At 38.0% G+C, this 72,089-nt stretch overlaps 2 protein-coding genes and 1 long non-coding RNA gene across 3 annotated transcripts; all 3 read left to right on the plus strand.

The window, feature by feature from the left end:
* Nucleotides 1–19,774: 19,774 nt before the first annotated feature.
* Nucleotides 19,775–21,383, plus strand: LOC122276689 (heavy metal-associated isoprenylated plant protein 3-like). The gene is made up of 5 exons (XM_043086577.1): nucleotides 19,775–19,969; nucleotides 20,113–20,230; nucleotides 20,385–20,590; nucleotides 20,832–20,910; nucleotides 21,030–21,383. Exons 1-5 carry the CDS (start codon nucleotides 19,961–19,963, stop codon nucleotides 21,284–21,286), a joined length of 669 nt encoding a protein of 222 aa, XP_042942511.1. The 5' UTR covers nucleotides 19,775–19,960; the 3' UTR covers nucleotides 21,287–21,383.
* Nucleotides 21,384–39,389: 18,006 nt separating this feature from the next.
* LOC122275302 lies at nucleotides 39,390–42,200 on the plus strand. Its single transcript, XR_006228523.1, has 3 exons — nucleotides 39,390–39,652; nucleotides 39,750–39,819; nucleotides 39,921–42,200. It is a non-coding gene; the product is annotated as an uncharacterized LOC122275302 (long non-coding RNA).
* A 2,803-nt stretch (nucleotides 42,201–45,003) lies between these two features.
* On the plus strand, nucleotides 45,004–45,522 carry LOC122277013. The gene has a single exon (XM_043086897.1). The coding sequence runs from the start codon at nucleotides 45,004–45,006 to the stop codon at nucleotides 45,520–45,522; it is 519 nt and encodes a 172-aa protein (XP_042942831.1).
* Nucleotides 45,523–72,089: the final 26,567 nt, after the last annotated feature.

Raw genomic sequence — 72,089 nt, forward strand, 5'->3', positions numbered from 1 at the left:
GGATGATGACAACCCGGGTCACCACCCTAAGACGACTGCCAAGTATGTGTAAGAGCAACAAATGTGCAAAAGGAAACGCAGCGGATAACGAAAGTCATATAACTAAGTACCAGAATTTTTCTTAATATAATACAAGCTGTTTAAAACATACATAAATAAAATATTACAGGACACAAACATAATTTTAAACTAAATGCAAAGCATAAACTTCAGCACCCTGGCGGAGTCGCGTCCTCGGGCTCAGCCTCCTCCTCCTCATCCTCGATCTCTGCACCAAAATCTACGGAACTAAAAATGGTGCCGCAGGTAAGTAAAATCCAAACACCACCAGATAAATACATATAAAACTCAAACAATATGCATGAAGTATGCCAATGCACATGCCTCATAAGCCACATCTCAAAACCCATAAAAACATATTTTTCCACACACGCCAAAAATCTCATTTGGCCTAAAAACAAACCCTTTCCAAATATCACGCCAAAAGTCACATTTGGCCCATATCCATCTCAACCCATTATCCAATTAATCCGTATGCACCATGACCTCCCCTAGGGGTCATCCGCACACCCTGGCTCCAGTGCCACATCGCAGGTTATGACCACGCATGTGACACCTAACGAGCGATGCCCAGTTCTGCGCCCCGCGCGTTCGTAGCCAAGCATCCTCTAGCCCTCGCCAGCGAAGGGCCACGGAGTCGGTGCGTAGAGCGATGCCCGGTTCCGCGCCCAGCACGTTCGTAGCCAAGCATCCCCTAGCCCCCGCTCCCGTCGTTGCCCAGCGACAACTCAGGGGACGTCACTCAGTTTATTCCGCTCTCGAGTGACCAGAGGAGCTCCACCAAGATAATACCCCATCCCGACTTGGGGTCGTGATACACACGCACCCGAAAATCCACTTACGCCAAAAAAACAAGCTTTTCTCAAATTAAATAAAATGCACGCGCATGCACCATGTAAATGCGATTTCAATGCACAAAACGATCAACCAACCATAAATCAATAAAACAAGCAACTCCGTCCTCCATCCAACCGACCCCCGAACTCCTCGGACTCAATCCGGAATCAGCCAACCAACAGATAAATAATTATTGAATGAGAAAAATATATTTAAATCTGAAAGTAGGGTTTGGAAAATACTTACAGCGCTATACGGTATTTTTACAAAGCTTGCGGCGTTGCAAACGGCGGAGAAAAAGTAACGTAACAGTGAAAATTCACTGTGGCCGTGGGTTGTAAAATACCCACTTTTGAACGGGGAAAAACCAAGGCTTGGGATTGATAGGGAATGGTCTAAGGATGATTATGAAACTAGTGGAAGTGAAGTTTGGCCGTGGGTGGCGGCGAAAATGGTGGTTGATGGCCGGATTTCCCAAAATTGAAAGCTAGCTCGTGGGAGCTATTCCGGTAGCTATTAGAGGTTGGAAATGGGTGGGTTAGAATGGCAAGGAACCGGTGATGAAGTGGTGAAGAGGTGGTGGCCGGAGGTGGAGCGACGGCGGCGGATCGGGGCAAAATCCGTGGGGCTTTGTTGGGCATTTTTCGGCCAAACGGCTGGCCGGATGGAGCTGGGGTTCGGTGGGGTGGTGCGCTGGAGGGGGGGTTCGACCGGTGGGGGTTGTGTCGACCACGGTGGCCGGACGGCGGTGGGTCAGGGCTGAGGTTGCTTCCGGCGTGGGAGAGGAGAGAGAGAGAGAGACGATCGGGGGGGTTACGCGCGAGAAGAAAAGAAAAAGAAGGAAAAAAAGAAAAAGAAAAAGAAAGAAGAAAGAGAAAAGAGAAAGAGAAAAAGGAAAAAAGGAAAAAAGAGATGTAGGAAGAAATGAGGTCCAATCCTCACTCCGGACAACAAAACAAATCCGCCGAGAAAGAGATTAAAAACCGTAAAACAAATAAAAACCAAATTTAAAATGCAATAATTTAAAATAAATAAAGCATTATATTAATTAAATTAAAAACAACCCTTCAGTGAAAATACATGCAAAAGCGGGTCATCACAGTTGCTATGAATTCCCCATAGTCTATGGTACCCCTGTTGTCAATATCTACAGCTTGTATCAATCCACTAATTTCAAAATCCTTGAGTCTTTGGCTTGGGCAATAAATGCTCCGCAACTAGCCAAAGAAATAACAGAGTTGATACTCAACTGCATGAACCATATTATTGTGCCCTTCTTCTAGCGCCAACATTCTTGAACGAGCAATAAATGCATAACCTCCTTCTAGATCCAACATTCTTGAACAAGCAATACATGCATAATAGAATGTAGACTTTAAGGGCCTAGCAGCTTCTGAGAGCATCTGAAAAAAAAAAATTAAACATTGCCTCTCTTCTGTCATCCCCTTCAAGATACCACCTCACAACCACATCCCAAGAAATAACAATTGGATTCTCGATCTCATCAAACATTCTATGCGCCTCATTGATAATCCTACATCTCCAGTATACATCAACAAGTGAACCCTCCTAGATTATATTATAGATAACCCTTCTCTGCAAAACAATCCCACAATTCCCATAAACCTGCACTTCCATGACACCCACTAGGATTTGTGAGTTAGTACAGAGCTTCTTGAGAAACTGAAGCACAATCCTCTTCTGCAAAAAATTAGGTTGTACAACATTTCCAATACTCTCAAAACAATCATAGGAAAAAATGATCAAATTCCTATTTCCAAGCTAGCCCTAATTCTTGAAAATAGATGAATGAAAATGGGTCAAAAAATTGGAAAATCATCATAAGATTCTTTTCAAGCATTTCGTCAAACATATTAGGCTCAAAGCAACTTGCTACCCCAGGGAAAGACCGTTTAGAAACATCAACTCCCATCTTATCAATTTCACAAGTATCACTATACTCAACAGATGAATGGAGAAAAACTTAATGTTTTAAATACCAATTCGGTGGCTGTTTTTGTTAAGGTACTACTGAAATAAAATATTTCGATATCGATTCTATTTCAGGTACCGTTTTGGGATAGTCTATATATAATAAATTAATTATATATGTATAAATTATATTTCAAAATAATATCAATAGAAGTCTTGAAAAATTAAAACACATTTTCATAAAACTCAATAATACTTCTAAGTTAAGAAAATAGTTTTCAGATATGAGAATTAGAGTGAAAATTATGAAAAAATCAGAATTTTTACATTAATTACAAAAATTACTTATTTTCGGCCATATATCGAAAACCAACCGGTATTGAACGAAACACACAGGTATGATCAGTATTTGACCTGATACGAAATTGATGCATTTTCTATACCGATCACTATTTCGATACGAGAAATACCAGCTGATACAGTCTAAAATTCAAAACATTGGAAAAACTACTCGTAGGACCCCACCATCTCCTCCAGCATAGATTTCAATATCCCTCAGTGAAAATACATCAAGCATAAAGTAAGCAAAAAACTTCTTACCTCTCAGATTTTCAACATAGAAGTGGGCATTAAAGTGGGAGCCGTCTTCACTAACAGCATCTTTATCTGACTGAAGTTGGTGCTCTGATGCCAAAACCTTGATGGAAAAATATGATGCTTCCTTGCAAAGTTTAAGAAGATCTAGAACTGTGTAACCTTCCCACAAGTTAGATGGGAGGTCATAGTTGAGGTCTTCTTCAATCTCTCGTCCCTCATAATCACTCTTAGTATCTCAGCTCTCTCCAAGCTAGATAGGATGTCAGAGTCGCACCATTTGCTCATCAGATTTGATATCCTCACGTAATGAAAATAGCTCCAGACTCTTTTGTGATAGTTTTGACAAGCATGGTCTTTTTAGTGGGGTACAAAGATTAAGCTCTCGTAGCCTAGTTGATACGGTTCATAGCTGTGTGAGGGGAAAACGCATATACGTACTTCGCTAACAAGGTGCACTGGCCAATTCACCCTTTATGGCTGAGAGAATAGGGAAGAGAGGAATGACAAAGCCTTAAAGGCTGTGAACTACCACCAAACCGTTGTTGAAAAAATAAGGTTGAGTGACCTCCGCTCCTCTGATGAAGACCTTGGCAGCGGGAGGGAAGCTACCATTCTTGGTTGTTTCATAGGTGATGGTGAAGCCTCGACCTGGGCTCAACATCTTGATCTTGGTACCGAAAGCAAGCTTTTGGAGATAGTCGTCCATGATGAGGCCAGGAACAATGTGTGCTCGGAGGAGGTTAGGGATGGAGCAAGAGATGGACTATGATGGAGGAGCAACGGTGAAGTCCTTACTCATCGCCCGTGATCCCTATGACAGATCCATTATATGTTTGTCCCTGTACGGCGTCATCTTCATCAGCTCCCTCCGCCTTAAGAGATCGGCACCACAAGGATCGAACTCCTATATGATGGTTATGCCTCTTACGATTAATGAGTTTTTGTTGCTAGGGACGACCGAAAGAAATGAAGAAAATGGACAATAATTTCTAAAAGGAAGGGAAGGATACGAGATGTGGAGGGAATAGTCTGATAATGGTGGAAATGGTTTTCGATTTCTAATGGGATTTATGGAAATAAGAGAAAGAGGAATCTGATCCTGATTGACTACCTCGTTTTCTTCTAGAGTTGATGCGCATTTTCCTCTTCTTGCATGGCTTAGAGTTGGTTTTCCAGATTTGCAAAACCTTGCTTGAAGTTGTTCTCAAATTCGTTCATATGCTGTTGAAATACTTTGTGCATTTTATTGTGGCTATCCCGAAAATCATTCAAATGTTGCTAAAGAACGTCAAAGCGTTGAAGACTTTGTTCCAGTTGTTCTTTAATATTGAGCAAGGATGAGATAATTTTTTCCATTTTCACGGATTGATGAAGCCGATGCCCAGGAAAGACTGGCTCTGGATACCACTTGTAGCACACCTCAAGTTGCTTAAAGAGAAATACATAAAAATTGCTCACTTCGAGGGCAGCACCTCCATTAAAGAAAGGAAGAAGATGATAAGAAAAAGAGAAATAAAATTTACATTAACTTTCTAGATAGATGAACACTAGAGCCTTTGGCACGTACATAAAAAAGGTTACCCCTACATGGGCCTAGGCTAACACAACTAAAGGCATAAAAAAAAATAAAATAAAATAAGGGCCCAAGCCCACTAGTTACGTTGTAGTCCAAATAACCTACTAAATAACAATAAAACCAATTGTAAATGGAATTAAACTGGCCCAAGGTCCATGGCCCAAGCACTTCATTCGTGGACTATGACAGTTTGTGTCTTACTCGAGCCCACTGTCGCACGAGACTCAAACTAACTCATAGGTTGAGCTTTGCTAGAGCCCACTGTCGAGGGTACCTCAAGTGAACTCACTGTCGAGGGTACCTCAAGTGAACTCATAGGTTGAGCTTCCCTCGAGTGCTAGGACAAGCGACAGTCAAGCAAACTCACTGTTTCTTGATTTTTCAGCTCCAAAACTAGTCTCCATCCCAACAATCTCCCACTTGGAGACTGGTTCTCCACATGCTAGCCACCTTTTTCAGCTAAGCCCTATCATTATTGCAGCTCACACCACCTGTCTCTAAGCCTAAAAATGCACTAAAGTTGAGCCCGACTTCAGTTTCCCACGTACATCACCCTTAGTCAACATATCTATTGGGCGATTCACAACTCCCACTGCACTAGGAGTATTCGATCTTGGAAACCTCAGCCAACTTTCCTAGGCTTACATAAGGAATGACAAAGCTGACTCCCTTTGGCTTCCTCCTATGTTTTGTGTGATCAAGCTTGCCTTTTTGTACTCTTATATTTCTCTGCACGTCACTGGACCTTGATGTTAAATATAAAGAGTTAGATCTCCTACCATGCACTAAGATCAGTGCACCTTTAGTAATCTTCCAAGCTACTTCAGATAACAATATTGCGTAACTGCTGTCATCAAGCTGTCCCACAGAGATCAGGTTTTTCTTCAGATCTAGAACATGTCTAACTTGCTATAAAGTTCACATGCTCCTATTTGAGATTGTCATGGGCACATCACCCATTCCCACTACATCCAGTGTCTCTCCATTGGCCGCGTACATCTTCCCAAAATCATCAATAACATAATTCTAAATGATCTCTAGATGTAAGGTGCTAAAGAACGAAGCCCCTAAATCCAACACTTGCACTGAGAGTTAGGGCATCATGTATTTATTCAACCACTACATTTACCGTATCATCCTTAGCACTTTCTTGATTCCTCCAATTTCTCTTGATGTGGCCTAGCTTGCCACAACTCCAGCATGTGATCTACTGCCCAAATCTCGTCTTGCTCTTCCCCTTGCTCTTGGATCTTAACCTGTCATATCCTCTCTCCCAATTATCAATATTCAGGCCCGATCCCAAACCTGAGAACTCACCCAAGTCTCTTGTACGTACCTCTTCAGCAAGGATCATGTCACGTACGTTATCATAGTTCAGTTTCATCTTAACGGCTGAACTACTCACAGCCATCCTCATAGCCTCTAAACTATTTGGCAGCAATGCCAACAGAATCAACACTCTGAGCTCATCATCAAACTCAATCTCTACAAAAGACAGTTGATTTGTGATTCCATTGAATTCATTCAAGTGTTGGGCCACCGACATACCTTCTGACATCCTTAGATTGAACAATTTTTTCATCAAGTGCACTTTGTTATTCATTGACGACTTTTCATACATACTTGACAAATCCACCATGAGATCCATCGTGGTTCTCTCTCTTTACTAACATTGTGCGCCACTCTTCTGGACAAGGTCAACCGAACAATCCCTAGAACTTGTTGATCTAACAGGGTCCACTCAACATCATCCATGTTCTCTAGTTTTTTTCTCAATAGTGGAAGATGGAGACTTCTCCCATAGAGATAGTCCTCGATCTGCATTTTCTAGTACCCAATATCAGTACCATCAAAAGTTTTTTGAGTGCTTTCACTTTATCTCTAGCCATTGTTCTTCTTCAAATCCGAACTTGGCTCTTGATACTAGTTGTTGTGCAAACACCCACACCAACAATGGCAAACAAATAAAAGCAAGCAACGATAAAAGAAATCACACGACATACAATTTACACTACAAGGAATTGGCCTTTTTGCGGGGAGCAAGCTCACCGCAATTCCTTTAGTTTTTTGCAACAATCAATTACCAACTGTGATTTTCCTTCATCGCTAATCGGTTAGGAGTAAAACGTCTGGTCAGACCAATTTTGGTGAGAACTGTAAGGGGGCCACGATTGTTGTAGATCTTGCCGTTGATTTGTTCCGCAGCAACCAGTTGATGAATAGGTCCATCTGAAGGGCAATTACAACTGGGACATCATCGGTAAATTATGAAATTTACAATGAAATACAAGGCACCGTAAATGTAACCTTCTGCGAGTTTAGGTCACCGCCATTGCCAAAGATATTGCCATTGACATATCTCACAGCAACATCTCGATGCCCAATTTGGGTTTATCAGGACTATTATGTTGAATTTTGGGGCATCGTTATCATCAAGCTACGGTGATACTTGGGCCACTGAAAAAGCCATCTCCTGCTGCATGTTTGGGGCATGGCAGGAAATAATTAACCCCTTACTTTATCGCCAGATATTGATTACGCTAGAATTCGTAAGGATTGATTGTGGGGAGGGGTAAATCACACAGGAAAATCAAATAATAACTAGCCTTTCAAATTTTGGCCAACAATTACAGCTCGTGGGTATTTGCTCTGAATAAATTCCAAGAATTGGCTTCAAACCAATGCAGTAAATCAATGGGTTTACCAGGTGGCAGAAATAGATCCATGGATGTATTTCTAGCTTTTTCAAAAGCATGGCTACGTAAGTAATTATGCCTGGAATTGAACCCAAGTAATTGATCCTCAATCTCAACCCATTCATGCCAATCATAGAATAATTATTTACAATATTGAAATACTGCCAATTAAGCCTAGTATATATCAATTGAACTAAAACTTATAAACAAATTTCATTATTTCTCAAATTACAATTTAATTATTCATTGAGATTCCTCTCCATCTAATTGGTACCCTACCAAGCCTCTTTCTGAGGACTTTTAATTTCTTTTAGATTTAATATAACAAATAGACGAATGTATAAATAAAAGCTTGAATAATAAAATCTTAAATAAAACACCATATATTTGACTTGTATTTTCAAGTACATTGCTATCCGATTTTCATACAAGCTTGAATGAACATCGCATTTACTTTCACATCATAATGGTACTAGGTAGAAAGACTAAAGGCCAAGCAAAATTAAGCTTAAATTCCTAAATACATACTGCCACTAGACATAAATATGTGCTACTGATCATTGAAATTGTTGTTAACATGGCCATACATTTTAACTTGGGAGTGAAGTATATTTTTTGCACCTTGCATGCAAGCTCATTGCACCATGCACACAGGTCATATCAACCTCAAACAGCTTATGTCTACCTATAAATTAAATAAATTCAAACAATTAAAATTAAAACATATGTGCACCCTACATGACGTCTTTCAACAAAAAACCAACAGATTATTAAATCTCCCTTCTTACTTTACATGCATATTCAACATATGAGTCTATATCTATACTCTATTACAGAAAAACTTACCAAAAATTTCTTTTTACCTAGTATACATCTCTCAAGTTCCAGGTTTTAATATCACCAACATAATACACCCAAACTCTCTTGACAATTGCTAACAAGACATGCAGTTGGAAAGGGTTTTAAAGCATACTTACAAAGTTTCCTCATAACCTTTAGCAAAACATTTCACTAAGCTGAAGACCAACAAATATATGCCCATGACTCTGCTGTGATGCCATTCCAGTAACTATAACCAACTTCAGAAACCTGCACCATTTTCTAAAACAACTACTAAACAAAATATGTGCCTACCAGTAGAAGTTGGCAATTCCTTTTTAACAAAATATCAAAAAACTCCCAATTTAGAAACCCATCCAGCTAAAGATTTCCTTGAGTGCCTTTATTAGACACTCTTTCAGATGTTGAATCATTCATCCTCTGGTCATAAGATTGTTGCTAAACTAGTAATTGATGTACATCCCTTTTCAGTTCATTCAATTCGGTCTTGTACATCATTACCTCATTTTTATGTTTCTCATTTTGTTGAGCTAGGTGCTCAACTTGTGCCAACATAGATGATGGTCTAGGCTTGGGTATAACTGAACCACCAAGTCCTCTTGCATAACCAGACATGTGTCCTAGCACATCTCTAAATATAATATTTGCAGTCTCATATGTGCGCTCGTTAGGCTCAATCTCATCGAACTTCTCAATCATCGTATTTTGAGAGCATGCACATGTATGAGTTATAATTAGGGGAAATAACTAACTCCTTATCTTATATATGACTAGAACAATATAGAAAAAAGTTGGTAAGTTAGAGAGCACGCACGTAGAGTGTTTCTGTCATGGGAGTAACAAATGCTCATTTCTTCTTTGACCATCTAGTTTCTTTATAGAAGTTTACCAAGTTCGATGAGTTTGGACCCTTCAATTATATACATGCATATTAAAGGATGTTCTTTTGTTTACACACTAGCTACAGACCAATCATCACAGATCTTGAAAATCACAAGAATCTTACCATCTCTTGTATTAACCTCACAAATAACTTTTTGCCTGCTGTGTGGTTCACACTCTACTTTTTCCTATTGGCCTTATTTTGATTGGATATTTTATGCAATATTAATAATGATAATGTTAACAATACTCAACACATATTACTTTCCAATAATCTTTCATCAAATCTAATACTTCTTATATTGAATAACTTCTACCCGTCACATGTTACCTGGAATTCACCGCTCCCTCATCTCTCACATAACTTTTTCCATACATCTGATTCCACCAATGATGTTGACTTCAGTAGTGCCTCCTGGTGTGTTACACAACCCATGTATATTTTATGAAGTTGGTAGTGGAAGTCATTGAACTTCTTCCCGAGGTTCTTCTCAACCATCTTCCAATGATTCATTTTGCTCCAATCTAACATGAAATAAGCCTTTAAAATTACACCAAAAATATATCAATTCATATATATAACAGTTTTTAAAATGTACATGAACTAGAATTCTTTCTAAATTCTCCATTTATCCTGATAGCAGCTCAATACCCTAACACGATTGATCAACTCCTCTTTCTCTTGTGGATCTATAACATTCCAACTATTTTGAACAATGTTTGCATGATGCTTGATAATCCATGTTACTCTTGTTGTAAAGTACACCGCATTCGAATATGATGCTACCTTCTCACCATCATTAATCTACAAAGAAATGAGACCATGTTACGAAACTTCATAAACTCAGTGCATCTAGCTGGTCCACGACACCTCCGCATTGGTTGGTTCCCTGCAATTGACATGTTGACACAAATTACTAACAAATAAGAATTCACTAAACCAACTACAACCAATTGATAAACCATAAGAAATCTTGCAAAAAAATAATAATAATAATCTACAACCCCCTCATAAAAGAATAAATATTCAGAAAAAGCTGACAGAAATTAATAATAGATGATTTGTAATTTCCCACAAAAAAATAGTTATTACCATCATTCTCAAGCCTTGTATCTTGATTAACATTGCTCATTGCTAATACCATTAAATTCAGTATCCAAAACCATATTTAGGGGTTGTGTAGAGTCATCAAATGATGAGATTTGTTCAACCCTTCATGTCCACCTACTAGGTTGCTCTTGAGGAGTTGGACCACTCCATGTGCAGCCATTACTTAGGCGTATGCAACTTTGTGTCATTTGGCCATGTCCACCAACTTCTCTTCTTATTCCTTTCATGGAAAATGATACTTATGATTGGAGTTGAAAATCGATTCTATCTGCGAGTAATGAAAAATAACTTTTCTCGTGAAAAAATAAAATTAGAGAATAGGTTGATCATCATGGTTCTTTATCCAAGAAATTAGGCATACATGATGTTGCAACAGTTCTACAGGAAAAAAACTTTGAGAAATGAGCACATAAAACTATTACTACTCTGAAATCAAATAAGAATAAAAATGGGCATTGTAATATAACTATTTTACTACATACATTATCCACACAAGTAAGACCAGCTCAAAAAGTTTACTTTCTTTATCTATGATAAAACTGGATGATGCATAAAATAAGCACTATAAATATAATAGGTAAAGGTCATGTTGATAGACCCAATTGGATAAAACCTTTTTTCTTGATCTCTTAATGGATAGTGGTAGACCCTGTTTTTATTGTGGTTGTAGACAACAAATTCCTCCTCAGTGTTGTTGGTTCTATGCAAATGACTAGGATCTCTTGGTGGTTAATGGTGAGTCTAACCACCTCTCAACATTGAGAAATGGCATCCACATGTGTTGTTCAATAGCCACCCATGGTTAAACAGATTTCTCTAAGATAAAACAACTCTCAACTTTCTATGGATCATTGTTCTCTTACTCCACTAAGTGATTGTAGCTCTAAAGATAAAACAACTCTCAAGACTCTAACTCCACCAAGTCACTTTATCTCCTTTTTAGACTTTAAAGAGTGACTACTATTATTTTCCCCCAATTTTGCCGCTACCATATTTCACACTCCCGTGTCAAATCTCTAGTTTTTACCGCAATCTGCCTTTTGGAGCTAAAGATGGGTCTCAGCTGAAACAACCTTGAATTTGTTGTAATGCTCTATTTAGTCCCTCGAATGAACTCTGAGGCAAAATTCAGCCCACCATATATCATTTGGACAAATGATATCATCTTAAATCCGAGGTATCTTATATATAATTATTTACATTTGGACAAATATCAATATCATTTTTAAATGTAATTCTACTAATTGACTAGAAATGTGTTTTTGATGCAGAGTTTGAGGCAATTTAAACTTGTGCAAATTTTAGGGAACAAGAATATTTAGTTGCAGATCAAAGAGGGTACGGCTATTTGCAAAAAGACAAAATAACTTAAGATTATTCTTTTTCTGGGCATGTACCTAATAAAATCATATTATGAGATTTTTAACATTATTAATTATTTTGTTGCATTTTATCGTCCCTGGAGTGTACTCATCTTTGCTTCCTAATATTAAATTTATTAATATTGAAATGGATCTATATGCCATTTCTGTAACACCCCGATCCCGCAAGGGTCGGCGAGTTACTTCATATCACTGAAACTCATATTTCAACAATATAATTACAAACTCTAAATTTTCAATATCATATAGAAATTATGATTCAAACTAATTTCTTCAATATAATTAATATCCCAAAATGCTAAGTCATTAGAACACAAAAAAACAATTTCTTGATAAACTTCGCCAATACTCATATAAAAATTCTCTATGCTTAATCCATTATTCTTAAAACATCTCACCCAATGCTTCATAATCTGACCATTAGCTGAAATATCCAAATATCTGAAAAATATTATGAAGATAAGGGGTAAGTTATCAACAACTCAGTAAGCAGAGTACATATACTAGTATGTAAACATGAGCATTTATAGAGAACAGTATGCAAAACAAAATCTTTTCCAAAGTTATCATGCATAACAAAACATGTTTTCAAACATAAGAGATTGATGGTTTTAAGACATATAAAACCTAGAGTGCTTTGGCATAACATAAACTGAGCACGTCATCACATCAAAACAAAGCATCTCACAAAGCAGAGACCATGTTTCACCCCCGTGGTAGGGTTGTGCTAACCCCGGTAGCCAAACCGGGCAGAAATAGAGGTGAAATCTTTCCCTTATTATTCTCAGAGCCTTAAGTGTGCGCATAAAAAAAAGCATAAATAAACCACATTGCTTCCAAAGTGGGTGCACTCAGAGATAGAGGAGTTGGTACCAACCCAAATAGAGCAGAGCAGAGACAGAGTCAGATACAAAATTAGTACACCATGCCAAAGGTTTTCAAATGAAATATCAAAACAAAACAGAGTATCGAAACATATTCAGATCATTCTCAGATACTGAAAACAAAAGTCAAAGCATCTTTCTAATCAATGCACAATTTTTCAGAATTTCAATATCGCTCTTTTTCACAATTCAGTGACAGCATGACAAAATGCAGCTCATGTCTATACAATGCATGTTAGAAAATATGTTCCTCTTTTATATAGATTTCATGAGTAATGCAAATAAATAACTAAGGTTGTTTTTTCTAAATTCTCATTTCATAACAAAACATGCAAAATTTTCAGAAAGTTAATCTCAGTCTAAAACAATTCATTTAAAGCCTAGCATAGGAATCTCGCTTATCTACACTTCTTAACTTTTCAGCATTTACCCACAATAGTGCGAAAGGAAAATGAATCTTCATCTATAAAAAGGATAAGTAACTTAAATAAATTTCCAATTGAACACGTTACCTCGTATTTACACCTATCATACTCAAATCGCCTATTTAATTCCTCAAAACCTAAAATCCTCTTAACTCTAAAAAAATAGCATCACTTTCTAAATTTCTCAATAACTACTTAATAGAATTCATACAGAAGGAAATAATTGAATAAATAATCTGTTTAGGAAAGTATTAGGGACACAAACAAATCCCACAAACAGATCCCACAAAGTGACGTGTCTAAGTATTTTTTTAATGTTTTATTTCACTTTCCCCTTCCCGAGTCCCCAACTTTCCTTCAATATTTTTTTTCATTTTTTTATTTCACTTCATACCCTCAGTTGAGTCAGTTCCCCTCCCCCAACTTTTATTTTTTCTATTCTTTTTGTCACTCCTCCCTCTCACCTAGTCTCCCTCCCCCCATTTCACTATCTTGAGGACCTGAAGCCAGCCCTCCTCCAAACAGAGACTCATTCATCAGTTCACCCACACCTCATTCCCATCGAGTCGCCGACAACCCTTTACCACTGTATATCTCTCTATGTTTGGTTGTTGAGAAAATGAAAGGGAAAATTTTGTTTCGTTATTGAGAAAATGAAAGGAAAATCATTTTTGTTAGCTATTTAGTTGTTGAGAGGGAAAATCACAACTTGTTCTTGTTGGGTTGTTGAAAAAATGAATGGAAAATAACATTTGTTCTCTGTTTGGTTGTTGAGAGGGAAAATCGTAATATATTTGGTTGTTGAGAAAATTGCAAAGGAAAATAGAAGGAATATGAGAGAAAGAGAGACCGAGAGACAGAGGTCTGTTGTTTGTTGTTGGTGAGGGATGGAAATGGTGGTGGCGACATTGGCTGTTTTTTGGGGTTGGCTTCGACAAATGCGCTGGATTTTTGCAGGGGCAACGATGTGGGTTTGGGACGGGGGAAGGGAGGAGGAGGGGAAAGGGGTATTGAGGCTGAAAAAAATATATATCTTAACTGAACCTGGTAGTGACACATCAGATTGTGTGATCTTTTTGTAGAATTCTTGTGTGTCTCTAGCAGTCCTCATCTGTTTAATATGATTATCAATTAATACTAAATAATATAATTAAACCTTTAATATTTTCTGCTAAATCAAGTATATGGGCTATTTAATTATCCGAGTAAAATTATATTTTATAAAAAAAAATATTAATAAATAATACCAGGTAACCATAGTTTCTTACTATAATAAAATAAAGTACATTAAAAGTTGCTAACACGGTTTCTGAAAAAATGCACCAACCCGATTTAAACATCAAACTTATAAAAGAAAACCCGTTAAAAGATATTCCTACAGTTTTTGAATTATAAAAACTCAACTCAACCCAATTAAAAAAAAATTTCATTTAACAATATGGCCAACTGGTAGAACTTGAAACCCATAAAACACCATTCACAAATATTTGACTAAATCTTTCAAAATAAAAGGGGTAATAAAGTATATTAAAAACCACCCTCTTACACACTAGGGTTATAGAAGTAAAAGACAACACAAACAGAGGAAAATATTTGAGTGGCGGCAAAACTTACCCACGAAAATAGTGTATACGGACACCGTGTGACTATTGTTCTAGACAACCATACTGAGGTCAGCAACAATGGCCTCCATGCTTGGTGGTGGAGTTGAGAGAGAGAGAGACAGAGAGAGAGGAGAGACGGAGAGAGAGCTCGGCGTGAGAGGGACAGAAACTCACCATGAGACAGCAAGGAGGCGTGCGATGGTCTGGGGTGGTAGAAAATAGAATGGGGGTGTTGGGAAGTTTGTGGTGGCAGTACTGGTGGTTGAGATGCCCGTTCAGGGAGGGATGTGGATGGCTTTGGGGTGCTCTATTTTGGGTGCAAGAAAAATAGTGGTTGGGTTGGGTTGTGCATGATGGAGTTCCAGTGGTGGTTCTCGCTACATGGTTGTGACGAAGGTGAAGCAGTGCCTTGCTAGATGGTTGAGCAAAGGAGACAAGCTATTGTCTGGTTTGTGGTGGAGGGATGCGCGACATTGCTAATTCCTTTTTGGCGTGATCTTGTCTGGTTTAGCGAGGTTGACAAGTGCGTGGGATAGGTTCCCATTGAGGACACATAGGTGCTGGCCATGGGGGCTAACCTGTGGTGGTTGGATGGTGGCATTTCTAGTTGACTTGCGACTCAGTGCAAAGAAGAGAGAGAGAGAGAGAGAGAGAGAGCATCTAAAAGGTGAAGTGTATTGAGAAACCAAAATGCCTGGCATTGAAGGAGCGCACAGGAAATAGAGAATGAGAAAGGAGGAAGGTGGTTACGTGCATGGAGGCAGCGGTTACCATGCAGTTGTCGTGCTTGATGCAAGGAACTTCTTGTACATGGGGAGGAGCAGACGTGTGGGAAGAGAAAATGGTTGGGAGAAAAAAAAATGGCACATGGAAAAAAGAGGGTGAGGATGCATATCTGAAACAACAAATAAAAGAAACTATCATGGGAGAGGGGAAAAAAACATGAAAAGAAAAAAGAGATCCCCTACCTAAACGACACCGTTAACTAAAAGGCTAAATTTTCGCAGCCTCGGCCAAGTTATGGGCATGGGTATTACAATTTCTCTCATTCACAGTAAATGATCAAGTACATATAGTTGATCACTAATTCATAGTTCCTAGAAATATTTCATACACGTATGATTAGAGGCTAATAAAGTTTCGGACTGATAAAATTACAGATATTTAAACATATCCATTACAAGCACACCGCTAACAATGTCTTTGCTAAATTAAATTCTACATCAGTTTAAGCTTATGTACAATAAACTCGGCGACACTATGGACTCCAGTTATTCAACCCCACCAATTTCAGCTATATAGATCAATAAACTCTAATCACTCTGGAAAAAGACAAATAATGAAGTACGAGTAAATAAATAAAATGAAGTCGAAATAAATAACTTCAGCATATGAGGCAATATTCACAGAAAATATGTATAGCACATTCCAGAGTGCCAAAGTCAAAGTAGATGCCACAAAGGAATTTTTTTAAAAAAAAAAAAAACCAAATACCATAATAGATCGTTACAACGTTACATGAAGTTATCAACTATAAAATGGTTAAAATGGAATGGATTGGTTGGTGTAAAAAACACATATTAAACCTTTTTCCTTGTAAATTGGCATACCATTGTAATAAATTCCTTCCTGATATAGAATCAAATTCTGACCGCTATCAATAATACACATTTCAACTAGATTTAAACCATAGTCTCTGTAGACAAAAAGAAGTTGAAATAATTTTGTACTTTAAAGCCTATATGCAACTACCATTCCCTTTCAAACAAAATGGTACTAGCAAGAGCTGAAAATGCACTGCAAATGCTTTAGAGATGGTATCTTGAAGCACAAGTGAGATTAATGCTATAAAATTCGAAGACTTCAAGGTTGAGAATTCCACAAACGCTATCATTGCGCTACCAAATAATTTCTATTACAACATGCCATCTTGAAAATTAAGACATATAGAGCTTTGATAATCAAGTCCACCCAATTGACACATATAGAGCATTCTACGCAATCTAGTATTAAAAGTAAAGAGTTAGGTATTTGAACATCAAGCAATAATATATTCATACTGATGCATGGTTGATGGAAATTGAGTTCTAAACAATCTGGTATTAAGTTTCTGACTCACATATAAATACAAAGAAAATGCAAGCTTCCAATTCACGCAAGCTAGAATAGATAATCAACGTATGTTAAACAAATTACTTAACAACATGACTAGTAGCCATTGACATGGGAGTAGGTATATTTTTAATTTCTTCTCGACAGCCTCAAGGCAACAAATACAACAACTTATATACACACACATATTATTTTGACTTAGTTATGATCACTTAATTTATACAAAATAATCTTTAATGTTGTTTATATGTATTAATCATGACTCTACGAACTGTGTCATCTATGATCTCTGCAACAAGTTTAAAAATATAACACCTCGATCAGGTTCAATATCATATGATCCTGCAACAGCATGGGCTTCTAATTTTGCAAAGGCAAATTTTTATGGCATCCCCAGTCCTTTCTTCGTATTATAATACTCCACTATCTTAATATAATACTCAACCATCAAGGATTCCTGGTACTTATTAATGGAACAGGTTTTTTTAACAAAAACTAAAAGTCATTTACACAGCAAAATTTAAGTTAATATTAAATAGAATAGGTTTTTTAACAAAAACTAAAAGTCATTTACATAACAAAATTTCTTTGAGCCTAATTAATATCAAAGGCATCCAACATAATAATCAAAATCCATACTTGGGATGCATATAAGGATGGTTTTCAATTAAATTTTCTCTACCCAGGAACACCTTTAGCTTATATTTTCAAACATTAAGGAATGTCGCTTTGATTTTTCATCATTGTAATGTTTTAATCCCAACTTTACATTGCCTATACTAGAGATTTTTTAGGGTGACTTGGGAAATTAAAGGATGCCTGTCTTCATCCAAAGCTCTAGTATTTGATCTTGATATTGCTAGGCATTTCAAGTTTGCTAGAATCACATTTGAAAGAATGTGGACACTATTGTTTAATAAAATAGTGACCCCTTTTTCTTGCACACATTGTCCATACACTCAGATTAATTTTCTAAGCATGCTTTTGGTCTTTGTAATTTGCATATGTATTATATCAATGAAATGACTCGAAGTGCTTATAATTTCTCATATTCCTGCCATATGTATCCAGAGTTTCTATGTTCTGATCTCTTGATCAATTTCATCTTAACAGAGGCATGAATTATCTTCATAAATGTAAACCAGACCAAATTATCCAATGCGACTTAAAGCCAAAGTAAGACACCCAAATGCTAAAGTTGATTTGATGGGTTCTGATCTGATGGGTTTGAAATCTCAAACCCAATGAAACACATCAAAAAGTTCCTAATGTAGATAAAGCACTACAATTTTCACTTGCAAATGAACAAAAAAAGCTATCTAAATACATATACCCAAAACAAAGAGAGATACACACGGAATGAAAGCAGAGAAATATCATACAAATTTAAAGGAGAGGAGATAGAAGCCTGAAATAGGGACCGAGTGAAGGAGGTCGTGCGCGACGAACTGAGTGAAAGTTAATGTGTGTGTGTGTGTGTGTGTGTGTGTGTGTGAGAGAGAGAGAGAGAGAGAGAGAGAGAGAGAGAGAGAGAGATGAACAATGAATGATAAAGAGAGAGAGAGACAAAGGAGACTTACCGGCTAGGCGAGGAGGCAACAGTGTGCAACAATGAACTCAATCTGTCATAGAGAAGAATCAACTAAGGTGGAGATAGAAGCGGCACACGGCGTTGTTTTCTCAGACCTTGCTCAACGTGAAGGTTGGGATGGATTGATGGAGGGGGTTTTGCTCTGTTTTGGAATACGGGGTAGGGTGGCTAGGCATGGTTGGTTCTACTTGGTGGTAGAGGCTCACGATAGCTACAGAAAAAAGGTGTTACGGTGGTTTGTGAGGTTATGCCCACCAGTGAGCGACGTTGTTCTCTGCGGTGAACACGCATGGGTTGCTTGGAGTTAGAGAGAGAGTATAGGTGAAATATTGCGGAGAGAGTAATTTTACACACTTCTGACTTAACGTGGCGATAAACATGTCGCCACAACATAAATAACATGCTATTTTCATTCACTTTCACGGTATCATTGTTTGTGACAATATAAAGTCGCTACAAATATACATTGTTGCCATAAAAGGTATTTCTGATGGCAAATTTCTCAATCACTAATACAAAAATGCGGCTACAGTATTTTATGGTCTGTTGTGCCCAAAAATGACTCGTCAGTTCCATTTTTGGCAACAAAAACTATTTTTTCTTATAGTATTTTGTGGTTCGGCAACTTGCCTACGTTCATAGAGCTGTAGAAATCTTATTAACTAGAGGAGATTAGAATCACTTAATCTCAACTCACTCTCTCTAAGGCTTTTATTCTTTCACAGAATATATGCACTCACTTGACCATTGTTATGCTGAAAATTATATACAATAAGTCAAAATATCACATATATATATATATATAAACGATGCTGGAAACCCTAATTTGACAAAAACTGAGTCCTTCACTCAAGCAAACAGCCAATCAACATTAGCTTGAACGGTATGTCGAGCATGATTCGAGCTAACACTAGAGGTTTGTATCTTACTCGAACCCACTGTTGCGTAAGATTCGAGCGAACTCATAGGTTGATTTTTGTTTGAGCCCACCATTGACTGCACCTCGAATGAATTCATTGTTTTTAAAATTTTCAACTCCAAAACCCGTCTCCATCCCAATATAAACTGTACTATTCACCAGCCGGTCAAGGCTTTTTTTATGGCTATTAATAATTAATTAGTTTTATGGAATTATTTTTATATATTGCATGATTGTCTTTTAGAAGATGAGCCTGAAAGACTCGCCAGGCCAGGCTCATGGTTAATCAAGTTCTCGTCAAATTATCCATATTCAATTTAATATTCCATACCTGCTGACCTGGCCTGTCATTACTCCACTTCCAATTAACGATCAAAACTTGACGCCCACGACTTTGAGTCGGTCGACCGGTCGCTATATATTTCCAATAGACGATCAAAGCTTCACGATTCAAAACTTTGCCTTCTAATCTTCAAAGTTCCAAAAAATCCTTCCAGCAAATATCTAAGCCGATGGATATGGTCAGTCTCAATTAGTCTCTCTATCTTCAGCTCTTCGATTATCCCCGTCTAACATACGTTCCCTATGATTAACTTGCGATGTTCTTGTTTTTGTTTTTCTTTCTTTTTTCTCCTTTTGTTTTTATGGGAAACTTCTATATCAGGGCGGGAAGAATGAGGGGGAGAAGAAGGCCAACGGCAAAGTCACCGCCGTTTTCAAGATGGACTTCCACTGCGAGGGCTGCGCCAAGAAAGTCGAGAAAGCCGCTCGCAGTCTCGAGGGTATTCACGGAAATCACTTCTTTAAGCAACAATTTTTAATGCTGAATTGAAACAATGAATAGATTCCCATTAATTCGGCATCATTTTTTTCTTTTCCAATTCTTGGCATAATCTTGTTCCTGATAGCTTTGTTGTTGATGATCCATGAATATAGGTTTTGAAGAAGTGAAGGCAGATTGTGTGGCAAAACAATTGACGGTAACGGGGAAAAAGGATCCAGCGGTGATGAAGGAGATGCTGGAGGAGAAGACCAAGAAGAGGGTGGAGCTCGTCTCTCCACAGCCGAGGAAAGACGACCGTGCGGATAAGAAGCCGCAGGAGAAGTCGGAGACGGAAGAAGAATATGAGAAGCCCAAAGAGGTACACACTCTAACCTGCTCTTTACAACCGTCCTTTCGATCGAAACATATATGCACGATGCGCCATTGCCACCTATGACTTCGCAGATCGCACACAAGACGCACTTTTAGCCCGCGTGATCGATCAGGAGGTTATCTAGAAAGATGAATTAATTCGATAACAGCAAGGGGAGTTTTGAGTTTAAGTTTATTATTCAATCTGTATTGCGAACTAATTTATGAGTAATTTTTTATGAATATAGAGTACGGCAGTTCTGAAGATCGGACTGCACTGTAGCGGTTGCGTCAATGAACTAAAGAAGATCGTGGGGAAGTTCAACGGCAAGACAGCACCTAACCCCCCTCGTTTTTCATTTTAGTCCTCCTTTAATTATCCAATATTTGAAACCAAATTGTTTTGTTTGGTTAGAGTGATCCAATTTGGATGGGTTCGGGTGCAGGAGTTGAGGAGGTGGATGTAGCGGACGGCAAGGATCTGGTGGCGGTGAAGGGCACCATGGACGTGAAGGAGCTGGCTGCCTACCTCAAAGAGAAGCTGAAGAGAAGCGTCGATATCGTTTCGCCCAAGAATCACGAAGGCGGAGATGAGAAAGCAAATATATCCGATGGCTATAAGAAAGATCAGAAAGATGATGATCAGTTATGCTTGATGGAAGCTTTGGCATTACTCTGGTTGCGGAAGGTGGGGTTGTACTAGCTCATGTTACAAGTTTTGTATTGTATGGATGTTTGAAAAACGATGGTACTTTACGAAACCTTTGTTTGTGTTTTTGAAAAGATCAAAGTTCTAAGGATGTTTTGAGTGTGCGTACGAATAGATATGTTTTGATTTTGTATATTTATATAATTCTGTCACACGCACCTTATGTCATAAGTTTTTTAAAAAAATTCTTTTAAATATTATACGTGGTATATAAATAAAAAGGAGAATAATTTAATTAATTTAATAAAAATAAAATAAAATAAAAAATTTAAAATATGATATGAAATGCCGAATAGCATCAACCTTAAAGCTTTGTGAGATTTTGTTCAAGCAACTCCTTACACAGAGCCGCCGTTGCCTTTCCTCTCAACCATCTCGGGATCTGTGATTTTTTGTTTCTACTTCAAATTTTTTAATCGGAGAATTCGAAAAATGATTGAAGGAGAAGTTTTTTTTTTTTTTTTTTTTTTAGCAAAAAACAAACAGAAATACGCTATTCGTTGAACCTCTGGAAGTGAAGATATTTTAGAGTATTTACCTAAAAACATATATTTTATCTAAAGTCAATACCATTCCACATATAACCCTATCTTGAATTATCATTAGTTAAAATATTAATATAATATTATTTTTTTAATAATAATATTTCTTTAAATATTTATTTTTCATATTTTATAACTAAACTAATTATATGTTAATTAATAATTAGAAATAGCAATATTAATAACCATGCTCAAAATCAATCAATTAATATTATTATTCAAGTGCAGTTCATTAATTAAGGACTAAGGTTCCGTTTGGTTACAGATATGAGATGAAATTTTTTTAAAAGTTGAATAAAATATTATTATAATATAATTTTTTAATATTAATTTTGTTCTAATATTTAAAAAAATTAAATTATTTATTATATTTTGTATAACAATTTGTAAAAATTATAATGATGAAATAAAATAAGATGAGATTTTTTTGTAACCAAATAAAGCCTAAAATGCGGCAAAACATGCACAATTTAACTAGTCCAATGCACTTTATTTAATAAAAAAAATTAGCCATATTTTTAAGTCACTGGTATTTGATCAATGCTTAATAATAGAAATGCGGTTTATTATTCACATATTATACATTAATATATAATTTATCATTGTTATCCTACTTAGATATCAATACATATGTATTTAAATAAAAGAATAAAAAAATAAATTGTAGAACTTCATAAGTAAGATTTTTCTTTAAATAATATGTCAAGTTGTCCAGCGAAACATGGTCAAGTGCATTCGGAATTTAGGATGTACTTGATCGACGGAGGACACGGGGATCGAAAACCCGTCAGGGGAACTCACGTTTTTAAATGCTAAAGGATTTACAGTTGGAAGAATTAAGAAGAGATATTGGGATGGACCGTCGCACAATTAGGGCTGGTGTGTATTGTTAGATCATCCTTAATAGGTTAGTCAAAAGTTAAATGATATTTTTTAATAAATATGGAATAAATTTGACTTTCGACTATTTTATTCATATAAATATCTACATTGAAATAATATTTCTTTTTATATAATAATAAAATAATATAAGATAAATTTATTTTTGATTACTCATATCAAATTCCCACATTAAATTATCCATTTATTCATTATATAGTAATGAGTAATTAATAATTTAAAAATATTTAATTTTTTAATAATTAAATTATTTAATTTTATCATATTTTACCATTCTACCTATTATATATTAATTAGTAATTATATTTTAATTTATTTAATTGGTTAATGGATATATACTGCATAGTTCATCAAAATATGAGCACTTGATGCAAGATAGTTTGCACAAATCAATCCAGAAGATTTGGTACATAGTTTAATAGAGGTACGCCCAGAAGAGAGAGATATAAAAGAAATAATAAAATAAAAATTTGAAGTGTTACGGTATACATCAAATTTGGTTTTTATTTTAGAATTATTGTAGCTAAAAGTTACTGTAGCTACACTTTGCCTAATTCAATGAAGACAATTTTGGTGTCCTAATAGCTAAAGAGTACAATTTGTTTTTTTTTTTTTTTCTTTTACATTTAGATAATCCGGTGAAAGTGTTCTTAAAAGACAACTATTGATAGACAAATAAATTATATACAATTAAATTTATAAATTGACATAGTTTAATATGATATTTTAAAGAAAAGTAATTTTAAAATTTAATGTACCATATCAAATCACGTCAATTTATGATTTATTTTTATATAATTCTTTTGTAGTTAAAATATTTTTTTTTATAATATTTCAAAATATCCATAAACAGTAAAATTGTTTGAGCTAACATGATTAAATTTTGACAATTGAGAGAGAGAGTTTAATAAAAATATTATTTAAATACAATTTTAATTTTAAAATTTTAAAAAATTCTATTATTTTTTGTATTTTGTTTGAAAATTTATAAAAATTATAATGATTAAATGAAAGAGTTAAAAATTTAAAATTAAAAAATATTTTATATTTGAGTAATATTTGATAATAAAATATTTAAAAATCTTTGAAAATATATACCTTAAAAATGATTATAGTTGTTTGCTATAATCATTGTCCATTAAAGATGCTTGCTGACTTTAATTCTGCTCCAATGCTGCCGAAAGGATATATCCTGGAATGGTTGTTATCTAACAACCATGCACAAAAAATCTAATAAACAACCCCAGAAACCTTTACGTACGCCAATTATGAAAAAAGCAGAACCTACGTACGTGGCAAATACTGAAGCCCACGAATGTATAGAACCCCGGATGCGACTATATTTAAGCTACTAAGTGTAGCTGTGCTTACACAGGTAGTGAAAATTTTAATACACTTAGATAAGAATGGTAGGTTTAATCACCAACCGGCCACTTCCATTATCATTAGAAGGTCGGTCGACAAGCTTTGAATTAACGTTTTTTGTGAATGAAAAGTGACCTTTAATAATAGCGTTCATGCATGAGTAAATAAATTAAATTCATTGAATGGTTTGGAGTTAAATTAATACCCGTCAAGGGATGGCAAAAGAACGGGTGTAAGTCATTAGGACTCTTTTATAATTTTTTATAATCTATTTTACAATCTGCCGATGAATAAATTAAGATTGAGTTTGAATCTTGAGTTGAGATAAATTTAATTAGTTACGAATAGTAATAAATTGAGATAGTGAAATGAATTGTGTAGTCTATATAAAATGAATTTAGATGTTAATACGAGTTTAATACTATTTATAGAGAGTTGAAAAAATTGTGAGTTTCATGTGTAAAAAAATGTTGAGTTGAAAAAGGTCGTGAGTTATATGTGTAAGAAGGTTTTGAACTGAGATGAGTTTAGTAAATTGAGAGTTGTTTATTTAGATGTTAGACTCAACTTAAAATTAAATTAAATTGAATTAATTTCAGTGCATTCCAACAAACAAACTAACCTGGATTAAAAAAAAAAAAAAATCTTTCATCTATATTACAAAATAGTTGTAAAATATTTTATCTATATATTAAAAATAATGTTATATATAATCATAGAGTATGTCAATACTGCATAATATTTTTTTAAAAAAATAAAATTTATTATTAAAAAATTAATTTTTTAATATAAATTTTAATTATTTATTTTTTAAAATAATTATATAATACTTAAATATTTTATTACTATAAATATCATTTCTTACCTATTAATCATTGATTCGACAAAAACAAAAAAGTGAAAAATCTTAACCAGAAAGCGCCCATGGGCCATAACCACCTTTTGTTATTTTTGACTCTTATGCCGCCGTCTCTTTCCGATTGGTCAACTTTTTTCTCGGGAAACATAAAGATTCAAAGAACATGAAAATATATATTATGCGTGGACGGCTAATGCACACGTAAGGATATAAGTATATAACCACGATATCTAATGAAGAAGGTTTTTTTAATTTAATTTTTTATATTTTTAAATACTTTTTTTATGAAAATACATTCACAATATCACTAAAAAATATTTTCTTAATTATTAAATAAAAAATAAAAAAAATAAATTTTAGAATAAACTTTAAGTTTTGAATTCGAGACCAAAAGCATTTCTCAGACAAGACTTCCCAATGTAATTATGTACCTAGCAGGCCATCCGATTCAAGTCCAAAATTAAGGTACCAAAATCCCGAAATTGAACTCATACGTTAATCAAACGATTTAATATTGCAAGGAAAATAAATTTCTTATAATTTTTTTTTTTTATAAAACTATAAAAATAAAGGATAGGTTTGCAAAATTGAAATTTATTTTAATGAAATAGCACGATATATATATTGCACACCTTCGTAAGCCAATATCTTGTTCTCTCTTTTCTATGCATCTCTCTCTCAAACTCTTCCTCTCATACTGTCTCAATCCTTCTCTTCTGTGCATGGCAGCAAACGAAACCACCTTAGGCCTCCCAACAAACCCATAGCACTGCGTTGCACAAGGAGCACCAAGCCATGGTTTTGCACCGACTACAAGACCCTCTCTCCGTCGAGCGTACGTCCAACCTTCCATTCCCTCCCTAGCTAGCTAGATAGTCCCTTTGCTGCACATGAACACAACCTCTCTTTTATTTTGGTCAAGTTTGTGACAATGGTTATATGGTAGGGTCACGGGTATTAAAGCCACAAATGCTATTGGTTGCACAAGTTATAAGTATGTGTTAAGGGTCATGCTTTGACTATTTCGGGACGTTGCATGTGGTACATGGGTTGGCACGTATTTTTTAGGCTAAGATAGTGCTTAATCGTGATGTTTATAAACATGTGAGTACGTGTCATGAAATTATGGATACTCAGTGTACGTGAACGGTGCGGTTGCGGATATCCGGCCCCTTCAATGGTCTAATTATTTTATGATGATGTGTTTGTTAATAAAATTGAGAGAAATTAACTTTATTAGATTAAGACTATATTTATATATATATGTAGCAATATTATGTCCCACGCATAAGGCTAGGAATACTGTTAATTCTAGAAAACAGTTGGACCGAAAGGCTACTAGCTTTAAACATTTTCTTTATAATGAATCAACAGGTATAAAAGATTCACTTGCATACAAATAAATCGTACTTTATAACATTAAAAGAGAGTACAAAATCTCTTACCAAAATAAATCTATTAAATCATAAACCAAAGTCTGTGTACATGATTTAGGCCTATGCATCTTCTCCTTGAGCCAAACCCCTTCTTGCAACTCAATCTTCATAGTAACCATTACCTGGAGTATTTAAAACATAAATACACATGAAAATTAGTCGATACTCAATAGGCAACACATGATACAGGAGACATAATATAAACATAGGATTTTTCTAAAAAACGTGTAAACTTATAAATACATGACTAAAGATATACATGAACGATGCAAAATACTTAACTTATGCTTCACTTTCTTTATTAGCCGGTACCTACAACTGAACCCTTGAGTTAGGATTAGCGATCTTGACGATTCTTATTCTATCCTTGGCCACAGATTAGGAATCTATACATGAGGATGACAAAATTGGGTGCACTACCAATATGCTTATTAATATTGCAATGCAATATGCCCTTATCTCATAATAATGCACTTATCTTATGATGATCTTATATAATGGTACATTCATACATACCATAACATAAGCCAGTACAATATATCTTAACTATCATACATTCATCACGATCATGTTTGCATACTTTCTTGTCATAAGTTGTTTTATTATAATTTATCATGATGCATGGAACTCGCATAAAATCATGACTTGTCTAAAATATCATGCAAAATAACATGAAATATGTACATAAAATCATAGCATTTACTAATCTGTCACTACAACATATATGACCATTTGCGGCGCTTTTCGTTTTGGGGAAATAGAATCCGTTGCAAGCGTGTAAGGAATTCAGTTGGCAACTTAATGACTAAGAGCACTAGTAATGGTTTATGCATCTTCATCTTTAAAATCATATCTTTTGAAGATTGATTTTGAAGATGAAGAAAAATTCCTACATTGGATTATGTATTTTTGGACCAAATAATAATAAAATATTATTATTATTTTTTTCCCCTAAAATCTGAATAGTCCAATAAATTCAAGTCAAATTCAATTTCCAAATCCAATAAATTCAATCTACCATATATATATTTAGCAACATAGAAAAATCCTCACATACTCTATGTGTGGTCTAATTTCATACAAATTCATAGCTTAAAAAATTCTACTCCATACAAATTTAGTGTTTACAAAATACCATACAAATTCCACATATTTGAAGCAACACAGAAAAATCCACAGTAGCTCTATATGATTTCCGTGTTCATACAAATTCACAACTTGGTAATATCTATTCCATACAAATTTAGTGTTTGCAAAATATATGCCATACAAATTCAACTTCCAACCAAAAGAACCTCCATACAAATTCAAATAAATCCCATGTATCAAAATCAACTTAATACAAAATCCACAAAGTTGATTTTAATACAACTTGGCAGCTCCACAGCAGCTCCACGGTAACACCATTCAGCTCCACGGCAGCACCATTCCAGAAAAAACCCAAATCAGAAAAAAATCCTCCAACCCACATCTAGAGGCATGTACAATATCATTGATCATCTTCAAAATCGAGAGAAGAGATTACCCAAATCCTCCAAGTGCATGCCAATATTCCAGATAAGACCCAAATCAATGTCCATGTCAAATTCATTAACCTATTTCGTGCAATCTAGTCTAAAGGCATGTAAATCCACCATTGATCATAACAAAAAATTCAACAAGAGAGGCTACGACATGCATAAAATCAGGAGAGATTATTCTAAAAAAAAAAAAACCCTAAATTGTTCTAGGGCAGCACCATTCAAGGGAAATAAGACCCAAATTTCTACCACCAAAGAGTAGGAATGGAAGACGAAATCACCTAGAAGCTAGGACTTTCGGGTTGTGTTGTTGATGGATTTGTGTTGGTGATGAATTCAAAGCAGAGAGAACCGTGAAGAGCAGAGCCGTGAAGAGCAGTTCCAGCCGTGAAGAGTATAAATTCAGCCGGGAGCAATGAGAGAGAGAAACGATGTGGGGGCCGTGCCGTGAGCAACGCGAGCCGTTCGGGAAGAATGAGAAACGACGGTGAAGAAAGAAATGAAAAGAAAGAAGAGAAAGAAAAACCAAAGTGGAAGAAAGAGCCGTTCGGGATCCTCGGATGTGCCGTTCTAATGAGAGAGAAAAAAGAAATAATAAAAATAATGTTTGAAGAAGGAAAAGTACATCTTCAAACATGAATAACGACTGTTCATATTTATTTAAAATTATGAAGATAAATAAACCAATGTAGATGAAATTGTGGCAAGTTTATTCAAATTTGATTTAAAAAATAAAGATGAATAAACTATTGCTAGTGCTCTAACGAGGACTGCTGGAATCGCGGTCAAAGATTACCATTTGCAGCAATTCCTATGCGCTGCAAAAAGTATCGCAGGAACATGGAATGATACAAGGCAGTTTCTTTAGCCACTGGAATGAAGATCTATTGCAGCGATTTTAACGCGACGCAACAGGTCATTTTAGAATTGTCAATTGCCATAAGTTAGTTTATTGTGTAAACTAATTTTTGCGGCCAGATACTGTCGCCGCAAAAATCCATCCCAAGAAAAATATTTAGGTGCCGCAACAAATCCACCAAATTGTTGCCGCTTCTTGTGTCTGCCGTTAGAAGTATGGTATATAGGGACAAATCAGAACTGACTTTCATTGAGCCCCAAACGCCAGAATTTGGTCTTTTCCTTCCTGCGAATTTTGATTCACCACCGCTCCTACAAATCAGTTGCTCATCTCTTCTCGATGAAATTTAAGCCTCTGATTGACACTGTTAGTTGGTTGCCTGCTGGTGTAGCCTCCTCGATCGTCAATGCGATCTTGGTCTCTCTCTCACTCTCTCTCTCTCCTTGCTTTCTCCAAATTACTCTTACACTGGACTCTCTCTTCCTTGTGTTATTAGGCTGCTCGATCCACTATATCGGCATACCAACCCATGGCAGTGTGCCACCACCTAGGCTAAGCTCTCTCCTTTTACCTTTTCCATACTCTATAAAACTGCAGACTAAGACTTGTGTATTTGCTGTTCATTTGACATACCCACACTTTTCACATTGAAACTTGGATTTAGTGGGTAATGTGGTTTTTTTCTATCTTCAAAACTGTATTGAAATGTGTTCAATTCCAATTATCTCAGTTTGCCTTTGGGTGCACGAATCACCACTTTTCTTTGTTTTATGGCCAATTGCAGAACTTGAAGTAGTGATGGTTCTTAAATAAACAAAAAAAATCACTTCTTGTTAATCTTTGTTCTCAAATTTTATACTCAGTTTCCCTATTTTAACAAAGGCGTTTACTTGACTATTCAGCATGCTCTCTACTTAGTGGCCTATTATACTATTTTATACTTCCCGTGAATATTTGATAAATATATTTATATCACTTTCAGAAATAATTTGTGGCAATTTATGGTAAATATGTTTGATACCATTTCCTTATTCTTATATTTGTTTATTAACCGTTCTGTAAGTTATAGTAGGTTAATGATATAACTTAACTTGTTAAGGTTCAAATATCCAAAATAGCATTGAGGCTCAAATGGACAAGACTTGGATGCATGGGGCAACTGATGTTGAGATGAAGAGCCTCTTTTATTTCTTTCTTGAGTGCAGTTTTTTATTGTTTCAGCATACCAAATGGCCATGCAAATAGTTTCAAGCCAATGATGGGGAGATTGCTCTGTAAGCATCCATTAAATTCCTATATTTTAACTAATAAGAGTAAAGACTCTTTTATGAAGAATGTGTGTATTTTGATTTGATTAATTTAGCATCACTTAAAAAAATGGATCACCTGGTATGGCTCCAATTGGAACAACGAAGCTTTGGTTGGTATAACCTAATTGGCTTCAATTTTGGAATATGCCAATTGAAAACCAGATTATATATAAGAAAGATACCAATATTTGAGTAATAGTAGATGAATATCTTTTTAATGTCATTGAATGAGGACTTATATACGATGTGCCAACTGTTACAGCTGAATTTTCTTCTTTTATAAACTGCTGTTAACATGCCATAGGGAAAGTGCATGACTTGCAAAAGGTAGTTATTCTATATGCAACAGTGTTTGCAAAGAAAAAAAAATATAGCTGGTTATATTTTCTAGATATGGGACAGTACAGGGGGAGATTTATTGAATAAGAACTTGGTTTGAGGTTTGCAATGTGGTTTGCAATGTAAACCACAAACCAAGTTCTAGATATATAAATCTCCCCCTGTACTGTCCCATATCCATGTAATCAACGTATATATTTAGAACTTGAAGATGTGACTGCTTAATTGCAGAAAATGTCTGAGCAAAACAAAGAAAATAGGCATAAACAAAAGGTCAACCACATAAGTGGAAGGACGTTGTTTGTTGTACTAATGGTAAGAAAGGTATTACCATGGACTTAATGTCAGTGAATTAGTATTTATCGATATCATTTGAAATGCAAGAGAACATGGTATTGTGACTGGTTTGCCAATGAGTTTTGTAGAAGGACAAGAATCTGATAGATTTCTACAAAAATGTGCATTGGTCGAGTAAAAGGGAGAGATTTATCATACCAACTACAGAAGAGAACTATGTGAGCTTCCCTTGTTTTTATATAAGTACTATCTGAAAACCAGTATAATTTTGATACTTTCTAGTGTTTGGCAAAAGAATAAATGTCCACGTGGTAAGGGACATTTATTCATGCAGAAAAGTACATTGTATATGCCCAAAAAACCCTGGTAACTCAAAAAGGGTTACATGTTATCATAGTTAAATAATTTAATTGACTTCTCATGGCTTATATCACCATTGGTGACATATATATATATATATATACATAGTTCCTGCATGCTATCTTAGGATTCCTGCGAATTAGTATTTCTGATTCTTGAAAAGTAATATATAATGTTAGAGAATCATTATAAGTAGTATGATGAAAATGGGTTGGTTTTAAATTCCATAGAATAAGATGGTTCAAATGATGAATGCCAAAGAGGTTGAGGGTCACACAGATGAAGCTGCAGCAACCATTTTCAGGGAGGTTTTGGGACATAGGTCAGGGTATTTTAGAGGATTGGGACACTCTGTTATGCTCGAATCTTCTAAACTGCCTGGAGTATCGACTGAGGAGTATGAACGTCTTGCTAAGGAAAATGCAGAGTATTACCAAAATCGACTTGAAGAGATTCAAAGTGGTTTCATGGCTATGAGGGAACATATGCGGGAGTATGAGGAACGGGTAAATAATCGAATGTTTGGAGTGGAGACAGAATTAGAGTCTCAAAGAGAGACTCAAACCATTCCTTATACAACAACATGCCAGCAACAACTACTTTTGAGTTTTGACCACAACTTTTGCTACACTTTTAATGAAGCTATGACAACCAGAGGAATTTACTACTACTACACTTTTGATCAGTCCTATGTGGGAAATCTACTCTTGATGGAGAGGGTGAAGGACCTATAGGTAAACAGTTTCGTTTAGTGATGCATAATAAATTCCTGCCATATTAATTGAATCTCTATGGATAGGGAGATGTTCGAAGACTTGGATATCTCATAAGAAGGGACAAATTTTTATAAGGATATGCATAGTTAGTAGGTGAAATTTAAAATGCTTTGTTTGCAAGTTGATAGTTGGTAAAACATTTGGAGATTAGTTGCAGTAGAAAACATAAAGTATACAATTTAGTACAATGGAAATCAATATTGTCTCTAAAAATCCAGCTTGTAATAGTTATGGTACTTGTTTTATATACACTGCAAACACTGACTATTTTTGTGTGTAGGTATATTTTAATTATTTATCTATGTTGCAATATTGATATTCGAAATCTCCTAACTACATTAATCTGAACCAGAACCTAATTCCAGTTTACCTAACTTAAAGTGGATGATGAGAAACTCAGATTAACTAAGGAGAAAGGGTTTTTTTCCTTACATATTTTAATATCAAAACAAGTGTTGTCTCTTACTAGAATAAGCATAAGCGTGTTGTAGGTACAATTTTCTCTCTCTCTCTCTCTCCTTTTTTTTATTACTAAAAGTATGGGTCTCTAAATAATACGCAAAGCCATGTTCATAATAGTTTTTAAATTACATATGAACATTGACTTACAGCTATTATTTTTGGCTTATTCTTTGATGTTATAGTTGAGATCATGAAGAACTTACTGCTGCTTCTCCATCATAATATGGATTAGGAAAATAGTAGTAGTTTTCAGGTGTATATATTATGCCCATGCAGTAGTATATATAATTGGTGGTTATTAATCTGTACAAACTGGTCTGAGTTTATGTTATTTTTGTATTGCAACAGGTCAATTCACCAGATTTTCAGGGCAGTGCTAATTTGGTCGTGCTAACCAAGACCCCTTACAACTCCCATTCAACTAATATTTTCTCAGTGCGAGTATGTACTTCTAGATGTAGATCAGATGGTGTGACTGTTGGCATGTTGAAATTCCAAGTATGGATTAAATGTGGGACTGCTAAACCAAGTATCAAACTCATATATTTGAGGGATTAATTTCTATCTGGCACTTCTTATGGCATATTGCTTTCAGTTTATATATATTGTGTTATTGACTTTCAAGCTAAATCAGGTTGGGCTATATGTGGTGATATATTAATGGACAAAATTCAATTTGGTTTCATGATAAATATATAGGAAAAATATTGAAAATATAGGTTTCATCATAACTCGGATACGCAAAAGAGGTTTCCGATGGAAGGTCATACTCACGTGACAATTTATAAAAATATTACTTTTTACTGAACAATATATGTAAGTTATGATCATGCTATTGACCTCATAGCATCAATCTCATAATTCTGGCACATAACTGGCTACCCATAAAATACACATATCACCACATAAATTACTAATTAAACATACGCTTTCTAATTTAACTTTTTAAATACTTAGATAACTTTTATTTTCTTAAAATCTTAATATTCACACAACTTCTTTTTTTTGAAAGGAAAGTCAAATTTATTACTAAGATTGAATCAGTTCGTTACACACTAACTCATCCATAATGGATCTTCTAACCTCCTTGGGCCATCCTCCAGCCATACACTTTCACATGAAAAAAATGCTGCTAACTTAGCTGCTACATGAGCACTAGCATTTGCAGATCTTCGAACAAAGCCCAGTTTCCACACAGGATAGGTTGTCTTAAGCTGTCGAATGTCCTCAATAAGCTGGCCATCCCAAGAGTGGTCTTCTGTTTCTGAATTTACAGCCTCAACTACAGCTTTTGCATCCCCTTCAAAACATACGTGCGTCAACCTCATTTCAGTGCAGAAGACCATTGCTCTGTGTAGAGCATGACACTCTGCTTGGAAAGCCGAGGTGACATTCCTCCTTGGTGCAACCAGACTCCCAATCAAAGCCCCTTCCGAATCCCTTACAACCACCCCTATCCCCATTCTTCCCCTATCTTTATCAAAACTTGCATCAAAATTTGCCTTGTACCAAGGCCATACAGGGGGATTCCAAACCTGCCTGGGTTCACTACTAAGTCTTCTAACTGCTGCCCCTAGAAGACCTTCCTGCACCTCTCTATACACAGCTTGATCAGCTTGTGCCTTAGCTATGACAGCATTCGGAGACTGAAAATTACCATTGAAAACCATTTCGTTTCTCCTCAACCAGATACTATGCATGACAGTAGCAGCCAGCTCCAATTCCTCCTGTTTTAGTTTTGTTCCCATCTCCTCCCACAGGGCCTGAAAATCATAAAAGCCTCTTCTCCATTTCCTGAACATAGAAAGTCCACCCCACACATCTGCTGCAGCAGCACACCCCCAGCACACATGCACCACAGTTTCGGGTTCACTCAAGCATACAGGGCAGGTATTGTCCTTCAAAATATTTTTCCTGAAGAGGTTATCTCTAGTTGGTAGAATCTTATTAGCACACTTCCATACCATCATTTTTACTTTGCCTGGTACCTTAAGATCCCAAATTTTTTTCCACAGTCTATTAGGAACCCCATTGCAAGATGTACCACCCTCATTCCTCTTCTGAAGAGTACACTCCAGTGCATGTGCACTTTTGACTGAAAAAACCCCTCTAGCTGAGGCACTCCATATTCTTCTGTCACTTGCTCCTCTATTACTCAAAGGGATTGACATGATCACTCGTGCTTCCTCTTCTCTAAAAACAGCAGCCACAACCTCTTCTTTCCAAGATTTTGTACCTTCATTAATCAGCACTTCTACTTTGGTTTCTACATCAAACGTGTTCATAGGGGTTTGAACCTGATAAGTTAGTGGGCACGGAATCCACCTATCTTTCCAGATGTTAATGCTCTTTCCATTCCCCACCCTCCAAACCATACCTGCCTTTACCAACCCCAAGCTGCCCCACAAACTTCTCCACACATAGGAGGGTGAGCTTCTTAGCTTTGTTTCCATTAGGTCACTTTGCTGGAAATACTTCTGCTTGAAAATCTGAGAGACTAACAAATTCGGTTCCTTCAAAAATCTCCACAGCTGTTTTGCTAGAAGGGCTTTATTGAAACAGTTTAGGTCCCTGAAACCTAAGCCCCCCTGATTTTTAAAAGTCCCCAAGAACTTCCATGTTTTCCAGTATATACCTCTCCCTTCTCGTTTGTTATTCCACCAGAACTTGGCTAATAATGCTTCAATTTCCTTAAGCAAAGATGCTGGTAATTTAAAGACACTCATAGCATATGCTGGTATTGCCTGCAGAACACTTTTAATCAAGACTTCCTTCCCTGCTGTTGATAGAAAACTTGTCTTCCAGCCAGTTATTTTCTTCCATATCCTATCCTTCAGCCCTCTAAAAGAGTTGTATCTTGATCTTCCTACCACTGTAGGTAGGCCCAAGTACTTATTATAATTGTTGCACCTCAAACCATTAACTTGCTGTAAGATAAAATCCCTTGTTTCCCCTCTTGTGTTGGAGCTGAAAAATACACTAGTTTTTTCCTTGTTTAGAGTCTGACCTGAAGCCTTTTCGTACTGGACCAGCATATCATAGATTACATTCCATTCTACTATACTTGCCCTACAGAATATCACGCAATCATCTGCAAATAGAAGATGATTAATCCTGAAACCACCCCTTGCAACTGCCACCCCCCTTATCTGTCCTCTACTTTCAGCATGATGAAACAAAGCACTTAGTCCTTCCACACAAAACAAGAATAGATAAGGTGATAAGGGATCACCTTGTCTTAGACCTCTTGATGGTACAAAAGACTCACCCGGAGTTCCATTTATGATTATTGAATATGAGACGGATTTTACACAATTCATCAGTAAATCAGTCCATCTCTGTCCAAAACCCAGCTTTAGTAACATAGCCTCCAGAAAATCCTACTCCACCCTATCATAGGCTTTTGACATATCAAGCTTTATTGCCATAGATCCTTCTCTACCCTTCTGTTTTGTCTGCATTGAGTGAAGAACCTCATAAGCCACCATAATGTTATCTGTAATCAGCCTTCTAGGAATGAATGCACTTTGGTTCCCCGAAATCACCTTATCTAGCATACCTTTCATTCTATTAGCTAAGACCTTGGAGATAAGCTTGTAAACCACATTGCATAGAGAAATTGGCCTAAAATCATGAACTGAGACAGGTGAGCTAGACTTCGGGATCAAAACCAGATGAGTGTGGTTTAAATCCCTTGGTAAGTGACCTAATCTGAAGTAATCTAAGACAGCTTTTAAAATCTCAGGACCCACAATCTCCCAATGGTCCTGAAAAAAACCTGCACTGAACCCATCTGGACCTGGGGACTTAAAAGGAGACATCTGTTTTAGTGCTACCTCCACTTCCCTTTCTGTAAAATCCCTTTCCAACCTTTGTTTCATTTCACCTATCACTCTCGGTTCAATTCCCTGAATACACTGCTCAATGCAAGCTGAACTAGGTGCTGTTGACTTATAGATTGCTGTGTAAAGATCCTTGAAACCTACAGCTATATCTTCCCTTTTCCTCAACTCTATCCCTTTCCCATTTCTTATTTTTATGATGTTGTTCTTCTTTCTTCTCTGATTGACACAAGCATGAAAGAATTTTGTGTTTCTGTCCCCCCCTTTAACCAGTGCCTCTTTGCCCTCTGCCTCCATCTTGTGTCTTCTTGTTCCAGCAAAAAATTCAGCTCTTTCTGTATACTTTTTTGTTCATTCATAGTACTAGAATCTGCTCGGCTTTGCAATTCACCCAAAAGCTGAGTTTTTTCCTTTAGAGCTCTGTTTCTATCTCTAACCATATTTCTGCTCCAGCTCTGAAGCCCCCTTCTTGTACTGTCTAGCTTTTTCAAGATCTTGATCAGACCAGTCTCTCCTCCACTACAGCCATGCCAAGCTGCCCCAACAGTCTCGCTACACCCCTCTTCCTTGCTCCAATTGGCTTCATACTTAAAAGGAAAGAAGTATCTGGCTTCTGAACACCTCTCAATACTATAGTCAAATAGTATTGGGCTGTGGTCAGAACAGATAGCTGGAAGAGTTTCCACAGAAACCTTTGAGTAATGAGCTTTCCACCTCGAATTAGCAAGGACTCGATCTAATCTTTCTTTGGTAAAAGACTCATCTTCATGATGATTGCACCACGTGAACTTGTTTCTTTTCCACCCTAAATCAAATAGATCTCCCTCCTCTAGAACCTTTCTGAAACTTCTCATGAGATATTCACTTCTGTAATTTCCCCCTACCTTCTCATTGTTGTATAAAATCTCATTGAAGTCACCAATCACCGCCCACCCCTCCTCCCCAGGTTTGAAAGAAGATAGTAAGCTCCAAGTGTATTTTCTTAAGGAGGCATTCGGGTGCCCATAAAAACAAGTCAACAGCCAACTAAAGCTACTGAAACCATCTTTAACCAGCACATTAAAATGATATCTTGAGAAATTAACTAGCTCGAGTAATTCTTTTTGTTTCCACATCAGAATGAGACCTCCACTTCTACCAACTGCCTCACTGACACATCATCCTTCAAAATTCAAAGACTTTGCAATCCTAGATGATCTCACATAGTTTAGTTTAGTTTCCATAATAAACACCACATCGGGTAACTTCTCCTTCACTAGTAACCGAAGGATTTGAACTGTTCGGGGGTTCCCAAGCCCCCGACAGTTCCAGCTTATGATTTTCATTGCTTCTGGTGGGGCTGACTCGCAGCCACCACCTTCTCCGAACAATCATTATTCAAAGTCAGCGGGTCCACCACACCACATTTCTTTACTTTCTTTTGAGATATAGTACTTGAGGGACTTACCTCTATGCCTTGTTTGACACCTTGAGATCTTGTATAAATGGAAGTAGCTACTGGCCTTTGCTGCTCTCTGGCCTTCCTTTTCCATCTACGTGCTTCTCTCGGTAATAACATCTTGTACCTGGCGTTCGACCTTTCCTCCAATTCCTTTTCATCCGAGATGACTAACTCCCGCAAGCTGGGCCCTTTCTGATTTGTTGTTAGGCCTAAAGTTTCGTGAGGCCCATTCTCTATTTCTGGCCCAGACTGGTCTTCAGTTTCCTTCTCCTCTTCCCGCCTAATTTCTTCCCTCCTCGACTTTGACTGATCTTGTCCCCCCCGAACAGGGTGAAAATCTGCATCCATCACATCTGTATGATTCTCGCGAACTGCAGGCACCAAAACCTGATCGCTAGGGTCTATCCTGTCGCATCTAGTAACTCTGGTTGTTTCCTGTACCTGTTCTGTTAGAGGATTCACCGGGCCTTTTCCCTGAGCCTCTACCGGCCACTCTCTTGTTGCGCTGCCCTCCGATGTTCCCTCCCTTCCCCATTCGCCATTACTCCTTCTATCTTTCGTCCCCTCACCACTTGAAAAACGCTGCTGGCTCATCCTGCGCCTGAGACCTCCTTCAGCCCTAAGCCACGGTCCGAATTGTGGTATACCATCGTTCTCATCTTCTCGATATTCTCCTCTATTCACATTACAGCCCTGTTCTCCATGGAGAATCCACCCACAATGGTAACATATTTTTGGTAACATTTCGTATTTGAAATGAACCCAGTGTTTAGCACCTTCTAAATTTATAAAACGACCCCTTGCTATCGGTTTTCTGAGTCGAATCTCCACTTTAACCCGTAAGAAATTCCCCCATCCAGTGCCATCTTCCTCCACATCAACTTCCAGTACTTTTCCCACGGAACTCCCTATTTGGTTACCCCACTCCTCCGACATACATCCCAACGGTAAATTGTGTATTTGTATCCAGAAAACTTCATGTTCAAACACTATGTTCCCGGGTCTCATGGCTCCCTCGTATAGCCTAAGCAGAAACATGGAATTATCAAAGAACCATGGTTTACCATCCAAGATCCTATATAAGTCTGCATGTGTCCCAAAGGTAATAACAAATGTGTTCTTACCGACTTCCTGGAAGGAAGCCTTTTTGCTTATCTTCCAAATCTTCGCCATCGTGTTACCAATCGATTCCTTACTAATCACTCGGTCGGTACAGACCCTTCCAATCAGACTCTTCTTTCCTTTCCTAAGTATCCCTTCATTCCCACCCTCATCCACTTCCAACATCACCTCCTCCTCCTCCGTAAGCTTTAGTTTCCTCCATAGCTCCTCTAAACCTTCAGTTCTGGAATTCTCACCCCCATTCATGACTGTACTTGTTTAACACAGTTCCAAAGAACCGACTAAGGAGGGCTGAAAAACTGGGTAACTTCACCTCTATTTTCGCTCGGAAGCGAACCTAGAGAGAAGACTATGTAACTACTTGGTCGTAAGAATAATATTCACACAACTTCTAAATCTTAAAACAATTCTACACCAGCTAAAATTACGGAAATTAAAGCATATCAAATTTCAGAGCTATGAAAAATAGAGCTATAATACATTTCTATTTATTTAATAAGGGTCCCCATGAAAATGGAAGTCAGAATAGTACAAAATTAATAAGTAAATTGTAATACCCAGGACTGTGCCCCAACCCAGACGAAGCCCAGCCCATGATCAACCAAAATGGCACCGTTTCAGTAAGTAACTTCTCTCTCTCTCCCTCCCTTCACGTCAGTTTCTTCCACCGAGACCGGCCCCCACCCTTCTGTTTTCATCTTCTTCCACTCACCCCTGACACTCTCCCCTCCCACAGTCCCAGATTTTTCTCTTCTCTTTCCTCTAACCTCCCACGCCCATTGCAGTCTTTTTTTTCTCACATCAAAACTTCTCTCTCTCTCTCTCTCTCTCTCTCTCCCATGAATTTATGTGAGTGTGGGTGTTACGGTGGGTGGATCTCCTTGGATTGGTGTTACCGTTGAGTCTCCTCACCGGAAGTGCTGAACGGTGGTAAGCCCCTCTCTCACTCACGCACATTCTGAGACTCTCACTCTCTGACTTTCACTCACACACACAGACTCAAGAAACTCACAAGTTTCCCTCACAGATCGCTCCTCCCTTTTGTGATGTACCATCACAACAGGTCACCTTGTCACGAGTTGACTCTCCTTCCGCCGGTCAGCTCACGTCCCCCTTTTTTCCTCCGTGTTCTTTTTTTCTTCATTTAAAATCAAAAAAATTTACCATACATTATTTTTGTTTTTTTCCAATTTAATAGCCGTGCAATCTGCTTTGGTTCGAGTATTAGTTTCTTGCGATTACCATCAAAACCTACCAGCAGACGTGTAGTTAAGCAAAGGTAAATGCTTTTCCCATATACACTGTCCGGCATACTTCTCTGCCGCCTCTTGAAATTTGCAGTTTTTAAACCGTGTGAAATGTTTTATATACTAATCACACCGTAATGATTCTGAGTATTATTGCTGGATTTCCACTGGCATACAACCCTTTCGTGGTCATTATACTGGTAAGATATGATCTCATTCGATACATTTATCTTGCGTATTTTGTCGAGTTATTTCATCGCGTTATGTCTTCAAAGACCAAACCCAAGAGTAGTATTGTGTGCTGGTTCACAAGACTGTACATATGCTTTTGGACAGTGTTGCTCGGTTAGCTTATTTTATTGCCCACTTCACTACACTAGGTATGACACTTCACTGGTATTAGACTCGGTTGCTCATTTATGTGCATGATATGAGTAAAGTATTATTGCTGGAAATTTAATGAATGATAGTTATATGGTTATTGTGAATTATAGGTTGGTTTTAATGGGGTTATATGTGAAATATTGAGTTTGATGTGGTTGTGTGGGTGATGTTGTGCGGCTGTATTGGGTAATTATTTATTTTTTTGGTTGTTCCGGGTTTGAGTATTAACTGTTGAGTTGACGTTGGCTGTTGTGAGTCTATAATATACTACAATAGTCTATAATATACTATTGAAGTTGAGTGATGGATTGTTGAGCTGATATGTGATTTGCTTGATTAAAAATTGGCTGTTGGGTTGATGAGCATGGTTGTTTGGATTGAGATATGTGGTTGGCCAGGTTTATTCTATAACTGTTATTGAGTTGATCATGTGGGGCTAGTTGTAGTTGACCTATTGCGAGTTGTGTGATGCTCGGGACTAAAGTATTTGCTGGTTTAGGGTTTATTAAATAAGCTAGTAGCATGCTTGTTTGGGTTGATAATTGATTGGTAACTGTTTATAATTGATTTAGGTGGTTATACTGTTAGAGGTTAGACCCAAGGTGTAACTTATACACGGCAAGAGTCATGTAAGGGGCATAAGTTATACTAGACTTTGCATAAAAGAAAATGACTGATGTTGATTTTGAAAATATGCATGTTTTCTTTTTGAAAAGAAACCTGAAAACAACCTTATATATATATGTGTGTTCTGCATACTCATGAAATCTGTATAAAGAGAGTATTTTTTTTTGTCATGATTGGTGTAGATATGAGTGAGTTTTTGTTGGCATTCAGTTTGTGAACTATAGAAAAAGAGTGATTATGAAAATTTGAGAATTTGAACTTGGTTTATGAAGATGCTTTGGTTTTGTTTATGAAAATGCAAGAATGATTTGAATAAGTTTTGTACTCTGTTTGATATGATATGGCATTTGAAAACCTTTGGCTTGATGTTCTAATTCAATATCTAATTATGATCTGGTTTTGATTATGTTTTTTCTCTCTTTCATTGAGGCCCTGCATGGGTATAATAGTGGTATACGACCCTTCCATGAGTATAAAAGTGGTATATGGACCTACCACAGTTATAATAGTAGTATATGGCCTTGCCATGAGTGTAATAGTGGTATACGACCCTATCATGGATATAATAGTGGTATACAGCCCTGCCACAGATATAATGGTGGTTTATAACCCTACCATAGAAGTTAAATATTGTTTTTGTCCCGATATGATGCTCTAATATGATATGAAGATGATTTCTCAGATTATAATATGCCAAAAGGATCTTTGAATAAAAATGTTTTCTGAAAGTTTCACTATGATATTTTGATAACATGTTTTTATTCTTCATTCTGAAAGTAAATGTTTTCTCCAGCATTAAGAACTTTGTAAATGCTCATGTTTACATGCTAGTATATGTTCTCTTCTTACTAAGTTATTGATAACTCACCCCTTTAACTTCACAGTATTTTAGATGACTTTGATAGTTCAGCTGAGGATCAAAATAGCATGTGTGGGCAAGATTAATTGAGGATAGTAATTGAGTACTCAAGTTATTATTTCTATTGAGGGATTTATTTTATTTAATAGATGGATTTTCAGTATGTTTAGATGGCTTATGGAGATTTATGTAAACTTTGGTTCATTTTATTATGTTATTTGGGATACGTGGAGCAGTTGATCAATTTTATCCAGTTTATTGTATTGAGAATATGATAGATGAGCACGTGTAGTTAATTAAATTAGAGGAATTTATGTTTGATTTGGAGTCTTTGAAAGTATATATTTGGATTTGGAGAATATATTAGCACTGTTGAAGTTGATTATTAGGCAATAGGAGTTAACTCCCTGGACCTCCGGGATTGGGGCGTTACATAAATCATGTAATTAAAATGAAAACTTGTATTTGTTTTCATAAACTAAGGGTCCCATCTAATAACAATATGACGATGATACACTTTTTTCTACCAGCTTATCATCTAATAACCATTATGTAAACAAAAAGAAAAAATAGCAAAAGGGGGTAGGAGGGTAGTAAGCCTGTAATTAAAATGAAAACTTGTATTTGCTTTCATAAACTAAGGGTCCCATCTAATAACAATATGACGATGATACACTTTTTTTTTCTACCAGCTTATCATCTAATAACCATTACTAAACAAAAATAAAAAATAGCAAAAGGGGATGGGAGGGTAATAAATCTATCTTTATTCATATCAATCTAAGTTTTAAAATGGAGTAGGCCTTTAAAAAGCGATGGGCTTAAAATAATAAAAAATACTGTCCAATAAAAATTATGAAGTAAGCCCATATTCAATTATATATGGCCCATGGGCCTGAAAAAGTTATTAACCGACACTAGCAAATTTATGCCCTGGGTGCTACAATATTGTATGTGGCGGCACAGATCAGACAAGTTACAACCATATTGAAGCCTCAATTTCCAGGAAAATATACTCCTTTCTTCTTTAATCCCGGAAGAATATACTTATACACTTAACCCCTCCTTTTGCTGGATGCTGGATTGTATTTATTTTCACTCCCTATAAGAAAATTGGAGGCTTATCCATAAATTAAGGACACATAAATCTTCAAGTACAATAGTATAAACATGGTGATTTTGGCCGCCAATGGTACTTCTCATCCTAAAATCAAACTAACAGTTACATGTAGTGAGATATTACAATTGTGTTAATATATTGTATAGATTGATTATAGCCGAACTAGCAATTCAAGCTAAATCTACAAAATAGTTTTCTCTCTCAACCGTCTGAAAGCGATTGGAGGTGAAGGTTGTTAGTCAGTTTTTTCCAGCGCTCGTGGGAGGAAAACGGTGAAGTTTCTGTTCACTGTGGTGAGTAGAGTGTAATGATGGAGGAGATTGCGGAGGTGTGGAGTAGATTACGGCTCAGTGAGGAAGAAAACACTCCGATTGTAGTGATTGAAGGGAAGGAGGATAGTGTTCGACGAATGGGGGAACGGAGTATAGTGGGGAAAATATGTGCGACAAGGAGAATCAGGAAGCAGACAGTGAAAGGACTAATGGAGAAGATCTGAAAGGTGAGATTACCTTTGGATTTTGAAGAAATTAGTCTGAATTGTTTTGTCATTACATTTGCATGTTCGAGGGATAAATTGAGAGTGTTAGAGGGCTGTCCTTGGCTCTTTGAAAATTATCTGTTTGTGTTAAAAGATTATGACGGTGAGATCTAACCAAATTTAATGAACTTCGACTGTGAGAATTTGTGGATTCAAATGCACAATTTACCGCTCGGGTATATGAATAAAAGGATGGGTGAGGAGATTGGGAGTTCGGTTGGGAAGGTGATTGAGGTAGATGTAGATGATGAGTGGTTGGTATGGGGGAGATGTTTGAGAGTTAGAATTGAGTGTAACCTGAAAGCTCCATTGGCTCGAGGTAGAACTGTTAAGGTAGCAGGAGGTCAGATTTGGGTGCCATTTCAATATGAGAAACTTCCTAGGATGTGTTTTCAATGTGGATGCATAGTACATAGCAGGGAGGGTTGTTTTGTGGGAGAAGGTTCTGGTACTAATCAATTTGGTACTTGGCTGAGAGCATCAGTGAGTATGAAAAAACAAAGTCAGCAAAAAGAAGATAAAAAAAAAAAAGAAATATGGAAGTGGTGATGGAGAGGGGATGAAGGGAATGAGGGATTCTAAGGGAAAGGGAATGAGTGAAGGAGTAGTGTTTGAGGAAATTACTGTTGGAGCTCATAAGGGAGATGAAGAGAGTGGAGGAAGGGTAGAGACTGAATTAAAAGGTGATGAACCAGATGTGTAGGAAGAGGGGCTCAACTCAGTTGTGGTTTCTATTGAGAATTCTGTAGTGATACCAGAGCCAAATCTGGAGGTGGAGAAGATTGATGATGAGGAAGTGCAAGACAAGGGCATACAAGTAGAGAAGAAAAAGTGTTGGAAGAGAAGAGTGAGGAGAAGGGGTCAGGTGAGTCAGGTATGTTCTTTAAACCTGAATTCTAAACGTACAAAAACTAAGGATGATGTGGAAATGATGTTGTTAGGGGGTGGAAAAAAGGCAAGATTAAATGAGGGTGCAGAGCCTGTGTCTAATCTTTGTGAGGTGGAGGCTATTGAGCAGCCCCACCTGGCATTATGAAAATAATCTGTTGGAACTGCCGAGGGTTTGGAAACCCTCGGATAGTTCATGACCTTTACCTTATGGTAAAAACTAAGCAGCCCAATGTAGTGTTTCTTATGGAGACAAAGATGCATGGTGGGAAGGTGGAGATGTTAAAGGGGAAATTACAGATGGAGGGATGTTTTGCTGTGAGTTCGATGGGTAGGAAAGGTGGTTTAGCTGTTTTTTGGAAAGAGGAAGAGGAGGTGGAACTACTAAACTTCTCTCAGTGGCATATAAATGTCCTTATAAAGAGGAAATGAGAGGTAAATGAGTGGTGCTTTACATGGTTTTATGGCCATCCTGATGTGAGAAAAAGAAGTATGTCATGGGATTTGTTAAACAAATTGAGGCCTGCAAACCAGGGAGCTTGGTGTGTTGCAGGTGATTTCAATGAAATCCTTATCCAAGCAGACAAGAGTGGAGGTAATTTGAGGAGTGAAGGGTAGATGGCTCAATTCAGGGAGGTGCTAGAGAATAACAGTCTCTCTGATTTGGGCTGTTGTAGTGGTTTTTTCACTTGGAGCAACAGGCACTCGGATACTACTTTTACAAAAGAAAGATTAGATAGGTATGTGGCAAATACTCAGTGGAGGGAGCTGTTTAAAGGGGTTAGAGTGGAAGGTCTTACAGGAAGATGTTCAGATCATCTTCCCATTTTATTAACTATGATGGGAAAAGAGGAAAAACAGTGCAAAAGGAAGTTTCCCTTTAGATTTGAGGTCGGTTGGATCAAAGAAGATAAGTGTGAGCAGCTTGTTAGGCAAGGCTGGAATAGAAAGGGATTTATGGGTGATCCCATTAGAAGAGTTTCTGCAATGTTGGAGGCATGCAAAGGGGGTCTGGTGGGGTGGTTCAAGAATAAGGATCGAGATAGGGCCAATGATATAGAGAAGTTAACTGAGAAGATTCAAAAGGTACAAGAGTATGAGGGACCACAGAATACAGAAGAACTTAGATATCTTTAGGATAAAGTGGGACTTCTTTTAGAACAGGAGGATCTCAAATAGAAACAACGAGCTAAGAGAAATTGGTACTGCTTGGGAGACAAGAATACAAAGTTTTTTCATGCTTGTGCAAACCAGAGAAAGAAGAAAAACCTGACCCTGTCAGTAGTGGATTCAAATTCTAATCTAAGGATGAATCAAGAGGGGATTGCTAAAGCATACAAGGATCATTTTTCTGAGATTTATATGACTGCAGCTCCTTCTAGTAGTTCTATTGAGGCTTGTTTGAGTGCAGTTAAAGGCAAAGTGATAGAAGAGATGAATCAGTTCTTGATAAAGACTTTTACAAGGGAGGAGGTGGTGGAAGCTAAAAGGTTGATGGGCCTAATAAAATCACTTGGGCCAGATGGTTATGGGGCTTGCTTCTTTCAATCATATTGGGAAATAGTGGGGAGTGATGTGTGTGAGGCTGCTCTAAAATTTCTGAATGGAGGAGGGATGGATAAGGGTCTGAACCATACTTTCATTGCTTTGATCCCTAAAGTAAAAGAACCAAAATCTGTTAATGACTTTCGCCCAATCAGTCTTTGCAATGTAATGTATAAAATCATTGCAAAGACCTTAGCAAACAGGTTAAAGAAGGTTCTAGGTGATGTTATCTCAAGAACTCAGAGTGCTTTTGTCCCTCAAAGACTTATCACTGACAACATTATCACTGCTTATGAAGTGTTACATTCTATGCAAACAAGGCAGAAGGATAGGGTGGGGAGTATGGCTCTCAAATTGAATATATCCAAGGCTTATGACAAAGTAGAATGGTTTTTCTTGGAAAAAATCATGGAGAAGTTGGGGTTTTGTGAGAAGTGGGTAGCTTTAATCATGGAGTGTGTGTCTACTGTCTCATATGCAGTCTTGACAAATGGGAGTTCAGGTGAGAAGTTTAAACCAACTAGAGGATTGAGACAGGGGGATCCACTTTCTCCCTAGCTTTTTCTATTGTGTGTAGAGGGTTTGAGTGCTATGCTTCAATCAGCATAAGATATAAGAGAGTTAAAGGGGGTAGCAGTAGCTAGAGGTGGTACAAGAGTAACTCATCTGCTCTTTGCAGATGATTGTATCATTTTTGGCAAAGCTAGTTGGAGTGAGTGGAGGAAGATAATGAGTATATTGAAGCTGTATGAACAAGCCTTGGGACAAAGCTTAAACAAGCAGAAAACTACCATTTTTTTTCAATCCTAATGCAAAGAAAAATGTAAAGGAGGGTGTATTAAAGGAGTTGGGTGCTAGATTGGTTACAAGCTGTGAGAAGTATTTGGGTTTGCCAATTATGGTTGGCAGGTCTAAGTATGATTCTTTTAGAAGTATAAAGTATAGGGTCTGGCAGAGGGTTAATAATTGGAAACATAAGTTGTTGTCTCCTGCTGGTAAAGAAGTTCTTCTTAAAGCTGTCATTCAAGCAGTGCCTAATTATCATATGAATGTTTTCAGACTCCCAAGGAAACTTTGTAAGGAAATAGCTGCTGTTATGGCAAAATTCTGGTGGGGGTTCAAAGAAAATGAAAGGAAGATTTAGTGGAAGAGTTGGTCAAAGATGGGGTTGTCAAAAGCTAAAGGGGGGTTGGGATTTCGAGAACTAGAAAGCTTTAATACTACTCTACTTGCTAAGCAGTGTTGAAGAATTTTCACTAATCCTCATTCTTTGGCAGCTATGGTATTAAAAGATAAATATTTTAGACACTCAGATTTCCTTCAAGCAACATTGGGTCATAGACCTTCTTTGATTTGGAAAAGCTTATGGAGTTCTTTGGGTTTACTGAAACAAGGATTGGTGTGGAGGGTGGGTACGGGTCAGAATATTAAAGTGTGGGATGATAGGTGGATCCCAACTTTGGTGTCATATTGTATACAATCTCCTGTTGTTGTTCTAAACAGTGATGCAAGGGTTAATGAATTAATTGATGGCAGCAGAGGGATATGGAAGGAAGAGCTTGTAAAGGAAGTGCTAAATGAGGGTGAAGCTATGATAGTATGCAATCTACCAATCAGTAATCTGGTTTGCCTGATAAACAAATTTGGGGTTATACAAAGGATGCCTTTTTTAGTGTTAAGAGTGCATATCATTTGGAGGTGAGTAGGAAAAGAAGAGAGAAAGGAGAAAGATCAGAGGGGCACTCTTTTGACTGGAAAAAGTTATGGAGTTTGAATGTACCAGGGGTTGTTAAAGTATTTCTTTAGAAAGCCTTAAATGACTGTCTACCAACTAGGATTAATCTGAAAAAAAGAAAAGTGGTAAAAGATGCTTGCTGTCCTATCTGTGAAACTGAGGATGAGTCGATCACTCATGCTTTATGGAGCTGCAGGGGATCAATGGATGTTTGGGCTGATAAGAAGAGTCCTCTACAAAAATGACCAAGTAATGAAGTTCAGTTTTATGAATTATGGGACAGGCTATTAAATTTGGTAGCAAAGGAGGATCTGGAACTAGTTGCAGTAGTGATGAGGGGGGTATGGTTCAGGAGAAATGCTTTTATCTTTGAGAAGAAGTTTACAGGTCCTGGAACTATAGTTGAGCAGGCTGCTATTTCCCTTTGAGAATTTTCAGATATCACAAAATGTAAAGAAGGGGGGTATGGGGAGTAATGGAGGGGGAAGACGGGGTTGTAGATGGAAGGCTCCTGTTGGTGAGTGCATTAAAGTTAATTGGGATGCTGGTATGAGCAAAAAAGATGGAAGAGTGGGAATTGGGGTTGTGGTGAGGGATGGAAGAGGAGAGGTGTTGGTGTCTCTTTGCTGCTCGAAAGAAGATTGCTGCAGTCCAATTGTAGCTAAGCTCTAGGCTTTATGGAGAGCTATGAAGCTATGTGTAGAGCTTAATTTTGAGAATGTGATCTTTCAAGGGGATTCTTTAGTTGTTGTGAAGGCTGTAAATAGTGAGAAAGAAAGTTGGGAATGGTATGGCCAAATGGTAGAAGATATGAAGGGAGTGCTCAAGAATAGACAAAGGTGGAAAGTTCAACATGTTTTTAGGGAATGTAATCAAGTTGCACAATTACTTGTTAAAACTTCTTTTTCTTTCATAGAGGAACAAATCTGGATGGAGTGTTGTCCACCGGAAGTTCAAAGTGTTGTTACTAAGGAATACTTGTATACGGTTGATTCATAAGCAATACAAAGGAGGTTTTCTTTCAAAAAAAAAAAAAAAGTTAAATCTACAAAATCAAACTGTTCATGCCTGAGAAATTAAGGAGAGAAAAAATATTGATGCTGAGAAAATAAAATAACATTGTCACATTAATATACTTTTCATATATTGTAAATTTAAGCTCTAACTTTCAGTTTTCATGCTTTCTGCTAATTCACTACGAGAAAAGTGACTATCCATGATGGATTATAAGCAATGGGAATGACTATATGTAACCAAAACAAATTAATTTTAATAGAAAATAGTCATTTTTGTAATAAATAATTCACCACAACTGAATAGTTTTCTTGTAATGTAAGCAATACTAATTCTCAACTTCAACCTTCATCTTTTTAATTCTGACAATTCTTATGCGTACATATACTTAAGAGTATAACCATCTCATCGATCTCCATTGCATACTCTAAAATTGAGGAGGCTGATTTTTTTATTTTTTTGGAAACAAGATAGCTTTATTGCATAAGCAAACAGATTACAAGGATTCCACTTCTAGTACTTGCTTAATACAAACAGGTATCTCCTCTAGATCATAAATATCAGCTCACTTAAAAGGGCATCCTTGGCTAGCAAGTGAGTAGCCATATTAGCATCCCTTTTAGTATGACAAACACTCCAAGAAAGAAAAGATTTTAGTCCAACTTTGGTGTCTTCTATGATTAAGCCTCCTGAGTTCTAGTCCTGCAAGGAATTCTATAGTCTTTCAACCACCAGTTTTGAGTCACATTCAAGGATAATATCAGGGAACCTTGCTTCTTTATAGAAAAGGACTGCTACCATCATAGCATATGCCTCAGTAGCGTATGGTGAAAGTCTAAGGTTTCTTCTAGCTCTTAGTGTACTAAGAACCATTCCATTGCAGTCCCTGAGAATTGCCCCTATACCAATTAAGTTCTTTGAGACGTTGACAGATGCATACCAATTCATTTTGTGCCGACCCTCAAGAGGTTTCTTCCTATTTTGGGGGCTGTGAGGACAAGCAGTTGAGGTAGCAGTAGGGCCACTAGATTTGTTGGCCTTAAAGCACTTCAGGTGTTCATGAACTTTGTTAATAATCTCATTAGGGTGTCTAAACTCTTTCCCATGTACATAATCATTCCTTCTAGACCAGATAAGTTTTAGGATCATCCATGCTTCTTCCAGAGCTAGCTTAGGCAGTCTTTCAGACATTTGATCCCAGATGAATTTAAAGTAGGTACCATCCAAGGATAATTTTTGTAGCAGTCTACTAGCTTGACACCACACATCTTGGGCTACCCCACAATTCCACAACACATGCCTTGCAGTTTCCTCCTCTAGATGACAGATTGGGTATAGATTATCCTCTCTAAGTTTCCTCTTCTGTATGTTTTTGAAGGTGGGTAGTGACTCATTACATGCCCTCCAAAGGAACATTCTTACACTATTGGGCACCTGCATTTTCCACATGTCCTTCCAAGAATCAGATTGTGCATTAACATTTGAGGTGCCACCTCCTTCGTTTGCTTGTAGTTTCCTATGAAGGTGATAGGCACTTTTCACTGAGAAGATCCCATTGCTAGTGCCTTCCCAAATCATGAGGTCCCCTCTCTGATCCAAGCTGATGGGGATTGATTTAATGTTGTCCACCATTGACTGAGGGAACCACTTAGTTAACTGAGTATCATCCCAACACCTGAGGATTGGGTTAATTAGCTAGGCCACCCATGTAATTGTAGTTGTATTGTTGTTGTTTGAGAGATGGACAAGAAAATGGGGAGGCCGATTTGATATTTATGGCGAGAGACAATGGATTCTTGATTAATTGACTTGAATCTAATTTTATTTTATTTTATCTAAAGGTATTCTCTTGCAACCGAAATTTGTGGCTCTCATTCATGTTCCAGTGAACTGTTCGTTTAACATATATTGTTCCATTGATCTAAGGCTGAACAACTGGGTACCGGTCTGCGTATCCGGGTATACCCGGCTCGGAACCTGGATTTCAAATCCGGACCGGAATCTGGCCCGGATATAGCCAGGTTATGACCCGGGCTGGAACCCGAATTGATCCGAGTTTTTACAACCCAGAAATCCGGGTTCTGGCCTCTACCCGGACTCTCTCACCACCATCGGACTCTCTCACCCCTCTCTCCATTCTCACTCTTTTGCACCACACCCATAAACCCATAAACCCAACCACCATGACCACCTCCTCCGCTTCCTCATGGCCCATCTTAAACCCCCGTTCAATCGCTAGGCAAAACCTAAAAATGTCTGGCTAATATTAGAGAATTTTTCTGGTGCAGTACATAATGAGTTGTACTTGCTACTTGGATTTGCCGATTTCAGTCCACTGAAACCCTAACCTTCTACTCACCTGACCTCTCGGTTTCTGTTCGGTCCTGAGAGGCTTATCTCCAAGACTCCATCTCGCTCTCCAATGGCGAAGACACCCAAAACCAAAACAGCGAAGGCTTGTAAAAAAATTCAAGAAAGACGATCTACAATAAGAAGTCGATACCACCTCCACCTCCAACAAAAAACCCAAAACCGAAAAGCCCTGGAAACCCCAACCCCGGCCACCACCACCACAACAACAATCCCTAAACACTGATTCCGGATCCGATTCCAACTCCGACTCCCTCCCCAACCTCCTGGAGCTCTTCTCCAAAGGCCAGCTTATCGACCTCATCTCCAGCACCGCCCTTCAGCTCCCCTCGCTCTCCCGCCTCGTTAAATGATGCTGCGGTTGCCTTTGAATGTATGAAAAAAATGATCGACGGGAGGCCTAATGTGGATGACGGTGACGAGTAGATGAGGCTAGGGTTTCGGAAAAATTCGTGTTGAGAGAGAGAGAGAGAGAGAGAGAGAGAGAGAGAGTCAGATTGGAGGGGGGGAATCGGATGTTGTATAACTCAGTGCCAAAACAGCGTCGTTTTGGCACTGGGTTTGGGTTTCAAAAAAACTCGGGTATCGGATTTAAAACCCGGGTCCACCTGTACCCGGTCCGGGTGCCCCCGGGTTTTAGAAACCGGGTACCAGCCCGGGTGTTTTTCGGGTCGGTGCCTGTAACCGGAACCCGGATAACCGGGTTCCGGACCGAGCCAGAAAAGAATCCGGCCCGGTTGCCCAGCCCTACACTGATCTATATATATGGCCCCACCTGCCCCCTCCAAGATAAGAAAATGCATTAATTTACTAAATAGAGATAGGGTTTGAGAGATGAGAAGATACGTAGAAGAAAGCTGGAAAAAGCCTCTGCCTTCTTGATCTAGCCATTTCTGACTTTGCAAAGGACTGATTTTGCCCCTCCTCTTCTTCGGTCCTACTTTTTATTTTTATAAAAATAAGAAGCTGATAAGGTAATTACATATGTCATTGTCACATTAGCACGTAAGCCGCGGGTAATAGGTATAAGCTTTTTACGCCTAAGTTTAGCCTTGTCCATGCCTTTAATGGAACCCAAGATTTTCGCGCGTCTGACTACGAAGGTACGTGGTCTTTAACGTCAGTATCTTACTTTAATACTGTCTGATTGTTTTAAAATTTTAAATAGACACGCCAGCACTAACAAGTAATTAATCATCTTCCTTCATTAATTACTTAACTAATTCTCAATTCAATATTTCACTCTATCTCCACATGACCTGTAGACATGGTGACAATCCCGTCCTATTAATTAAACTAATATCAATACAACAATACAGCCAGCTTTGTCTGCCATTGTTAAACCTTCCAACAAACCTCTTCGTCGGTGATATATATAGTTTTTCGAATTCACAGTCGTTGCGATGTCGCCGATGGGTGTGGTCAGTCTTAACTCTCATTTCTATATATATATAGTAGCTTCAGCTCTTTGATTATCCGCTAGCTGCTAACATACTCTGTTTTCTTTTTCTTTTTGTTTTTATTTTTTAGTTTTTAGTTTTTCTCTTTGATTGTGTGAATCAGAAAGATCAACGCGAGAATGAGGGGGAGAAGAAGCCCGACGACAAAAAAGACCACGGAAAATTAGTCACCGCCGTTTTTAAGATGGACTTTCATTGCAACGTCTGCACCAAGAAAGTCGTTAGATTCGTTAGCAGTCTCGATGGTATACATGAAAAGCCACGACACTTTTAGCGACACTGAATTGAAACAGAGAATCGATTCTCCACAAATACAGGATGATTTTTTTTTTTTTTTTCCCCTTCCATTTCTCTGCATAAGCACGTTCCTAATAGCATTGTTGTTGATGATCTATGTATATAGGTCTTGAAGATGTGAAGGCAGATTTCTAAAGATAGACAAAACTTTGAACCCAACTTGATAGACACAAGATACTAGGCCAAACTTAGTAAGCAAATAGACTATTGGGCCCAACCCAACTTAGTAAGATCCAAGGCTATAGGCCCAATTTAGGAAAGACCTAAAGTTGGGACCCAACCTAGTGGACTATTGAGACTAAGGGAAGGCCCAATAAATCTGGACATAAAGCCAAGCAAAGGTCCACTTCTAGGCCCACAACAAAGGCTTGCTCATATGGCCCAATAAAGAGCCCAACACTTGAAGCCCAAGCCTTTTATTTCGTTTCACTCTTCCAAATGGGACCACATATACCATACCATTGGTTTCTATCTTACCTAAGCCCCAAGCACACGCCCCTAGGTTCTCTTCCAACCATGGTAAGGCTCCTAACTTGAGTCAAGAATTACTATTCATCTCACCTATGAATAGTAACTCAAAGCATCCTGACTTGCATAGTTTTCTTGAAACCCTTTCATTCATAACTTTAGATCTAAAATTTTTGTCTTTTATACTTATTTTGCATCACTCTTAGGCAACTATCGATAGTTAGAATTAACCCAATCTATGTCACTTGAGGCTATGGGCTAGTTTGGATACTAGATTATTTTGATAATACTCTATTAGTATTCATTATTTTTTACGTACTTTTTATTACTATTCAATATTTTATTATTACTTTTTTATTATTTTTTCACTACTATTAACAAAATATCTAAAATTATCTCACTACCCAAATGCAACCAAAAACATGTCAATGCCACCACAACCCACAAATCGGCATCCTTGGTGCAAAACCATGCAACCCTTCTACCAACTACCAAAGCCATGCCTTTTCCACAAGATTTCATGAATATTTTCTACATCATTCAAATCTCACCATGTTAGCTAAAATTAGACCTAAGAGTTGGCCAAAAGTCAATTCCATAAGCCAAGCCAAAATCACCATTATTCATCTAGGAAATGAACAAATGACACAAATCGTATACCCTAGCTATTTCAAGGAATTTTTGCACCTAAATTGCCCATCTTGTCATGCCACCACCTCTGCACAACAATAACAAAGGACACCACATAATGAGAAGCCAATACGAAAACATTCCACCCCGATCATCATAGGGAATTCCTCTACCCATATGAAACTCGTGATAATGTGGCATTGGAATGAGACAAGGACTCTTGAATCCGGTCCTATGATTTTCAACTCTCAAAAAGACAACACTTTGAATCACAACATCTCAAATCACATCTTAAAATCACATTCTCTCAACACATACTTTGCTTGCCTCGTGTTAGGTGAATCATGCTTCATCACCTGATATTATCCTGCATGTTATGACCCATTTTTACGTGTATTTTCACCAAATGAGTTTTTTTAATTTAATTAATATATTAGTTCTTTTATTTTATATTATTGTATTTTAAATTGGTTTTATTTTATTTGATGTGGTGTTTAATTTATTTTAGTGGTTTTATGTTTTTAAAATCGTTTTCTGTGGATCAGTTTTTGGTTTCCGGAGTGAGGATTGGACCTCATTTCTTTTCTTTTCTCTTTTTTCTTTTTCCCTTTTTCCTTTTTCCTTTTCCCTTTTCTTTCCTTCTTATTTCTTTCTTTTTTCTTCTTATTTTTCTCTTCTCTCCCGCGCACGCCCAGCTGCCTCTTTCTTCCCTTCTCATCGCCGCCCGTTGACCAGCCCTGACCCACAGCCGTCCCGCCGCCGTGCAGTGCACCACTCCCACCAAAATATTGTCCTCTGGCCGGTGATCACCCCCACCAATTTTCAGGGCCATCCAAGCCGTTAGCCGCCACGCACGGCTGGAAGTCACGGCACTAGCTATCCCTTCTCTCTCTGTTGTCGGTTGCTTTCTCAGCCCAGAATCGCCGCTCGCTGGCGACGTGGCCGACACCACCCACCCAGTTTTCTTCCCCTCCCACTGGTGAACATCCCCACCAAGTTTCACCTCCATCCGAGCCACTGTTAGCAGCCACAAGCTCCTCCAAGCCACACGGTTTTTGAGCTTTTCCGGTGCCGTCGTTCCACCTCTGGCCACCACCCTTTCACAGCTTCTTCCCCTATCTGTTGCCGACCTAACCCACCCATTTCTGGCCTCGATCCGTTGCCGAAGCAACTCCCACGAGCTCAACTCCGATTTGACCTTTTTTCGCTTCCACCGCCGCTTCCACCGCCACCCATGGCCAAAACTCACTTCCTTTAGCTTCATAAACATCCCTAGACTATTCCCTATCAATTTCGTGTCTTGGTTTGTCCCCTTTCGAAAGTGGGTAATTTATTACCCACGGCCATAGTGTAATATACACTGTTATGTTGCTTTTTCTCCACCGTTTGCAACACCGCGAGCTTTCAAAAAATATCGTATAGCGCTGTAAGTATTTTTCAAACTCTAATTTTAGATTTAAATATATTTTTCTCTTACAATAATTATTATCTGCTGGTTGGTTGATTCCGGACTGAGTCCGAGGAGTTCGGGGGTCGGATGGATTGAGAACGGAGTTGCTTGATTTGGTTGTTCTGTGATTGGGTGGTTATTTGTGCCTTGAGGCGTGCATTACATGAGGCATACATGTGCATTTTATTTAATTGAGAAAAATCATGTTTTATTGGCGTAAATGGATTTTCGGGTGCATGTATATCACGACCCCAAGCCGGGATGAGGTATTATCTCGGTGGAGCTCCTTTGGTCACTCGGGAGTGGATAATACTGAGTGACATCCCCTGAGTTGTAGCTGGGCGACCACCGGATCGCATGATACGGTAACGCTGTCGTGTCGACTCCGTGGTCCCTAGAGTGGCAGGAACTAGAGGATGGCCTGGCCAGAGACGCGCTGAACGCAAGTATTGGGCATCGCTCATTTAGGTGTCATACGCGTAGATGTTACCTGCGGTGTTGCACAAAACTTGAGTGTGCGGATGATCCCTAGGGGAGGTCAGGGTGCATGCATAATTGGATTGGTTTTATGGTTTTGGTTACGAGCCATTTTCTGGGAAAATGACGAGGTTTGGTTTTGAGGCTATGTGATCCATTTTCTGGGAAAATGGTGGTTTATTGATTTTGGGCCATTATCTGGGATAATGGCGAGGAATGGTTTTAATGGTAATGTTTTTGGGCCAAATGGGTTTTTGGCGTGCCTGGAAAAATATGGTTTTATGGGTCATGTGCATTCGCTTTTCTTTCATGCATATTGTTTGAGTTTTATATACTTTTATCTAGTGGTGTTTGGATCTTACTTACCTGCGGCACCATTTTTGATATCGTACATTTTGGTACAGAGATCGAGGAAGAGGAGGAGGCTGAGCCCGAGGATGTGGCTCCGTTGGAGTTCTGAGTTGGAGTTATGCTTTATAGTTGGTTTTGAAACTATATTTGTAGTTTGTAATATTTTATTATTTATGTTTTGAATAGTTTTGTATTAAACAATGGAAATTCTGGTACTTAATTTTATGACTTTGCTATCTTTGCGTGTTTCTTCGTGCACATTTGTTGCTTTTACACACACTTGGCACTCGTCGATAGGGTGGTGACCCGTGTTGTCACCATCCCGACGTCTCAATTTCTCCGTGTCTGTACTTGGGGATTTGGGGGCGTCACAGGTGGAATCAGAGCGATTTAGCTCTGGGTAAAACCACATGTCCCGTAGGTAGTACCAGAATATTTTTAAAGTTATGTTTTAAATTTATTTTAAGTATAGTTGCTATTTGATTTGTTTTGAATTTATTTGAGCTTGTTTGCTTGTATATATTTATTTAGTTATGTTATTGCTTGCTGGTTTCTTTTGTTTCTTATTATATGGTTTGGTTTTGGTTTTCGGTTTTATGTTGTTGGTTTTTTTGTTTTTCTTAAAGGGGGTCAAAGGCTGTGTTATGGCAGGAAGATGGTACAATCGACAATACTGTTAGGTATAATATATACTGTTACATTACTTTTTCTCCGCCGTTCGCAACGCCGCGAGCTTTCGAAAAATACCATATAGCGCTGTAAGTATTTTTCAAACTCTACTTTTAGATTTAAATATATTTTACTCTTACAATAATTATTATCTGCTGGTTGGTTGATTTCGGACTGAGTCCGAGGAGTTCGGGGGTCGGATGGATTGAGGACGGAGTTGCTTGATTTGGTTGTTTTGTAATTGGTTGGTTATTTGTGCCTTGAGGCGTGCATTACATGAAGCATACATGTGCATTTTATTTAATTGAGAAAAATCATGTTTTATTGGTGTAAATGGATTTTCGGGTGCGTGTGTATCACGACCCCAAGCCGGGATGCGGTATTATCTCGGTGGAACTTTTCTGGTCACTCTGGAGTGGATAATACTAAGTGACATCCCTTGGGTTGTCGCTGGGAGATGACCGGATCGCACGATACGGTAACGCTGTCGTGTCGACTCCATAGTCCCTAGAGTGGAGGGGACTAGAGGATGGCCTGGCCAAGAACGCGCTGGGCGCGAGTACTGGGCATCGCTCGTTTAGGTGTCACACGCGTAGACGTTACTTGCGATATGGCACAGAGCCAGAGTGTGCGGATGATCCCTAGGGGAGGTCATGGTGCATCCATAATTGGATTGGTTTTATGGTTTTGGTTACGAGCCATTTGCTGGGAAAATGGAAAGATTTGGTTTTGAGGCTATGTGATCCATTTTCTGAAAGAATGGTAGTTTATTGATTTTGGGCCATTATCTGGGATAATGGCAAGGAATAGTTTTAATGGTAATGTTTTTGGGCCAAATGGGTTTTTGGCGTGCGTGGAAAAATATGGTTTTATGGGTCATGTGCATTGGCTTTTCTTTCATGCATATTGTGTGAGTTTTATATGATTTTATCTAGTAGTATTTGGATCTTACTTACCTGCGGCACAATTTTTGGTACCGTAGATTTTGATGCAGAGATCAAGAAAGAGGAGGAGGCTGAGCCCGAGGATGCGGCTCCGCCGGAGTTCTCAGTTGGAGTTATGCTTTATAGTTGGCTTTGAAACTATATTTGTAGTTTGTAATATTTTATTATATATGTTTTGAACAAATTTGTATTAAACAATGAAAATTCTAGTACTTAGTTTTATGATTTTGCTATCTGCTGCATGTTTCTTTGTGCACATTTGTTGCTTTTACACACACTTGACACTCGTCGATAGGGTAGTGACCCGTGTTGTCACCATCCCGACGTCTCGATTTTCCCGTGTCCGTACGTGGGGATTTGGGGGCGTCACACTGCATCTGCCAGGCTCTCTAAAACGTGTTACTCACCTTACTCCTTGACCCGTTGCACGTTGCCCCTGCCTCCTTGTCTCCAATATTTTCTTGCAAGAGGGAATATCTTCCTTTGGTTCAACATGATCCTTAGAGTTCCAACCACAATTCAAGCACCCCATGGTGCCCCAAAAGTCAACCACCTCGTGCATTGTTGAAGTAGGGAGGGACTCCCTTCCCTGACTATCCTTATTATTATTATTTTTTTGTTTGTAGTTTTTAGTTTTTTTATCTCTTTAAAATAAATTTACAAGAAGATTCTTCAAGAAATATAGGAATACATTCTTCAAGAAATCAAGTAGTCTAAGCGTACACATACCATAGCTGAATTCGATGACATCTTTATATATGAAATTATAATACACACACACATATATATACATATATATTTATATATATGTGAAAACCTAGAAAATTGAGTTCATATGAACCATACAAATGTACTAGAGTAATTAGAGCATTCGGGTGAATGGAGAACTGGACAGTATTGATTTTTTTGTACAACAAGTTCTTTGTCAAGATTTAGTGTTGTTTTTAGCACCAACACATAGGCCAACGTGATGTAGTTCAGCTACCTTGTGTTGCCATCCTCAACTGGAGGGAACAGTAGAGTTTGACTTCACTTCTTTTCTGTAGATTCGGTCATTCAAGATGACTGCTACCACCAACCTTGTTTGTTAAGGTAGAGACTGAGACCTAGAGGAAGAGCCAATGCTAAGGATAGAAGAAGGTAAGTCTCGGTCTAAGAAGTAGTTGATGTGTTGATTACACCCAAACTATTACGCGGTCATGTAGTATAGTTCAGGGTGTCGATCCATAGAGAGTCGGAAGAAATGCTACAACATGCAAACATAAGGAAAAAGATTAAAAGACAATATGACGAGAATATGAAAATTCTATCTAAAGCATGCAATTAAATTAATATTAAGGCACGGATAAAAAGGTAAGTAAATCTTTGGGCTTCCATTAATTGGATTCAATACTCTGACTTTTTCAATCCAAACTATGTACATAATTAAGAGTTATAGCACCAAATTCATAATTGAAATATATGACATTATATGCATCTATTTTCTCAAATTTAATTCTAGAATCTATTCCCCCTAACAAATCAAAGTTTTCATGTTTAAAAAAAATATTAGATCTAAAGACGACCCTATGTTTACAAATAATAGTGCAGCAGAAGATCATATCAAATTCATGAAAAAAATGTTTAAGTAAGAAATATATATTCATAATCCTATAGCTCAACCAAATTAAACCATAGCAAAATTTAATAGTCTCAAACTTATAATATCCAAAACAAATACAGAATTGAATCCTAGAGTCTTAAATAATAAAGCTTAATCTATGAATTGAAATACAATCAAAATATTTTCACCAATCAATTTCAGCTTGGCAGCCTTGTACATGCCTTAGGAGTCCGAATTTATTTATCCTCATTAGCCACACATTTGTAGCCCTTTAAGATAGCTTTCCAACTTACTAATAATCTCATCAATCCGATATGTGAGTAGAAAGTTATATTCAAAATATTAAAGTATGTCCAGGCTGTCTCCTAACGAATTTCAGACTTGGATTTCTTGCGATTTCCTTTTGTGATTTTTTTCTTTTTTTTATCGATCCAAATTACTCTCAAACTCTATGAAAGTCCTCTTTTAAATTTGATTAGACTTTGATTTGCTTTTTTATAGACTCTGAAATTAAATATAAAAATTTATTTAGGAGTATCCTAAAGTAAATAGAAACTCAATTTAAGAGTACATATTAATTTCTATGATTTCTATTTACATTTTAACATGAGTGCATTTTAGGCTAATAATAAGGCATTTAGGGTGCATTTTCGTACATTCATCATGAGTCTAATAACAATGGAATGTGGCAATTTCTCTGCCTTTGGATCACTTTAGTTGGGGCCTAGATAGGATACTATGTTGGATGTGATGCCCCCAAATCTCCACGCACGGACACGGAAAAATCGAGACATCCGGATGATGACATCACGGGTCACCATCCTATCGACGTGTGCCAAGTGTGTGTATAAGTAACGAATGTGCACGAGAAACACGCAGTGGATAGCAAAGTCAATAACTAAGTATCAGAATTTTTCTTAGTTTAATACAAAGCTGTTTAAAACATACATAATAAAATATTACAAAGCACAAATATAGCTTTAAACCAAACAACAAAGCTTAAAATTTAACTCAGAACTCCGGTGGAGCCGCATCCTCGGGCTCAGCTTCCTCCTCTTCCTCGAACTCTGCACCAAAATCTACGGAACTAAAAATGGTGCCGCAGGTAAGTAAAATCCAAACACCACTAGATAAAAACATATAAAACTCAAACAATATGCATGAAAGAAAAACCAATGCACACGTCCCGTAAAACCATTTTTTCCACGCACGCCAAAAACCCATTTGGCCCAAAAACATAACGCTTAAAACCAAGCCTCGCTATTATCCCAGATAATGGCCCAAACCACCATTTTTCCAGAAAATGGATCAAAAGCCTCAAAACCAAACTTCGCCATTTTCCCAGAAAATGGCCCGCATCCGAAAACCAATAAAACGATCCAATTATGCATGCACCATGATCTCCCTTAGGGATCATCCGCACACCCTGGCTCTGTGCCACACTGCAGGTAACGACTACGCATGTGACACCTAAACAAGCGATGCCTAGACTCGCGCCCAGCGCGTACCTGGCCAGGCCATCCTCTAGTCCCCGCCACTCTAGGGACTACGGAGTCGACACGACAGCGTTACCGTATCGTGCGATCCAGTCGTTGCCCTGCAACAACCTAGGGGATGTCACTCAGTATTATCCACTCCCGAGTGACCAGAGAAGCTCCACCGAAATAATAACCCATCCCGGCTTGGGCTCGTGAGACACACGCACCCGAAAACCATTTACGCCAAAAAAACACGATTTTCTCAATTAAAATAAAATGCATATGTATGCAATATGTAACGCACGCCTCATGGCTCAAATAATCAAGCAATCACAAACAACCAAAACCAAGCACTCCGTCCTCAAACCATCCGACCCCCGAACTCCTCGGACTCAGTCCGGAATCAGCCAACCAACAGGAAATATTTATTGTATGAGCAAAATATATTTAAATCTAAAATTAGAGTTTAGAAAATACTAACAGTGCTATATGATATTTTTCGAAAGCTCGCAGCGTTGCAAACGGCAGAAGAAAAGCAACGTAACAGTGAAATTTCACTGTGGCCGTGGGTTGTAAAATACCCACTTTTGAATGGGGACAAACCAAAGCTCGAGATTGATAGAGAATGGTCTAGGGATGCTTATGAAGCTAGTGGAAGTGGAATTTGGCCGTGGGTCGCGGCGAAACGGCAGAGGAAGGCCAAAATACCCAAATCAGAAAGCTAGCTCGTGGGGACTATTCCGGCAACGGATTGAGCCTGGAAATGGGTGGTTTAGGACGACAAGGAGTCGGTGATGAAGTGGTGAAGAGGTGGTGGCCGGAGGTGGAGCGACGACAGCAAATCGGAGCAAAAGCCGTTCGGCTTGATGATGGTTTTCTGGCTAAACGGCGACTCCGTTGGCGGTGGAAATTTGTGGGGTGGTTCACCGGAGGGAGGGGAAGAGATTGGTGGTGGTGGTGTGCCGCACAGTGGCCGGCGGCGGTGGGTCTGGGTGGTTGGAGCTTTCGGCGTGAAGGAGATGAGAGAGAGAGAGAGAAACGCACGGGGGAGGGGGAAAACGCACGGGAAAGGGGAGGGAAGAAAGAAAGAAAAAGAAAGAAAAGAGAAAAAAGAGAAAAGGGAAAAAGAGAAGAAAAGATGGAGGAAAGAAATGAGGTCCAGTCCTGACTCCGGAAACCAAAACAGATCAGTCGAAAACGAGATTAAAAACCGTAAAACGACTAAATAAATAAAACACAACAACAAATAAATTAAAAACCAATTTAAAACACAATAGTTTAAAATAAATAAAACACTATATTAATTAAATTAAAAACAACCCTTCAGTGAAAATACACGTAAAAGCGGGTCATCACATCCTCCCCCCCTTAAAAACAAATTTCGTCCTCGAAATTTGCAAGATCAAACACCAACTTGAAACAAGCCACATAATATCACATAAACCACCTATGACCAAGATTAAGAAACGTACCGTCATTACTCAAACAAGTATGGGTACTACTCCCTCATATCCGCTACACGCTCCCAAGAGAAATCTTGAGCTAACGGATCTCCCCATGCCACCTTAACCAAAGGTATCGTCTTGGACCTCAACTGCTGCTCCTTCCAATCCATGATCTGCGACGGAACAACCTCATAAGTTAGATCCGGTTGCAACTAAATACTCTCTGGGTCGACAAAGCGTGGCTCTTGTTGTCCAAAGCTCTTCTTCAAGGATGATACGTGGAAGACATCATGAATATCCCCAAAATATTTTGGCAAAATAACTCTATAGGCGACGGACCCTACCTTCTCCAAGATCTGAAAAGGGCCAACATACCTCGGATCCAGTTTCCTCTTTTTACCAAAACGCTTAACTCCTTTCATAGGAGAGACTTTGAGATAAACCCAATTACCTTCTTCAAAAGATAACTCTCTCCTCTTGGTATCAGGGTAGCTTTTCTGGCAACTCTGAGCTGCCGCCATTTTATCCCTGATGATCCGAACTTGGCTTTGCATCTCTTGAATTATTTCGAGTCCAATTATCTTACTCTCCCCGACTTCATCCCAACACAAGGGCAATCTGCACTTCCTCCCATAAAGAGCTTCATAAGGAGCCATCTGAATGGTCGCATGGAAGCTGTTATTATACGCAAACTCTATGAGCGGCAAATGGTTTTCCCAACTCCCTTGAAATTCTATGACACATGCTCGCAACATATCTTCAAGGGTCAGAATGGTGCGCTCTGATTGGCCATCTGTCTGCGGATGATATGCAGTACTGAACTTCAACTTAGTACCCAATGCTGCCTGCAAACTCTTCCAGAACTGAGACGTGAATCTTGGGTCTCTATCCGACACTATACTCTTCGGTAGGCCGTGCAGCCGCACTATCTCTTTCACGTACAAGCGTGTCAACTTACCCAAGGAATCGGTGTTATTAAAAGGAAAAAAATGAGCACTCTTCGTTAACCAGTCAACAATCACCCAAACAGAATTTTTCCCACTAGGTGTCCTCAGCAAGCCCACTACAAAGTCCATCGTGATGTCATCCCACTTCCACTCAGGAATAGAGAGGGGTTGGAGCATACCAGCAGGTCTTTGATGCTCGACCTGACTTGACGGCATGTGTGGCATTTCTTAACATACAAGGCAATATCCCTCTTCATTCCATCCCACCAATAATTTTTCTTCAAGTCTCGGTACATCTTTGTACTGCCGAGATGAACTGAATAAGGGGCCGCATGAGCTTCTGCCATGATCCGCTCCTTGAATTCTGAATCTTTGGGGACCACCCTAATATCTCGGAACCGAAGAATTCCATCTTTATCCATACTATAGTGCAACGGCCCTCGAGATTTTCTAACTCTTTTCCTGATATCCAACAATTTCGGATCCTTCCTTTGAAGAGTCTTCAATTCTTCAAAATCAGTTACCTGAATATCAAGAACTGAAGATAAAATCTCTTCTTGATGTGAACTTTCAATAAGGAGCCTTCTCATCCCACAAGGCAAAGAATCCAATTCTGACGGCTCGGCTTCATCTTCCAAGTGCGATTTTCGGCTCAAAGCATCAGCAACTATATTTGCCTTCCCCGGATGATACTTGATCTCGCACTGGTGGTCACTGATTAACTCTAGCCATCGTTTCTGCCTCATGTTTAGATTCTTTTGGGAAAACAAGTGCTTCAAGCTCTTGTGATCAGTGTATACTTCGCAAGCTTCCCCATACAAAAAGTGCCGCCAGATCTTAAGAGCAAAAACAATCGCAGCCAATTCCGAATCGTGCGTCGGATAATTCTTCTCATGGTCCTTTAGCTGACGGGATGCATAGGTAACAACCCGTCCTTCCTGTATAAGAACACAACCCAATCCAAATTTAGACGCATCGCTGAAGACTACGAATGACTTATGCGGTTCTGGGAGCACTAACACTGGTGCAGTTGTCAACCTGTTTTTCAATTCTTGGAAGCTTCTCTCACACTTATCTGACCAAACAAATTCTACATTCTTTCTAGTCAACGCTGTGAGAGGTCTGGATAGGCGAGCAAATCCCTCCACAAATCTTCGATAATATCCGGCAAGTCCTAAGAAACTCTGGATCTCGCATACTGTAGTCGGACGCTGCCATGACAAAATGGCTTCCACCTTACTAGGATCAACAGCCACTCCGTCTTGGGAAATCACATGCCTAAGAAATCTGACTTCCTCCAACCAGAATTCACACTTGCTGAGCTTGGCATACAACTGGTGTTCTCTCAGTTTCCCAAGAACTAGACGAAGATGATATACATGGTCTTCAACATCTCGGAAATAAATCAGAATGTCATCAATGAATACTACCACAAAGGAATCCAGATAAGGTCGAAATACCCGATTCATTAAATCCATGAAAGCAGCAGGAGCATTGGCTAATCCAAACGGCATCACCTTAAATTCATAATGCCCATATCTCGACCTGAAAGCAGTTTTAGGCACATCCTTGTCTCTGATCCTCAACTGGTAGTATCCCGACCTCAAATCAATCTTTGAGAACACAGCTGCTCCTTGAAACTGATCAAACAAATCATCGATCCGTGGGAAAGGATATTTATTTTTGATGGTCACCTTATTTAATTCCCGATAATCAATGCACATACGGAGGGTTCCATCTTTCTTTTTAACAAACAGCACTGGCGCACCCCACGGCGAAGTACTTGGTTGAATGAACCCCTTATCTACCAGCTCTTGCAACTGAGTCTTCAACTCTTTTAATTCAGCCGGTGCCATGCGGTAAGGAGCTTTATGTACAGGAGTCGCTCCAGGTTCTAAGTCTATAACAAACTCCATTTCTCGAACAGGGGGTAGCCCAGGCAAGTCATCCACAAACACGTCCTGAAATTCTTCCACAACGGGAATGTCTACCAAAGACTTCTTCTCAGACGGCGTAGACACCATCTAAACTAAGAAGGCTTCCACTCCCCATGCAATCTCTCTTTTTGCTTGAATTGCCGATACAATTACTGGCTTTTCTTTTAGCTTATTTCCCGTAAATTCCAGATAATCACCATCTGGAAGCTGAAAGCTAATTATCTGACTTCTGCAATTAATACTCGCAGAATATCGGTATAGCCAATCCATCCCGAGGATGATATCAAAACCCAACAGCTTAAACACCACCAAATCAGCATCCAAGAACCTTCCATCAAAATTTAATGGGCATCCCATAGCAACCTTGGAACACCACACCATTTCACCATTGGGTAAAGCCACTACCAATGACTTCGGCAAAGGTTCCGTGACCAAATTACACATCCGAGCAAATGTGAAAGATACAAATGATTGTGAAGCACCCGAATCAAACAAAGTACAAGCATAAAACTCATATAAACGGACTCTCCCTGAACCAAACACATAAACCCATGAAATCCAAATACACAAAGAAATCAAAGCACACCAAAAATCAAATCCAACATAAAATTAAATTAAATCCATACCTGTAATTACTCCAGCATCATGGGTCGCTGGTGCCTCATCATCCACATCTCCGGGTGTGACAGCATAAACCCGAGCTTGCACTGCTTGTCTTGGATTTGTTCTTCCACCGCGTCTACCTCCATGGCTTCTTTGAACTGGCCTCGGACACTCACGGGCAAAGTGACCCTGCTGGCCACAATTATAGCATCGAGCCCCACCAAAAGGGCACTCACCCACATGGGCTCTATTACAAACTCCGCAAACTGGCACACGTCCTCCCATGCGAACACCTGACGATGCTTGCGGTCGAATTCCGATCCGCTAAACAAATTTTTGAAGCGAACCCGAGCTGCTTCCTTCACCAGAAAAACTCCGCCTCTTATGTCCTAGAGGGGAGCCCATACTTAGATTATTCTCTCGCTCCACAAGGGTGGCCACATTTACTAAGTCCTGAAAAGTGGATATCCGGTGACTGACCACCATACGACGTATATCAAGGAGTAATCCCTCCTGGAAACGCTCAGCTCGCATTTCCTCTGTGGCAATGAAGTGGGGAGCAAATCGCCCAAGTTCTATAAATCTTTAGGCTTACTGTTCCACTGTCATGCTCCCTTGGACCAAACTTGAGAACTCTCTTGCCTTTTGCTTCCTTACAGAACTGGGAAAGAAGCGATCATTAAACTCTTTCTTGAAGCGTTGCTAGGTCACAGCTGCGAAAGATCCCAATTCTGATTCCAGCATCACCCTCTTGGTATGCCACCAATCAGAAGCGGTGCCTTGCAACAGATAGCTGGCATAGAGTACTTGTTGCACCTCGATGCAACCACACACCTCAAAAGTTCTTTCCAAGTCTTTGATCCACTTTCCAGCTTGAAGTGGATCCTCTTCTCCAGTGAAGTGTGCAGTTCTATGCGCCAGAAAGCGCTTATAAGTGCATCCAGCTTGCACCATGCCACTAGGCCCTCCTAGGTATAGCCAAGGCCCTCCCTGATGTGGCCAAGGACCTCCTGGTTGTGGACAAGGCCCTCCTTGTTGTGGCCAGGGACCCCCTTGTTGTGGCCAAGGTCCTTCTGCTGTGGCCAAGGCCCCACGCACGGACACGGGAAAATCGAGACGTCCGGATGATGACATCACGGGTCACTACCCTATCGACATGTGCCAAGTGTGTGTATAAGCAACGAATGTGCACGAGAAACACGCAACGGATAGCAAAGTCAATAACTAAGTACCAGAATTTTTCTTAGTTTAATACAAAGTTGTTTAAAACATACATAATAAAATATTACAAAGCACGAATATAGCTTTAAACCAAACAACAAAGCTTAAATTTTAACTCAGAACTCCGATGGAGCCGCATCCTTGGGCTCAACCTCCTCCTCTTCCTTGAACTCTGCACCAAAATTTACGGAACCAAAAGTGGTGCCGCAGGTAAGTAAAATCCAAACACCACTAGATAAAAATATATAAAACTCAAACAATATGTATGAAAGAAAAACCAACGCACACGTCCCGTAAAACCATTTTTTCCACGCACACCAAAAACCCATTTGGCCCAAAAACATAACGATTAAAACCAAGCCTCGCCATTATCCCAGATAATGGCCCAAACCACCATTTTCCCAGAAAATGGATCAAATGCCTCAAAACCAAACTTCGCCATTTTCCTAAAAAATGACCCGCATTCGAAAACCAATAAAACAATCCAATTATGCATGCACCATGATCTCCCCTAGGGATCATCCACACACCCTGGCTCTGTGCCACACCGCAGGTAACGACTACACATGGGTGGTTTAGGACGGCAAGGAGTCGGTGATGAAGTGGTGAAGATGTGGTGGCTGGAGGTGGAGCGAGAGTGGCAAATCGGAGCAAAAGCCGTTCTGCTTGATGATGGTTTTCCGGCTAAACGGATGCTCCGTTGGTGGTGAAAATTTGTGGGGTGGTTCACCGGAGGGAGGGGAAGAGATTGGTGGTGGTGGTGTGCCGCACGGTGGCCGACGGCGGTGGTTCTGGGTGGTTGGAGCGTTCGGCGTGAAGGAGAGGAGAGAGAGAGAGAAACGCACGAGGGAGGGGGAAAACGCATGGGAAAGGGGAGGGAAAAAAGAAAGAAAAAGAAAAAGAGAAAGAAAGAAAAGAGAAAAAAGAGAAAAGAAAAGATGGAGGAAAGAAATGAAGTCCAGTCCTCACTCTGGAAACCAAAACAGATCCGCTGAAAACGAGATTAAAAACTGTAAAACGACTAAATAAATAAAACACAACAACAAATAAATTAAAAACCAATTTAAAACACAATAATTTAAAATAAATAAACCACTATATTAATTAAATTAAAAATAACCCTTCAGTGAAAATACACGTAAAAGCGGGTCATCACATTGGAAGCATCAGAAAAGAACACATGTCAATGAATAGTTTTTCTAGTTTTATCTCTAGTTTGTTATTACTTTTGAGTTGTTTTACATCTATGGGCCCATAGGTCATAATGTTAGGAACTCTATTATTCTACTTGTTGTAGACCTTATATAGGATGGAGGGAAATGTAACATAACAGTCAATCAATGAGTACATATTTCTATTTCATCACCGTCATTTTTTTTCCTTCCTCACCCCTTTTATAGAGGGTCTCACCCTCTAAGTGAGAATGTCCTAGAAGTATTAGAGCTTGAGGATGGTTGAAGGAACACATATTAACTAGTTGTAAGATGGGTTGAACACCCTAAGGGAATGTTTGGGGAGTAAGATGAGAATTTCTAGTTTTAGATGAAAGTTTAAAATATTATTTTTTTAATATTATTATTGTTTTGAAATTTGAAAATTTTGAACTATTTATTATATTTTGTGTGAAAATTTGAGAAAGTTGTAATAATATGATGACATGAAATAAGAATTTTATGTCTCATCCCATGCCCTTAACCTACCCTAAAGAAAACCACAAATTCACAATTAAAAAATCTAGAGACTAAGATGTTGGCCTTAAACAGACAATCAAGCTTTGTGTTGAAACATCTGGTTGTGTTAACACTAGAGTTGCAAAAGAATAATCAAAACCAATGTTAGGGAGAATCATCATTGGGGGTAAACATGCATGTTGAAAATATTGGTTGTCAATCTGGGTAGGTTCAAAACAAAACAATTTGAGTTAATTTTCCAACCTTCCATAGGGAGGACCCCATCACCTAGCTATACAAGCTGAATCAAGTTTTTGCCTTTTATAACACTTTACCTCAACATAGCCTCTTGTGGTTTCTAAGCATTGAAGAAATAGGGCAACTCACTGATTGGGAGGCCTTTGTTAGAGCTTTGTTGGTACTATTTGGACAAAATGCATAGGATGACCCACGAAGTCATTGACTAGATTGAGGCAAACAGAGTTTGTTGAAGAATATAATGCTAGTTTTGAGAGAATCTCAAATAGATTAAGGGGCCTATCTAAAGCCACCAAATTGAGTTGCTTCATGAGTGGGCTAAATGATGAGCTTTGCCTCCATGTAAGGATGTTTAATCCTACTAATTTGGTTGCTACCTATAGCCCTGCCAATCTACAAGAAGAAATGTAACCCTCATAAGAAGGCATAATAGGAGCTTGTTGGTGCACTCTAATAAACCTAGAATATTAAAAAACCCACATTTCCCTGCTGTAGAACACAACAAGGGCACACTTCAGACCAATGTGCCAGTTCAAAGGATCAACTAAACTCAGATGACAGATAGGACGGAGAGGGGATTGTGTTATACTTTTGTGACTCTAAGTGAAACCCTGGTCCCAAGAAACAAACTCTAGGTTATATAGTTTAGAAGAAGTTCTAGAAGACAATGAGGTGGAAGAGAAAAATGGGGAAATAATTGGTGACAAGGAGAGCAATAGTGAATCCCTATATTTCAAATTTTGAATACCTATTGTGGAGCTTATAGGTGAACTGTATGGATCATTAATGTTTTCTAAACTCACTCTTAGGTCTAGTTATCACTAGATTTGTGTGAGGCTCAATAATGTCACAAGTCGACATCTAGAATTCATGAGGGACATTATGAGTTCTTAGTTGTGACCTTTGGCCTAATGCTTCATCAACTTTCCAAAGTCTCGTGAACGAGGTATTGTGACACCCTCAAATTTCACTTGGGATTTGACAGAACTTAAAGCATCAGGACATGCAACACAGGTTACCTAACCCCGTTCATGACAAATAAAGATGCAATGTGCATGCATATAGCAATATGCAATATTTGCAATGGATACTTTTTTTTCTTTTAGAAATAATATGTACCAGAAATAATATATGCCAAAACGTAAACATGCTTCTTAAAATTCACATAATAACTAGTATCCATAATGTTACAGTACTTTTCCAATATGTCTGTAAAATAAAAAATATTGGAGACAGCACTCCTATAATCTAGAAATAAAAACTATTGTACTAACTCGTTGAGCCGTTCACGTGGCTTACTAACATATCCAAGATGATCTCCAGAAAATAGGGGTTAGGCTCCATCAACTCGTTACCTACTCCACATTCTATTCAACCTTGTCCAATCTCCTATACGTGGTTCTCTAGATCCTGACACATCGTCTACCATTCTGGAAAAAAATAGTAATTAAGACCACCAAGTGAGATTTGTAATCAAATCTCAGAGCAAGTTAACAAATAATTTAACTTACAAGATAAAGATGCATGCATGACAGTAAAAACATGAATGCATATATGATCATAAATAAACTTGATGTGACTTGACATTTAACAAGACGTGTACATACATGAGAAGAACTAAACTAATGTGAACTAAACATGATATGGATTTGGACGTGAAACTAAACATGAATTGAACATGAACTAAACATAAATAAAACTAAGACTGAACATGAACTAAACTAATTAAACGTGGACTGAGTTGAATTGGAAATGTTGGCTTGTGTAACTAAAATTATGCATTTTGATTTAGAAAATGAGAGTACTCAAGTAGCTCCTACACCTTCATCATGAGTATCTTTTTTTGTATTTATGGCAAATTATACTCATTCACCGTAGTACCAAGTAATGCATATGCCTTGATTGTAGTATTAGAAAGATCATATATTCCTTGACCATAGTGTAGTTTAACTGATAACATGAAATTGAATTGAACATGAAATAATATTGCATGCAATTGAAACTTGAAATTACTCGAGTAATGTGAAAATATTGTTTTCGAGAAACACTCTCTACTCGAGACATCATGTGGCATGAAGAAAAAGGACAGATGACTTGACGTAATGTAACTTGACATGTACTTGAGATGAATGACATGACATAACATGAAATAGACAAACATTTTATGACATAGCAAAATATGTAATAGACAAACATTTAGGCATTATATGTAACAGACAAACATTTCATAGCATGACATAATATGTAACAAATAACATTACGTGACAAGACTTAATGTATAGTAGATAACATTACGTGACATGATATAACATGTAACAAATAACATTACGTAACAAGTACATTGTTTAACAAATAAATATTGCATGGCAGAATATATTATGAGACAGATACATATGTCATGATAGAATATAACATCCATAACAGACATACATGGTGTAGCATGGCATATAGGATAACATAAGTACATAACCATAGTTCCCTTACCAACTTACATACACAACAATTTGATAGGAAGTTAGAAACTAACTTACAGTGGTCATCACATTTTCCAAGGCAAAGTAGGAAATACAATAAACTGTAAGTTGGAGTTCTAAATGTTAGAAACTTTATGACTAATAATTAGAAACATAAAAAAATTGATAACTTAGACTAAAAAAACCATTTTATCCTTTATATGTAGGAAAATGATAATTTTACCTATAACTTAAGCATTTCAAATCCTAACTTCAAAAATCACCAAAATATGTAAATCGTGTCATAAACTCAAATATCACTCTGGAAAAAATTAAAACCAAACACAACTATGAAAAACATCATAAGGCCAAAACTTCCAAGGGCCATTACTCTTTGATTTATTTATTTATTTATTTATTTATTTATTTTTGCAATTTTATTAAACCTCAACACTCATATTAAAACTAATATATTGCAACATAGGTCATCACATCCTATACTTAGAAGTATGCTTTACACAACCAACAAAAGTATACTTCACATAGTCACAAAATGTTTTAGTACAAAGATCCAAACATTTTAACTAAAATACAAATCCTTGAATCTCAAGATTTGACCTATTTCAAAACATCTCCAAGAACTCCAAAACTTTAAAAATTTCCTCGAACATATTCATAA

Source organism: Carya illinoinensis, chromosome 9, assembly GCF_018687715.1.
Source record: "Carya illinoinensis cultivar Pawnee chromosome 9, C.illinoinensisPawnee_v1, whole genome shotgun sequence".
In the NCBI taxonomy this organism is placed as follows: Eukaryota; Viridiplantae; Streptophyta; class Magnoliopsida; order Fagales; family Juglandaceae; genus Carya; species Carya illinoinensis.

Bases quoted from the DNA above. Each gene is read 5' to 3' on its own strand.
- LOC122277013 (XM_043086897.1), top strand. From the start codon at position 45,004: ATGGCTCAATTCAGGGAGGTGCTAGAGAATAACAGTCTCTCTGATTTG.
- LOC122276689 (XM_043086577.1), top strand. The intron at 20,231-20,384 runs GTATTCACGGAA...CCATGAATATAG, and splicing joins AGCCGCTCGCAGTCTCGAGG to GTTTTGAAGAAGTGAAGGCA. The intron at 20,911-21,029 runs GCAAGACAGCAC...GTTCGGGTGCAG, and splicing joins GATCGTGGGGAAGTTCAACG to GAGTTGAGGAGGTGGATGTA.